The sequence below is a fragment of the Chiloscyllium plagiosum genome, unplaced genomic scaffold (genome assembly GCF_037043375.1).
Source record: "Chiloscyllium plagiosum isolate Xiang-an unplaced genomic scaffold, Cpla_swu_hap1 HiC_scaffold_22, whole genome shotgun sequence".
Lineage (NCBI taxonomy): Eukaryota > Metazoa > Chordata > Chondrichthyes > Orectolobiformes > Hemiscylliidae > Chiloscyllium > Chiloscyllium plagiosum.
Genome location: NW_028270160.1, coordinates 78140181 through 78212269, shown reverse-complemented (window position 1 = coordinate 78212269; position 72089 = coordinate 78140181). Strand labels below are relative to the sequence as shown.

The 72089-nt window shown below is 44.6% G+C and overlaps 1 long non-coding RNA gene and 1 pseudogene across 1 annotated transcript in view; one reads left to right on the top strand and one right to left on the bottom strand.

Annotated features, from left to right (window-relative positions):
* The window catches only part of LOC148146066 (uncharacterized), a 12309-nt gene extending 12301 nt beyond the window's left edge, over positions 1–8 (top strand). The window contains exon 3 of the long non-coding RNA XR_015761029.1: positions 1–8. This exon is cut by the window's left edge and continues 1237 nt beyond it. This is a non-coding gene — a long non-coding RNA (uncharacterized LOC148146066).
* A 25329-nt stretch (positions 9–25337) lies between these two features.
* On the bottom strand, positions 25338–40653 carry LOC148146065 (beta-1,3-galactosyl-O-glycosyl-glycoprotein beta-1,6-N-acetylglucosaminyltransferase 3-like; annotated as a pseudogene).
* Positions 40654–72089: the final 31436 nt, after the last annotated feature.

Genomic DNA, 72089 nt, shown 5'->3' with positions numbered 1-72089 from the left:
GGGTCTGGGCTACCTTCTTGAAATGTTTTGATGGGGTCTGGCCTGGTCCATCACAGTATGGTTGAACAAATAATCGTGCATTGAGTCCCTCCCTCTTGCATTGGATTGAACACCCTGTCAATCTTAACGATGAAGGTACTCAGCAGTGAATCCAACCACCATGTCCCAGGTTGGATATCCACCACAATCAAAAGAACTTCATCATTTGATAAAGAATCCAGTAACGGTCCAAGACTGTACACTATGGCCCCCATTCAAATAAAATCTGAATCGATGCAGCATTGGCCATTACAGCTCTCCAGTTTAGAAATCAGACTCTTTATCTGAGATTAAGTAAAACTTCCTACCTATGTTCAGGCTCATGCTCCCAAGCTCCTCTCATAGGCGCTCTTGTGAATAGGGATCCCCCCCCCCCCCATTGTGTCTACAGTGACCCTTCAAAAAGCATCTCACCTAGACCTTCTCCCCAACCCAATGGATGTGTTTTTTATCATGGCTAACCCACCTGATCGGAATAGCATGACACTATTGGACAATTTAAAATGGCCACATCTTTGCATTATGGAGAAACCTCTGGAGAAATGGGGAGAATGTTCAAACTCCACACTGACATTCATCCAAGGTTGGAATGGAATCCAGGTCCCTGATGCAGTGAGGCAGCAGTGCTAACTACCTTGTCACTGTGCCACCATAAATCCTTATGGATTCAGGCCAATGCTACCGATTTGGGAAAACAATGCCTAATGGTATTATCATTAGACTGTTAATTCAGAGACCTTGGTAATTCTCTGGGGAGCTGGGTTCGACATTCACAATGGCAGATGGTGGAATTTCATTTCATTTAAAATCTGGACTTAAAAATCTAATGATGATGATGAAATGGCTGTCAATTGCCTGGGGGAAAAAAAGCTTCTTGTTCACGAATGTCCTTTAGGGAAGATAATCTATTATCCGTAACTGGTCTGGCCACTTGTGATTTCAGACATACGACAATCTGGTTGACTCTTACCTGCCCTCTGTGCAATTATGGATGGTTGTTAAGTGTTGGCCTAACCAGCAACACCCATATCTCTTCAATGAATAAAAGAAAATGGAACTCTCCATCCCCAGTACAGAAGTCTGCTTTCTTTTTAGACCATTCCTTGGGATTGGATATCGCCACACTGGATCTATTGCCACAAATATGCAATGATCACTCCAGAATTGATCCACTTTCAAAGATAAGGGAACCTCCACTTGATTCAGGGTCGTACACTAGAGTGGAGAACACCAACACTTAATCCATTACCCAGCACAAACAACCAAGGCAAATGGATTTGTCTCCTGGTTTTGAGACCAGCAAGACTTGGGAAATTCATTAGACTCAGCAAAATATGATATGACATGGACTATCCGCTAGGATTGCTGATGCCCCAAATTCAGCAAGACCTCAGCACAAAGCGGCCACTCTTTTACTTTGGACGTTCCACCTGCTGTATGCCATATGCACATTCCTCCAGACACTTCCCACCTGTTGGGTTCAAAGTTATCCTTCTGAAGATTTGGTAATAGTCATTTTTTAAAAAACGTACAAGTGCAATGTGAGATTTAGTGGCTAGCCACCATTCATTGCCTATCTATATTCACCTTTTGTGATGGTGTTGGAGATCTGCCTTTTTGAAGACCTGTATTCTGAGTTGCAGGAAACATACATGCTTTTGAAGGAGAGTTGCAGAACTTTTACACAGCAACAGTGATGGAATGACAATGTATTTCCAGGTCAGCCTGAACTCTGGCTTGAGAAGGAACTTGTATGTGATGACCCTTCTTTGTATCTTTTGCTCACATTCTTCCAGGTGCTGAAGATCATGGGTTTGCTGTTAAAGCGACTTGGAGTGTAACATTTTTGCATCTTGGAGGTGGTATTAAATTTTGGTCAATGGTGAAGGGAGTGAGTACTAAATGTGATGATTGGCATGGCAATCAATCAGCTGTTTGTCCTACACAATGTGGAGCTTCATGAGTGTTGCAATCAGTGTTGCAATTGAGAGACACTCAACTAGATACGTGGAGAACATTCTATCCCACTCCTGAGCTATGCATTCTGGACGGTTGACATGGATTGGAGAGGCAGGTAGGGAGCTTGTCACAGTAATAAGAGTGTCTGACATACTTCTGTAGCCACAGTGCTTGTATGGCTAAACTAGGGCATTTTCTTGTCAACTGTTGGTCCAGGTTGTTAATAATATTGATTTTGTGATAGTCATGTCATAATGAGCCAATGGGAGATTGGTCGACCCTCTCTTTTTGAGATGGTCATTAACTGGTCGAATGTGAATGTTATTTGTCAATGATCAGCCCAAGCTAGATGTTATCTCCCTGTATATAGACACATATGTTTTCATTATCTCAGGAGTAATTGGTGCTGAACATTGTGCAATCATGAGCAAACATCTCTATTAATGAAATGATGATGAAGGGAAGGGCAGTAATGAGGAAGCTGCAGATTTTGGGGCCTAGAATATGACCCTGAGAAAGTCTTGCAGAGATGTATGATGGCTGAGATGATTGACCTCCAAGAGCCAAAACCACCTTCATCTGTAATCAGGATGACACCAAAGAGAGTTGTAATCTCACTGAGTCAACTTTTTTTTTCCAGAGATCCTTATTGTGGAGTATGTGTTTGTAATTTATATTTTTAAGAGCCAAACATTTCTTCTCAAGAATTAAATGTAACTGTATAAATAGGTGCAACTGATTGGGGAACAAATAATCAATCCTTCTGTAAATGTAAGTCAAACAATCCTGAGTTTGTCACAATTAAGAGTTAATTTATCGTGCGTTGGAAGGTCAGAGGCTGTGAGACAAAAACGAGAAATGTGTGATAGATTTTTGGCTCCCGCCAGAGTCGGAATATTTGTTATTATCACGCAAAAAGAGAAATGCTCACAATTCTAGAAATTGGATATGTGAGCTGAGTTAGTGACATAGAGCACATAGATGGTAGCCAGAATCAAATCATTATACTAAAGACAAAATAACTATGCTTTTCTATATTTAACTTACCACATCCAAAAAGAGGTATGTATCTCTGACTCTTGAATTTGACTTGCAGAGAGCTGAGTAAAGCCCAAATGTGGGGCATGAAACTTTAAAAGAGTTTTCAATGCAAATATGGAAATGATATTTCCACCATTGGGAGAGACTACAACTGGAGAACATTAACATAGAATACTGACTCAGGGCTTGAACAACTGGGAATGGGAGAGGCTAGCTTGGTATATTAAAGCACCATGTTAACTGTTCTGTATTCTGTCCTGTTAATTCTATTAAATGCTCTCCAACTCAATTATTAACCATACTCATATTGTAGGTATTGAAGTTAGTAATTCATTGAAACAAACATTTTTATTTCTTTTTTATTAAATTATAGATATTGCCTTACAATTGATTGATGCATGTTCTTCACCAAAATCTCTTCCTCACAAGGAGGACACACATCACAAAGTGAAGGGCAGCAATCTCTGGAATGTTAACTGTGGAAAAATTATATATTACAGATATAAAAATTATTAATTCTAATCTAATCAGATACAGATGTGAAATTGTGTCAACATTTCCCGTTCAATATTCATCCTGATTCATATACAGATAATAAATTAGTGGAGACATGTCCCACAACTTGGCCTAATCTTGCTGGAAGATTAACCAACCCCAACTATTTCAGCAAACATAATATGTTTATGGGGCATTTGATCAAGTTAACATTGTTACTTTGCCATTTTCCTTTTATGAAAATCATCACATCAGTTCATTTCCAATGGGACATTATGTAAACCTAGCACGAAACACATTCAACCCACTGCAAAGATTTTCACAGTTGCATTCCATTGTGTAATTACACACTAAACTGACAGCTCCATGAGTGGACAGAACAGGAGTGTAATATAAATGAAGCACTGCATGGTTCAAATCCTCTGCATGGAACAGAGTATTCTCTTCAGGCTATTGACCCACATGCAATAGAGTTCTACAATAAAAGGTATCACAGAAAAACAAAACTTGCAAGTGGAGTTATGGATGGTATCCTGTTAGTGCTCCACACTTACTACAATGCTGCACTGACAGAAACCACAGAAAAGCAAGAGTACTGGGTCAGAAGTTTCTATTCAAGCAATTACCCATACTCTGTATAAAACTACAAGGACAAATCCTCCCAACAACATTAGTCCACAGCAATCATGGGTCCAGCTTAAGGTTCGTGATCCCCGTTCAGTATAATTCTGTGATCAGTAATACCTTCACTCAGAGTAATTCCTGGAGATTCAGATCAACAGTACACAACTTTCCAGTAAAGCACTGGAAAATGCAGAGTGCCTGTGAGCTACTGAGAAAAAGTTCTCTTTTACCTCACTTGAGGAATTATACCACAGAGTTTGTTTGGAAATGTTAACTACATACATTGATATCACACATCAAGAAATCATACTGCTCCCAACCAATGTCCAGTAAGTCAATGGTTAAATGTAACTGTCATGCACAGAAATGGGTCAGTGTTCAGGCAGCACCTGATATCAAGTGGTTCATCTGGGGAAGTAAAGCCTAAACTTGAAAGAATAAAAAAATCCAAGAGAGCCCATGATAGAATGCTAGTGCCCCAGAAGACTCAGTCTTTTGTAGTGTACTAACGTCTGGTATCATGGCAGGAATAAACATTCTCAGAATCCTACACAGCCTTATCAGGTACCACATGGAATTTATTGGATATCTTGCCACCCAGCATTACATCAACTGCACTTTCCTTCAAGTGAACTATTTTGGAGTTGAAGAAATGGTACGTTATTGCATCAAAGAGTTTGATCCACTGGGTTACTCCCCTGATGTGCCAGATATGTCCCAGCTATCAGTGATGATGCAGCCGCCCTGACATATACAATGTTCTGTGGGAATGTTCAGCACCATGTTATCGTTACTGCAAACATTTATAAACTTCCATGTGCTGGCTGGCAACAGTAAGTCCCTTCAATATTACCTTATTCGTACTTTTAAAATACTTTTTCTCTCTTAATAGTCACAAAACAGTCTGGGGTTACTCAGCAACTTAATATGACCTCCAGTAAACCACCTCGCCTGGAAACCGCAATCACTATTTGTACAGACATCCTGTGTTATAATCACTGCATTGCTGTCCTACACAAAGGCCATTATTCTATACCAGGGTTGAAAGATTATTCATATTCTTTTTGTAGTTCTCTGCTGATGGTGACCCTGACATAGTATCCAATTTACTCTGTCCCTCAATCTGAACATCAGGTCAAATGGAGGGGACAATGACAGGACTGATTTTCACTGAGGGCCGGGAGTTCTGGGTCATGATTGGAGCCTCAGAGCAGTACAACAGTATCAAATAACCTAAATCATGCAAACCAACTTGTCTTTCGTCAGCAAAAAAATCCTGTTTTACTAACCAAGCTCTACCTTTTTGGACCAGGTACAATAACATAGATTTCACAAAGTTGACGGAGTATTGCAGTGCACGGTGTAACACTACGGCTTCACAGTGAATTGGTCTGAAAATATATCCAGGAGATTTATCTCCAAAATGTCAGTGCCAACATAACAGGAAGGTTCAGACCATTCACGGACTCAGGAGGAGGGGAGAATCAAGTACGTCTCTTTTCAATTATCCCGCTATTCAATCCAGCATGCGCTTCGAATACATCTGCAATCGGGGAAGAAACTGTTAGATCCAACGTTGGCACCTCATAAAGAATTAACTCCTTCACATTACGTGCTGCAATATGTGAAGACGTCGTTTCCATCCCCCTCCCCCTCCCTTTGATGTGATAATGGAGAGGCTTGGCCGCGTGACGCTTCCACCGCGAGGAGGAAGCGATAACCTTCCGCCATTTGTCGACGTCTTTAATTGGTCACCCCACCATCGCCCCTAGTGTCTCACCCTCAGTCCTACTTCTCCACCCCTCCCCGGCCCCGAAATATACTGCCGGCTACTTCGAGATTCAACGCGGATGCGATTGGAGAGGTTTGGGTGTCGGCGGCGGGAACGATATTGGAAGCGCGGAGGGAGTGGGTGGCGGCGGTAGGCGCCAAAGTGTGAGGCGGCGCGGGCCGGAGGCGTCGAAAGAAAATCAGGAGGTGAAGACCTTCACCAACCCCCCCCCCACCCCACATATTCACTCAAAATCATTTCACTATCTCCCCAAAATCTCACCAACACACCCCAAACTTTCCCCAAATCACTCCAGTATCCCCAAACATTATCCCAATATCGCTCCAATACTCCCCCAAATCACTTCAATGTCCCCAATTTACCCAATACTCGCCCAAAGTTACACCAATCCTCTCCAGAATCATGCCAGTACTCACCCCAATATTTCACCAAATCGCTTAATACTCACCAAAACCATCCCAATACTCCCTGGAATATACCCTAAATTGCCCCAATATTCCCCCCAAATTGCCTCAACACTTCAGATCACTCCAATATCCCCCAAATTGCCCCAATACTCTGCCAAAATCACGCCAATACCCCCCAAAAATCACCTCAATAGCCTCCAAATCATCCCAATACTCTCCCAAAATATCATCAATATCTCCAAATCACCCCAATATGCCCTCCAAATTATCCCAGTGCCCTCCAAAGTTACTCCATACTCAAAAATCACCCCAGTACCCCCAAAATAACTCCAATATCCCCAAAAAATAACTCCAATACCCCCACAACCCTCCCAATACCACACCCACGTCCATACTTCCTCCAGTACCTCCTCCATATCTACTCCCCAAACAAATATCACCCCTACCTCCTGTGCCTCACACTCTGCAAAACTACTTCCATTCCCACTTAGAAATGGGAAAGGTGGAAGGGAAGAGAGAGATGGAGAATGGGTGGGGGGGGGGAGGTGCAGTGGTGAGTTTACAAAGAGAGAGTGTTGAAAGTTATTTACAGTAATGGGAAGGAGGTGTGAGAAGAATGGAAGAGGAGATTTGGGGAGGGAGAAGGATATGGGAGGTGATGTTGAGAAGTGGGAGATGGTAAAGGGGGGCAGAGAGGAATTGTAAGGACTGAAGGTGGGGAAGAAGGAATAAAAGGGGATAATTGAAAGCAAGAAGAATGGAGAATGTATATAAGTGTAAAATATTAATGTATTTTAGTTTCACTGAGTAACCTTGAAAGTTAAATGACTTGATTTATTCAATATTTTTATAATTGGCTAACATTTTACTTTTTATGAGATGTGTACTGCATTAATGTGATGATTGATTAGCTCAGTTGTCTAGATGATTAATGCAGTTCAGAATAAAGCCAATAGTGTAGGTTAAACTTGAGAAATTCAGTCAGCCACTTTTTAAAGGGGATTTAATATTAATCTCATTGGCCTGGGACTCACTGTGACATACGGGCCAAATGAAGCTTTCCTTCCCAAAAGGGCATTTGGTTAATATCTTGGATTTTTACGACAATCTTTAACTTTGTGAACCTTCACCATTTACCAGCATTTTATTTCCTATTTAATTTTTTAAGGACTGAATTAATATTCTCAAACTGTCAAATTTGATTTGAACCTTCAATTTTTGAATTCGTTGATCTGACAATTGAAACTTGTTTGATTTATTTTTGATTTCTTGCTTGCATAGTTAGTCCGAAGCTCTTGCCTTTTGTATTGGTCTTCTCCATCTTTCTCAATTCTCTTTTCTCTTCCCCCACCCCAATTGCCACATCTCCTCACCTCGAACTGCACCTTCTCAGTTTTCTTTCCTTATCTCTTAAGGTGCTAGTTCTTGGACAGCTAAATGGCTTGCCATGATTAATATTTGGTCCTCGCGATCTTAATATCGTCTACATCTGATACCCATAAAATTGCTGTCATTTTGTCTGCAATAGAAATCTGAGTGGAGGCCAGAGGCTTCTTGCTGCTAAAGGATGAACAATATCAAAAGAAGCTCTTTTGCTAAATGGTCACCATGTGCGTTGTATTTGGGCTCTTCCGTTGGTCAAGACTTTGACCTTTTTCTTATGTAGATTGTTATGTACACTAATCTTGTGGAAACCCCCAATATGTCATAAATGTGAGTTAAATAAGTGGATCAACAGAAAATATGATGAACAGACAGCTTTTCCCCGATGGCACTATGTTGAGGCAAGACCAACAACAGAGTAATGAGTGCGACCTGCAAACTTAAGCATCAAGCTCCAGGATAATTGTAGTTTTCCTAGTATGGTTTGAGATTACGTGGCTGATAGTACTAAAATTGAAACATTCTGAGATGTCAGTTTTAATTGGATCATTTTTGGGATATAAATATATAAATAAAAACTGCTAAAGAACAATCTTAAAATTAATGTTGTTCATTGAGATGATGGTGGAAGACAAATGAGGTAAAAGTACTTTGACAATTATGCTGTGTAAGGTTGGGCTTTTGATGAAGTATGAAGAATTCAGAACTTGCTGCATTCCGAGTTGAGCTGTTCCAGTACAGCTGCTAAGGTGGGGTCTACCTGACATGGTGGAAACTTGCCCAAGAGTGTCTTGTACCAAAAAACAAAAAAAATTAGTTTAGCCAGTCACCACGCCATCAGTCTACTCTTGATCATTAGTAAAGTGATGGAAGATGTCATCGACTGTGCTATCAAGCAGCATCTGCTGGCTGGTTCAAACATTAGAAAGAGAGCTGAACTCCAGAGGTGAAGTGAGAGTAACAGTCCTTGACTCACAACAGCATTTGACCTAGTGTGGCATCAAGGAGTCCTAGCAAAGTGGAGTAAAAGGGAGTCAGGGTTGAAGTCATATTGAGCATAAAGGAAGATAGATGTCAGTTATCCAGGCTCCAGGACATCACTGCAAAAGTTCCTCATGAACTTTGGCCCAGTTATCATCAGCTGTTTCATCAATGACCATCCCTCTATCATGAAGTCAAAAATGGATATGTTTGCACAATTGGTGGGCAGCACGGTGGCACAGTGGTTAGCACTGCTGCCTCTCAGCGCCAGAGACCTGGGTTCAATTCCCACCTCAGGCGACTGAGTGGAGTTTGCACATTCTCCCCATGTCTGCGTGGGTTTCCTCCCACAGTTCAAAGATGTGCACAGGATTGTTCCCAATTCTCAAACTTACTGTTGTTTCGGGCATTCTTACCTGCATTTCATTTTACTTAATTCTATGAAATCGGTCATTTCTTTCACGATCACACCAGCTGGTAACATTTACATCACAACAGAACCGCTAACACTTCCATAGAGATTTTATAAAATGTGATTCACACCTGTCCAAGAAAGCAAATAAATTAATGATGAACATGGAACATTTTGAATACAGGTAAATAGGTGAGAATGCAAATTCGAGAATTTAGAGGACAACATGATCCATTATAAAGATTAAATCACATACTTTTTTAAAATCTGTGTCTTTTGATTGCAAATGTATTTTCAGCAATACTTTACTTGGTCTGTTTCCATTCAGTCCATCCTGGCCTGATGCTGATGTACCCACTTTTATCATGACAAATTAAATGAAGTTAATTTTGACTCATCAAGCATGCAGGTACAGCAGGCAGTTAAGAAAGCTAATAGCTTGCTGGCCTTCATAACGAAGAATTGAGTATAGAAGTAAAGAGGTTCTTCTGCAGCTGTACAGGGCCCTGGTGAGACCGCACCTGGAATATTGTGTGCAGTTTTGGTCTCCAAATTTGAGGAAAGATATTCTGGCTATTGAGGGAGTGCAGCTTGGATTCACAAGGTCAATTCCCGGAATGGTGGGACTATCTTACTTGAAAGGTTGGAGCGACTGGGCTTGTATACCCTTGAGTTTAGAAGGCTGAGAGGGGATCTGATTGAGACGTATAAGATTATTAAAGGATTGGACACTCTGGAGGCAGGAAGCATGTTTCCGCTGATGGGTGAGTCCCGAACCAGAGGACACAGCTTAAAAATAATGGGTAGGCCATTTGGAAAAGAGTTGAAGAGAAACGTCTTCACCCAGAGAGTGGTGGGTGTGTGGAATGCTCTGCCCAGAAGACTGTGGAAGCCAAGTCTCTGGATACTTTCAAGAAAGAGTTGGATAGAGGATAGTGGAATCAAGGGTTTTGGGGATAAGGCAGGAACAGGATACTGATTGAGGATAATCAGCCATGATCATAATGAATGGTGGTGCTGGCTCGAAGGGCAGAATGGCCTACTCCTGCACCTATTGTCTATATTATGTTAGATGACAATAACTTATTCAAAGACATGAATTTTAAGGGGTATCTTAAACAGGAGAAGGACCTGTTTACTCGGAATTATGATACTGGCCAAAGGAAAGTGGAGGTAAAAACAATGACTGCAGATGCTGGAAACCAGATTCTGGATCAGTGGTGCTGGAAGAGCACAGCAATTCAGGCAGCATCCGAAAAGCTTCGAAATCGACGTTTCGGGCAAAAGCCCTTCATCAGGAATAAAGGCAGAGAGCCTGAAGCGTGGAGAGATAAGCTAGAGGAGGGTGGGGGTGGGGATAGAGTAGCATAGAGTACAATAGGTAAGTGGGGGAGGAGATGAAGGTGATAGGTCAGGGAGGAGAGGGTGGAGTGGATAGGTGGAAAAGGAGCTGGGCAGGTCGGACAAGTCAAGGGGATCGTGTTGCTGGAGGTTAGAAACTAGGATGAGGTGGGGGAAGGGGAAATGAGGAAGCTGTTGAAATCCACATTGATGCCCTGGGGTTGAAGTGTTCCGAGGCGGAAGATGAGGCGTTCATCTTCCATGCGTCTGGTGGTGAGGGAGCGGCGGTGGAGGAGGCCCAGCACCTCCATATCCTCGGCAGAGTGGGAGGGGAAAGTGGAGCCTCTCAACCTGCACCAGCCGTTACCTCATGGTTGTGGTGACGGCAGATCTATTTATTATAATCACAGAGGTTATTCTGTGGCAGATTAAATGTATTAATTTCCCCTGTCTTTCCTGGATCTCACCACTATGTGTAGTGTACACAACGTTCTGATTCATTCAGCCAAAAACTGTTCTGTCTGGTTGACAGTTACCTCCTCCTTTGATCGATGTAATTGTCATCTGTTTCCAGAACGTGGATACACAGTATTGTGCCAAGAAAAATGCAGCTGTCGTCCTCTGAATAACATGCATTCTGGTCTATTTTTAAAAACATCCCCTTCTACTATAGATACGAACTGACAGGGGTAATTGCCAATTGTTTCTGTTATCCAAAGCAGAATTATTTTTCTGTGCCGGTTGGGTGGGATTTGACTGTTTTGATTGGGTTTTAATGCCCTTGGTTCCATACACTTTAATTCTGTCACTCAGTACTGACAGTGAGACATATTTTTGTGACAAGTCGGGCCCATCAGAGACTGAAGGGCCATAGCAAAGGAGAGAATCCCGGTGACCCAGAGGTGGAAAGCAGAAGAAAGTCTGTGATTTTACTTTTGTCGTTATCCGACACTTTCATCATTCTGTGGTCGGTGCAAGAATGATAGAATTCTTTTATTATAACATTCGGGGAACATACCTGAGACATTACAACAGTTCAGAATTTATATTTGCAATGGTTGGCGTTTCACTGGTGAATTTAAATTGCTGCATAAACACTCAGTTCAAATTCAGACTGCAAGTCAAAGAAATGATGAAGTATCCTGTCATATTAATTATCCAATTAATAAATAAACAAAATATCGGAGAGTAGTCTAGAGAACCCAGTATATACAACGCATGAATGAAAAATAACTCACGAAGGCTATTGCGAATAACTGGAACCCAAGCATTGATCTTTATACTACCCAGTGTCATTACCTTCCACGCCAAACAATACACGGTCTGTTTGCTATGAATTCTCAATTCAAGTCAGTATGTTATCCTGATCCCATTTGCTTTGATGTTGCAAACTAACCTTTTATGTGGGGCTTTGTCAAAAGATTTCTGAAAATCCAAGTACCCACGTCCACTAGATCTCCCTTACCTATTCTCTGAGATAATACCAACTTAACAGAATTATTTGAGGAAGTGACAAAGTTGATTGATGAGAGAAGGGCTGTAGATGTCATACGTGGACTTCAATAAGGCGTTTGATAAGGTTCCCCAAGGCAGGCTGATGGAGAAAGTGAAGTTGCATGGGATCCAGGGTGTACTAGCTAGATGGATAGGGAATTGGCTGGACAACAGGAGGCTGTGAGTAATAGTGGAAGGGAGTTTCTCAAAATGAAGAACTGTGACCAGTGGTGGAGTAGCAGTTAGTGAAGGGGACTGTCAGAGAATGCAGCAGAATATGGATAGATTGGAGAGTTGGGCAGAGAAATGGCAGATGGAGTTCAGTCTAGGCAAATGCGAGGTGATGCATTTTGGAAGACCCAGTTCTCAAGCAAACTATACAGTAAATTAGAATCACTACAGTGTAGAAACAAGCCATTTGGCCCAAGAAGTCCACACCAACCCAATCCCCTACACCAATTAGTCTAGACTTCCCCTATCTAATGCACCTTGCTTACATATCCCCGAATACGATGGGTAATTTAGCAAGGTCAGTTCACCTAACCTGCACATCTTTGGACTTAAGCCCTGGGGAAATTGACATACGGAGAGATCTGCGTGGTCAGGCCCATATTTCCCTGAAGGTGGCAATGCAGGTCAATAGAGTGGTCAAGAAGGCATACGGCATGCTTTCCGACATCGGACGGGGTATCGAGTACAAGATTTGTCAGGTCATGTTACAGTTGTATAGGACTTTGGTTTGGCCACATTTGGAATACAGCATACAGTTTTGGTTGCTACATTACCAGAAGGATGTGGATGCTTTGGAGAGGGTGCAGAGGAGATTCACCAGGATGTTGCCTGGTATGGAGGGTGCTAGCTATTAAGAGAGGTTGAGTAGAATAAGATTATTTTCATTAAAAAGATGGAGTCTGAGGGGGGTATCCTGACTGAAGTCGACAAAACCATGAGAGGTATAAACAGGGTGGATAGCAAGAAGCTTTTTTTTACCAGGTGGGGGACTTAATTACTAGGGATCACAAGTTCAAGGTGAGATGGGAAAGGGTTAAGGGAAATATTCGTGGAAAGTTCTTGACGCAGGGAGGAGGTAGAGATGGACATGATGGCATCGTTTAAGATGTATCTAGACAACTACATGAATGGCCAGGGGACAGAGGGATACAGATCATTGGAAAATAGGCGACGGATTTTAATTGAGGATCCGGATCAGCAGAGGCTTGGAGGGCTGAAAGGCCTGTTTATGTGCTGTAATTTTCTTTTGTTCTTTTTTGTTAGTGTGGTTTTGTCAGAGGGACAAAATGCATCACAAGTGTGGTGAAATTTTTCGAGGAAGTGACCAGGTCTTTGGATGAGAGTAGAGCAATTGATGTAGTTTGTATGGATCTTAGCAAAGCCTTTGACAAGATTATATTCAATTCCCTACAGTATAGAAACAGGCCATGCAGGCCAACAAGTCCACACTCGCCCTCCAAAGATTAACCCACCCAGACCCATTCCCCTACCTTTACCCCTGCCTAATGCACCTATCTCTGTGGGCAATTTAGCTTGGCCAATTCACCTAACCTGCACACCTTTGAACTGTGGGAGGAAATCAAGCACCCAGAGGAAACCCGCACAGACACAGGGAGAATGTGTAAACTCCACACAGACAGTCACCCAAGTCTGGAATCGAACCCAGGGCCCTGGTGCTGTGAGGCAGCAGTGCTAAGCACTGGGTCACTGAACTGTCCCAAAGCCACACATAGGAGATTGACGACTAACGTAAAAACACATGAAATTCAGAATAAATTAGCAAATTGACTCAGTCAGAGGAAGCAGAGGCAAAGCTGAAAGAAGGCTGTTAGTGTAATTGGAGACTGGTATCCAGTGGGATCAATTTTGGATCTTTCATTGTTTGTGATATTCGTAAATGATAATAAAGTGTGAGTGTGTGTGTATGTCTGCATGTGTGTGTGTGTTCATGTATATGGGTGAATGTGTTGTTGGGGGGTGGCGGTGGTTGGGGATACTAAGTAAGTTTGTGATGACACAAATATTGACTGGGTGTTTGGCAGTGAGGAAAATATTCTTACGCGACAAACAAAAATAGGTAGATTGGTCAAACAGGCAGATCAACGGCAGATAAAATTTAATCCTGATAAACCCTGACGTGATACATTTTGCCAGAAGTTTTAAAACAAGGCAGTACTCAGTGAATGGGAGGACACCAGGCTGCATAAAGCAACCAAAAGATCTTAAGGTGCTTGTTAACAGATCTCTGAAAGTGGCAGGACTGGCTACGAGGGTAGTTAAGAAGGCGTACAGGATATGTGCCTTTACTAGTCAAGACATAGATTATAAGAGCAGGGAAGTGCTGTTGGACTTTGTTTAGGCCATAGTTGGACGATTGTGTGTCGTTCTGGTCACCGCAGCATGGGAAGGATGTGTTTGCATTGGAGGGAGTGCAAAGGAGGTTCAACAGAATGTTGCTTCGGTGTAGCAATTTAGCTGTGAAGAGGGAGGCTGGATAAGCTCTGGTTGCTTCACGAAGAACAGAGATCGAAGTATCTATGAAGACCATAGACAGGGTGAGTAGAAAGCAGTTGTTCCCCTTACTCAAAGGGCCTATAACAGGGTGGTATAATTTTAAGCTGAAAGGCAGGAGGTTTAGAGGGGACCTAGAGGTTGGTAAGGGGCCTGAAATTGAAATTGGAAACATCAGAAAAGTACTTGGAAGAGCACTTGAAATGTCATAACATTCAAGACTATGTGCCAAGTGCTGGAAAATGGGACTGATGTAGATTTAGTGTAATTTTGGTGGGACAAACTTGATGATCCAAAGGGCCTCTTCTGTTCGATGTTATTCTGTCATTTGAAAATTCTGAGGATAAGGATCTGAATTTGTTCCTGTTTTTCTTTGTATTTGTTTTAAGAAAGTATTACCTAGTGAGTTCTAGCAGTTGTTGTAGTCAGCATCAGCTTTTGGTTCTGTACCAGAGTGCTTATTCACAGATGGAATTTCCTAAATGGGTTGCAAAACTGAATTAACAAGAAAAGCAGTGGGATAACAGTATTTATTAAAACAGCTTTCAAGGTGTTCTACAATGTGAGGTATTGATTGGCTGACTAGCCTCAGCAAAATGAAGGTCATCACTGAAAGGAATATTGAAAGATATTTCAATATTGCTGGGACTGATAGTGGGTGAAATCATGCAAGTCTTGGTGTTTGAATACAAGTTGGAATTAGCATTTGAGACCTAATAGGATCAGATTAATCTAGTCTTTGGAGTATTGAAGTACAAACATAAATCTCAATGATATTTGTACCTCCTGTCATTCAATGATTTTAAAAATAATGAGATACCAGACAAGATAAAATAGTCTCTGAAACTGTCTCTTTTTCAATTTTGAGATAATTCTCCAATTCTGAGACATTGCCAGCAGCAGGAAGGGAGAGGTTATTTCACAAACAACAACATGTACTTTCCAAGGCTAATTATCTTGAAAGTATGCTACGTCTTCCTTCACATTGTTAGTGTGCCTGATAAATCTTGTAACAACTTAAGTTATATAAATCTCTACATTTCCACTGTACGCCTGATATGCCAGATGACAGTGTGCTCACTAACTGAGTTTAAAGTGAATAGTTTGTCAGATTGGAGGCTCCTCAGTAATATGCAGTATTGTGGGTTTCTCTATGCTGTACAGAATGTGTATACACTGAAGCCACATTGATGGAATTTAGCTGAGCACTGACCCTATCTGGTCAAGAAAGTGTTCAGCAAGACGGTCTTTCCCTGTAGTAGTTTAAAGCCTGCTATTTCTCAGATGGGTTTTGTAATGACCCACTTCTCAGTGACACCTGGTGTTTCCCATTCCTTGATGGAAAGAGATGTTGTTAGTGGATCTTGCTCAGGCAGCTTGCTCCAAATGGGAGCCCAGGTACAATATTAGCAAAAGGTGAGTTGAGCAGGTCATTATGGAGTGATAACTGATGGTGAGCACGGATGGCATTGACTATCTGTGTATTTTCATCAATCAGTGGATCTGTGGAGACACAGCATTTGTGAGGACAGCCCACTGGGAGCGGTGTTAAGCACAGGGTTCCATTTATGATGTGTATTGTTGAATTATTTGTTTGTCAAAAAGACGTGTGAGTTATGCTATTTGTAGAAAGAGGCATAGTGCTGTAGTGCACAGTTTAACAGGACAAACACTGAGATCTGGAGTGTTGTGGTAGCAGCTGTCCCACAGAGGATCAAACAACTTTGTCAAACAGGACGTTTCCCATCTTGCCCTTTGTTGCTGTTATCCTTTGATGTTCCCCAAACGATAATGGTCTATGTGAAGATACTCCCATGTACATTTCCTTGGGATTGTTATTTCATTTTAGGCTATTAATTTGCGTAAGTAATTATTATTGCTATTATTATTTTGTTGGCACTGACATTTTACAGATAAGTGCCCGGATATATTTTTAGACCAATTCACTGTGAGGTCATAGTGTTACACCTTGATGCAGTACTCCATCAACTTTGTGAAATCTCTGTTATTGGACCTGGTCCAGAGGCCTCACCACTGTGGAAATTGGTTGGTCCAAAAGGATTTTTCACAGATGAAAGCCAAGTTGGTTTATGGTGAATGACGTGTGATTTAGAATATTTGATATTTTTGTGCTGCTCCAAGGCTCCAATTAGGATCAAGAACATTTGGCCTGACAGAGTGAAAGTCGGTGCTGCTATTGTGTATTCCTGATGAAGAGCTAATGCTCAAAATGTTGATTCTCCTGCTCCTCGGAGGCTGCCTGACCTGTGCTTTTCCAGCACCACACTCTTTAATTTTAATCTCCAGCATCTGCAGTGCTTTCTCTCTGTTGTGCCCTCCAGTTGAACTGAAATTCAACATTGAGAGACTCGTGAGTTGGAAACTGTAAATGGATCATCAGTTGATTCATAGTCCATCAGCAGCACACTGCTAAAAGAATATGAATCATCTGTCAACCGTGATTTACAAGATGCTCTTTGCATCATGGTGTGGGACATCATTGCACCGATTGTCACATGGGACGTCTGTCCAAGCAGTGATGGTGATTCACACCACAGAGGCAGATTTATATAGATATATAAATTCCACCTGTTATAATTGCTGTAGTACAAGTCAGTTCAAGATCTTGCTGGGCAATTTTAGCCAATTTACTTCTTAGAATTTTTATTGCATCTTCCTTGCATTCTGGGTGGTTGAAAAGGAGGTGAGTGGGAATGACTGCTCGCCTGTGTTCACTTTATGGGTAGTTGTTCATGACTCGAACCTTTGCTGGTTGGGGATGGCTATTCAGGGAACTGACCTCACATAGGGCAGTTTAGTATGTTCAGCTCCTGTTTGGATGACAGTTCTGAGGTAGGGCCACTTAAATTGAAATATCACCTCTGATTTCTCTCCACCAATGCTGCCAGACCTGCTGAGCTTTTCCAGCAACTTTTGTTTTTGTTTTTGATTTACAACATCCGCAGTTCTTTCAGTTTTTATTTGTCATTTTTCATGTTGTTTGAATCACTGTGTGAAATTGAGGTGATTTATTGAAGATCACACTTAGGTGCTGAATAACCCCAGACTACTTTGTGGTCATTGATGGTTGGAAAGTATATCAGGGTGGGAGTAAGGTAGTATTGAAGGGACTTGTTGTTGCCAGCTAACAATTGAAAGTTTATAAATGTTTGCAGTAACAACAACACTGAGCTGAACATTCCCCCAGTACATTGTATATGTCAGGGCAGCTGCTGGCACAGCATGTTTTACATCAAGGGAATAATGCAGTGGATCAGACTTTTTGATGGAATAACAACCTGTTACTTCAATTCCAAAAAAGTTCACTCGAAGAAAATGCTGTTGATGCTTGTGCAATGGCATGGGGTGTTCAGCAGCGGGTATCATTGTAAACACAAGAGAGAGAGAAAGAGGGAATTAATCCCCAAACCAAAAGACACTCCATTGGACAGAGACACAGACACAGAGATTACTCACAAATATACAACACACTGATACATTCTCAGTCTGAAGCAAACCTCATGGGAGAGAGGGAATGTGAGGAACCATCAAGAGAGCTGGGACTAACTGGAATATGAGTATCACCACTTCAGTCTGTCCATGTCTTAACTTCTGTTTGTCCCTGTCTGACTTTTCCTCTTCTCTCTCTCTCTGTCCTTTTGTCTGCCTCCCTCTTTCTATCTCCCTCTCACTGTCCTTCTCTTTCTCTCTGTCTCCATCTTTCTCTTTCTCTCTCTCTCTCTCTTCCCTATCTCTCCCTCTGCCCTTCTCTCTCTCTCTCTCCCTCTCTGAGATTCTCTAGCACTTTCTGTCTCTGTTCTTCGCTTGCTCTCCTCCTCGATCTCTCTATTCTCTGTCTGTTCTTGTTTCTTCATCCCCACTCTTCCTCTCTTCTCTCTGTCACTTACTCCCTCTGTCTCTTTCTCTCTCATTCTCTCTCACCGTGTCTTTTTCTCTTAGATCTGAAAGTGCCCACACAATATTGCATCCCCCTATTCTGTTCCCAGTTTACTCCGCTCCCAAATGTTTGCCCTTTCCCAATTATTTTGCCCTCCCAAATATACTCCTCACCAATTGTGTACCCTCACAAATATTTTGCTGTCCCCCATATCATGCTGAGCCCCACTCCCTAGCGCAGAGATTAATGAGTTTGTCTGGACTAACTGGCCTGTAACTGACTGCTTTTGTGCACAGCAAGATCCCAGTCCCAGAATTATGGAAGCTTCACATCGCATAGATAATCCTTTCAGCCCATCGTGCCTCCCTACCACCACAACCACCAACAATCCCCCATCCTCCCCCCACACCCCACATTAAATGATCCTGGTGCTGTCCAGCTACTCAGGCCTTGCCCCGAATGGCATTATTACTCCCCTACCTGGGGAGACCGCTCTTCCGCCCTGTCTCATACTCTGCCTCTTTGTCCTCTCACCCCTCCATCTCTCTCTCTCCGACAACAGCCCCTTCCCCCCTCAAGCCCCATCAAACACTCCCCCTGTCCCTGGCTCTCTCTCACCACCTCCTTGCTTCCCATTCCTCCGCTCAAGAACTCAGGGGCATGGCTACTCCACCTCCCCTCGCAGACTCTCAACCCCTGGGCTGAAGGACATGGTGAGTATGTTCAGAGACTAACTGGTCTTTTGACTGCTGTAATGCACAGCAAGATTCCAGTCTGCAGCCAACCAATCACACACTCAATGAGAAAGGTACTTTATGCCCCTTCCACTCATCCCTCCACCCCCTGGCCCGGTTTGGACAACAGTGAGGGTAAAACCTGGGAGAGACAGGGGAAATGTGTATCCTACTGCATTAACTGTACAGCAATTTGTGGCACTAAGTCCAAATCTTCCCAATCCCCCTTCCCTGCCACTGGGACAGAGCAGAGGGCCCAGGGAGAAAGAGGGAGAAAAAATGCATTGAGAGAAAAAGAGAAGAACCAACAGACAGAGAATGAGATAGTGACAGTCAGAGGGAGGGAAGGAGAGAAAGAGAGTTCAAGGGAGGAAGAGATCGCAAGTGAAAATCCCAAGGACAGAAACAAGATGTCAGGCTAATAAAAGCAAGTATATTATCTCCATTCTTTATCTACCTTCAGAGACTGGTGTACATTCACCCCAAATCTCTCCAATTGTCAATGCTTCCCAGGGTCCTTTTGTTCATCGTGTATTTCCTTGTCTTGTTTGTCCTGCCCATGTGCATTACATGACCTCACCTCATTACTGCTGTTTCCTCGACATGAAGGATTACTTTCTGTTTAGAGATTTATTGTTAAGTTTCACCATTTTAACATGAAATTCAGTGGCACTGCTATTACTGAGTCCTCTTTATCCATATTTTCTGGGAGTGAGGGACAACTGGGGGGATATATGGGCCAAACACAGGCAAATGGAACTATTTAACGGTGAAAACTGAGTGGCATCGTCCAATTGGGCCGAAAAGCCTGTTTCCATGCTGTAGACCTCTAGGATTCCATAAAACCTTCACAATCACAGCTCCATCTCCCTCTGCTTGACAGTGACTATCACCCACACCCCAACGCTCACCAGCTGCTACTGAAATTTTCCACTGAACATAGTAAAGTACTTCTTTCTAACAACTGGTAGCAGGACAGACATGGTCTAGGTTGTTTTTGCTGATTATTACATCACTTCACTCCTAAATGTTGATTGCCCTTTAAACACCACCTCAAAGACGTGCTTCAAATGGCAAAGACGGAGAACAGATTCTGACTGGGGAGCATCAGATTCGCAGTAGCAACACTGGGGACCAAATTCGTCAATTCGTGAGGAGATGGTCAACCAGACTAGACCTGAAACTCGCCTGAAGGGAACCAGTAAGAGTGAACAACTTACTTGTGTCCTCTCCTCCAATAGATGGAGCCCAGAAAGAGAGAGAAGAGCAGTCTGGCAGACAAAGGGATGAATAATTGTGAGGCAGGGAGAAAGACAAGCTTACCATGGAGCTACAGGTGAAAATGGAGTTGGCTGTGCCTGAAGCAGCCTGTGTCATGACCAGGGCCTGGGTTGTGGAGGGTCGATGCGAACTCAGTCGGCCAAATGGTCTCTCTCTGCAGTGTAGGGATTCTATGATCTTTGCTGAAAATGTGTTGTTGGAAAAGCGCAGCACGTCAGGCAGCATCCAAGGAGCAGGAGAATCGACGTTTCGGGCATAAGCCCGGCTTCCTGAAGAAGGGCTTATGCCCGAAACGTCGATTCTCCTGCTCCTTGGATGCTGCCTTACCTGCTTCGCTTTTCCAGCAACACATTTTCGGCTCTGATCTCCAGCATCTGCAGTCCTCACTTTCTCCTTCTATGATCTTTGACAAGTTGAGTGACGATCACAGATAAGTACCTAATGCAATTAATCATTAAAGCAAACATGAAAAGTTAGAGCTACACAAACCCAAACTACACAATTGAGCTAAATGTTGAACTGGGAACTGAACTGAACTGCATTGCCAAAGAATTCATCAATCTTGGAGAGTTGGCACAGGAAGATTACCAGGAGGGTACCAGAGCTGGAGAACTTTATTTAATTTGTTGGGCCGGCATTTTCCATCCCCAATTGCCTAGAAGGTAGTTAAAGGTCAAACACATTGCTGTGGGTCTGGAGTCACATGTAAGCCAGACCAGGTCAAATGGCAAATTTCCTACCTAAAGCACATTGTTGTGAACATAGTCTGATACACTAATGTTCTAATGGGGAAGACTCCTTCCTTTTCCCCTTAAATTGAATTCAATTCCCACCATCTGCCACTGTAGGATTCAAACTCATGTCCCCAGAACATTGACTCGATTTTTTCTGCCCTTGCCCAGTCCCTTCCCACTTCCACCTGTGATTCCTCTGGCACCTTACTTTGGTTCTGGATGTTGCCAGGTTTATAGTGTTGTCAATCACAGGGACCTTGTTTCCAAAACTCATTCAACTTCCAGGACAGAATAATCATCTCACTCCTTGTGCTCCTCATGTTGTGGCTCAGACTGGGAACACTTCACAGTTCCCATCTTCATATCCCGCAGTTTGACCTACACAGCTGTCCCACAGCGACAAAAATCCTTTGGGTGTAGAAGGTTGGACTGGGCAAGGAATGGGAATTTTAATCAGTCACTAAGTTAGCTTGGAAATATCTGCTGCACATTATATTCCATCAGCTAATTCCTTCCTCAGTCAGTGAAGTTGCTCGTATCTTTGGTCGTCCCCACAGCTTTCTCTCCCACCCACTGTAGGTCTTTTCAGTGAACCTGGAAACATTACATTTGTTCCCTTCAGCTACTCATTGCTATCAATTGAAAGTGTCTGTGTCTTTAGCAGTGACCCTTCAGGCAGTCCCACTTGCTACTAACTCGGAGAAAGTGAGGACTGCAGATGCTGGAGACCAGAGTTGAAAAGTGTGGTGCTGGATAGAGAAGGCCAAGGGCCTGCATGTCCTTGGCGGAGTGGGAGGGGGAGTTAAAGTGTTCAGTCACTGGGTGGTTGGGTTGGTTGGTGCGGGTGTCCCAGAGGTTCCACAAGTAGGCGGCCTGTGTCCCCAATGTAGAGGAGACCACATCGGGTGCAGCAGATACAGTAAATGGTGTGTGGAGGTGCAGGTGAATTTTCAACAGATATGGAAGGATCCATTGGCGCCTTGGAGGGAGGTGTGGGCGCGAGTTTTGCACTTCTTGTGGTTGCAGGGGAAGGTGCCGGGAGTGGAGGTTGGGCTGGTGGTGGATGTGGACCTGACGAGGGAGTCACAGAGGGAGTGGTCTCTCCGGAATGTTGATAGGGGTGGGGAGGGAAATATATCCCTGGTGGTGGGGTCTGTTTGGAGGTGGCGGAAATGACGGAGGATGATACGATGTATCCGGAGGTTGGTGGGGTGGAAGGTGAGGATCAGTGGGGTTCTGTCCTGGTGGCAATTGGAGGGGCAGGGTTCAAGGGCGCAGGTGCGGGAAGTGGAGGAGATGCGGTGGAGAGCATCATCGACTACATCGGAGGGGAAATTGCGGTCTTTGAAGAAGGAGGCCATTTGGGCTCTTCGGTAGTGGAATTGGTCCTCCTGGGAGCAAATCCGGCGGAGGTGAAGGAATTGGGAATATGAGATGGCGTTTTTACAGGGGGCAGGGTGGGAGGAGGTGTAATCTAGGTAGCTGTGGGAGTCGGTCGGTCGGTTTGTAGTAAATGTCTGTGTTGAGTCGGTCGCCCGAGATAGAAATGGAGAGGTCTAGGAAGGGGAGGGAGGAGTCTGAGACGGTCCAGGTAAATTTGAAGCTGGGGTGGTACTAGCTCACCAAGCTGGAAATGATCTTGTTTACTGCCCACCAGCTAGTCCTCCACCCTCCAGGACACAGCAAACACCGTGACATTCATGGTACAGTCTCTCTTAACATCGCAATGGTGTCATGAACCTACAGAAAGCAGAGATGAGGGAGGGAGGCAGAGAAATGAGATGCAAAGAGAGAGAGAGACAGGAGAGAAATGGTGAGACAGAAGAGGAGAGACAGACACACTGTCTATGCCTATGAGGGAGAGAGAGCTGTGAGCGCTCACTGGGCTGAATACATCCCTAAATGATGAAACAAAATTCAGAGACAGATCTATAGTCAATGACAGTGTGGGGATGGCATTTCAAACCCATGGCCAAAGGAACAGTGATGGGAACAATGTCGAGGTGAGTTCTTCCTCTGTGCCTAACACCATTCTGTCTCTGTCCTGGGAGTGTTTGATGAGGATGGAGTGGAGGGAGATTTATTCTTATCAATCCCAGGATTGTTCCTGTCCTGGATGTATACAGATGGCATTACATGTGGTATTACAGAGGCAACATTTCTCTTTGTATAGCTTCTGCTGTCATTGCCCTGTCAATTTTGTTGGGAGACGGATAAAATGGAGATGTCTGAGTCCTTGAAGTATGAAGCAAGCTCCATTAAACAATCCCTGGATGTTAGACTAACACGGGACATTCGAACACATAGGTCAGCTTCCGTCATTTGTATAGAAACCACCGTGAACCCCTCGATTAGATTCCGGTCTGAAACTCACTCCCGCATATTCTTTATACAAACCACCCCGAGACCCTCAATTAGATGTGGACATCATTGCAGTGTTCTGATTTCTGTTCATTAAACAGCCATAATCATTCTCACTCAGTCCCATTTAGTTCCCATTTCTACAAGTAGATTCTATCTCATTTGTTTTCTTTTTGACTGTTTTCATTTCTATCTGCATCCAAATGACATCCAGTGTCACTATTTCCGGTGTTAGTGTCTATAGTTAAAACATCTGACATCGCAATGTCCAGCATTACACTGTCCAGTGTCACAGTCTGATCTCACAGTATTTAGTGATAGTGTCCAGAGTGACAGTGTTGTAACCAGAGTGATAGTGTCATACAGGGAGTGACAATGTCCAGAGTTATTGTGCCTGGAGGTACGGTGTCCGGAATGACACAGGAAAATGAAGCTGAACCAAAACCAGCCTCCCAATCACTGGATTTGCAACGCAGTGACATTCAACCATTCAATGATCCTCAAAATCGTTCAATTGTTCCTAACCAGAATTTACAAATAACAGATCTTGGATATCAAGTTTATAACTTAATAAATTGTTCATTTCTGATTATGTCACTTTAGCAGAACACAGATGATCATAAACCCATGCACCCCCCCAATTCGCAGACAGTTAAGAGATAAACTTGTTCAAAAATTTTAATTTGCCAGTTGATAACAGTTTCAATGATAAATAGTAGGCCATCATGAAATCCTTTGATGCTGGGTTGTATTACAGGCACAAGAACTGTACACCATGTTTGAACTTAAAGTCACTAGTCAATGTGAACAAATTCTGCAGACCTGTGGAGACTAACACTCATTCCCGAAGACTCACATTCTCATCTCTGACCTTTTGACAAGTTAACAACTGGGGAAATAACTAGACAAAGTCAAACCAAAAAGAAGACTAGACCAGTCCAGCAGCTTCCAAAGAAGCACTTCCTCCAAGCCCAAAATCCAGTCAGAGCGAGGTCACTCATGGTTTTTGCTTTCTTTCTCACCATTCTCTGTGGTTACCTGCCCGGCAGCATTCCTCTTACTGACTGACCCATTCAATATCCATCCAGCTGTCAGTCCCTGAGCAGAACTACATCTCGGTGCTGAAGCATATGCTGTGTTCAGAGAGCAGGAATTCACCTGAATTACCTTTCCTGGCCAGATCCTAACAGCAAACATCAGTCTTTTGTCTCTCCAGTTTTTTTTTAAAAGAAGAACGAGCCACTGTTCAAAGTTCAATTCTCAATTTGGACTCCGTTCCAAACCAAAATGAGAAAAATAAAAAAAATAGTGATGGTCACAACACTGGTCTTGCAGTGTCCAGCTGTACATGCCCACTCGTGCAGTGTTCCAGTAATGCAGTGCCCACTCGTGCAGTGTTGAGTATTATTGGTGGATGTGTCCCTGTGAGACTGGGCACAAACAACCCCATTGACCTGTGGCCAACCACTTCAACACAATGACACTTCCTGCACCACCAAATCCAAGCTATCCGACGACTGGAGGAAGAACACCTCATCTTCTGCCTTGGGACCCTCAACCACATGGCATCAACATTGACGTCACTAGTTTCCAAATCTCTCCTCTCCCCCCACCTCATCCCAGATCCAACCCTCCAAGTCGGCTCTCCCCTCTTGACCTGTCCATCTTCCTTCCTAACTATATGTTCGACTTTCCCCACCGACCAATCACAATCACACCCCCAACTGGATTTACTGAGCACCTTCCCAGCTACGTTCCTCAAAAGCCCCACCCTCACTCTATTTATCTCTCAACCCCCTTACTCCCCCACATTCCTGATGAAGGGCTTATACCTGAAACATCGGTTCTCTCCTGCTCCTTGGGTGCTGCCTGACCTGCTGTGCTTTTCCAGCACCACACATTTTGACTCTCACAGTAACTAATGTTACAGTGCTAAGTCTCACAGTGCCCAGTGTTACAGTGGATAGTATTAAGGTATCCAATCTCCACAGTGCCCAACACTATAGTGCCCAGCCTCACACTGCCTAGTGCTACAGTGGCCATGTTACAGCATGCAGTTTCACAATGCCTGGCCTCCACAGCAGCCAGTGTTATAGTATACAGTCTCACAGTGCCCAGTTTCACAGTGCCCAGTCTCTGTGTTTCCGATGTCTCACCCACCACCCCTACCACCATCACCGAGGTTTACTCTGTCCCAACCTCCAACCCAGCCCCAGTTTTACCAAGTGTCCTGTTTCGGAGATATTCCTCCATGCACTGTACTGCCGTGTTGTCCATGTTGGGGTCAAACTTATTTGCAAAGAAACATCTCTGACGGACCACCCAATATCGATCTCCTGCCCCATACACACAAACCAAGTGGTGATACCTTCCCATGCAGGGAGGGTATAGGGCACCCCTCGCAACGTCACCAGCCTCAAAGGACCACTTTACTGCCCGGCCAAGTGTCCTGGTGGCTCCTTGGGTGTATGGGATGGAGCCGGGTACATTGGGTATTCTGTGCAGGGTAGCCCACACATGCTCGTCCGGGCTGTAGGTGTCCTCCGACCACTTGAGGAAGGCCTGGATCTCGGCACTGTCAAACACATGGCTGACAAACTCTCTGGAGGCCATGAAGTAGGCGCTGCCCACGAAGATGGAGGTGCTGATTTTCGGCCGGTCTTTTCAGTTGCGCCGTCAAGACGACTTCATCGAGGGTATCATGGTGGTATTGCCAACTTTTCTAAAAGGCAAGCGCAAGAGAGTGAGAGAGACGAGAAAGTAGAAATGATAGCTTTTCAACTTCGCCTATGGCTTTTTCCCTCCCCAACTCCTCTGCACTCTCCTTGCCCCCAGCTCCAGCAAGATCCATGCACACTCCTTCTCTCAGTTACTCACCTTACAGTGGAGAACAAGGCCATTCAGCCCCTCAGGCCTTTCTCACTCCCATTGCCTAGTGCCAGTCACCTGCTAATTTCCCCATATTCCTGCCTCCCAAACCATCTCCCAATGTTCATTCGCTGAGCAAACATAAAACTTATCCTCAAGCTCTCCCAGTGGATCTGGCTCCAAAAATACACTTCAAACTGTGCCCTCTGGTCATAAAGGTTGAGAGCACCAGAAAAATAAATCCTTCAGCCCATCGTGACTGCGCTGGCAAAACAGGCTCCTTGCTACTCCAGTCTCATTTTCCAGCACTGGAAACATCACCTTTCATGCCTCACCAGTGCAATGGAGACACTTTCCTGTGGTCATCAACTCCTGGAATGGGACTTGAACACAGAGCTTTTACCTTAGAGAGAAGGACATGGTGTGCAGGGATATAGTTCTTTGAAAGTTGCATTGCAGATAGACAGGGTGGTGAAGTAGGTGTTTGATACCTTTACCTTTATTGGTCAGTGCATTGAATATAGGAGTTGGGATGAAATGTTGCAGCTGTAACAGAGATGGATAGAGCTCTGAAAGATAGTGGAATCAAGGGTTATGGGGATAAGGCAGGAACAGGATACTGATTGCGGATGATTAACCATGTTCATAGTGAATGGTGGTGCTGGCTCGAAGGGCCGAATGGCCTACTCCTGCACCTATTGTCTATAAGTAGGAGTATCTTTGACTATCTCTGATATGCCTTTGCCATTAACAAGTGTGATCTATTGTCTGTAGAGGACATTGGTGAGGCCACTTTTAAAGTACTGCATACAATTCTGGTCGCCCTTCGAAAGAAAGGATGTTGTTAAACTTGAGAGGGTGCAGAAAAGATTTACCAGGATGTTGCCGAGATTGGAGGGTTTGAGCTACAGTAAGAGGTTAAATAGGCTACGGCTATTTTCCCTGGAGTGTCGGATGCTGAGGGGTACCCTTACAGAAGTTCATAAAATCTGGGGGAGCATGGATAGATGTTGAAATGATCAGCCGGATGATAGTACACTTCTCACAACTTCCTTTATCACATACATGCAAGAAGACTCAACCAGCCGGGTCAAAGCCCACCCTTGCCTGGAGAGTCTGAAACAGGCAGTTGCAATCACACTTTTACACACAAATCGGCGTTCCCCTTTCACGAATTACATTTTGATTCCAAGCCTTAGCAACACAACTGATCAATCTGATCCTGATCTAGGTACGTGACGTTTAGCATTAGATCATTGACCTTAAACTTCTACAACACCTGTTGAGTGTTGTTTCGGTCTTCCTGTCTTCTCACTTAACTGGAGCCAGTTTCAGTAAGCTAGCTAGCTTACGTACGTGCTTGGCTGCACTTTTCTGTTGCTGATCAGAATTGTTTAGCTGACCTCCTTTTCTGTTCTTGCCCCATTTTGATTCCTTCCACGTTGGCTGTATAGCCAAACGTCTTTTCCCGAGGGTGGGGGAGTCCAAAACTAGAAGCATAGGTATAAGGTGAGAGGGGAAAGACCTGAGGGGTTACTTTTTCATGCAATGGGTGATGTGTGCTTGGAATGAGGTGGTGGAGGCGGCTGGTACAATGACAATATTTAAAAGGCATCTAGATGTGTACATGACTAGGAATAGGTTAGAGAGATATGTGCCAAAGGCTGGCAAATGGGACTCAGTCAGATCAGGATGACTGGTCATCGCAGACTGGTTGAACTGAATGGTCTGTTCCATACTGTATGATGTTATGACTCCGTGCTCTCTGGTTATTGAGGTTTAGAGCACCAAAATAATAAGTTGCCCTTCAGCCCATCGTGTCTGCACTGGTCAAAAAGACAAGCTCCGAGCTATTCTCATCCCATTTTGCAGCACTTGGCCCATACTCTTGAGTGTCTCACAATAGCAATGAAGACACCTTCCTATGGCCATCAGCTCCTGGAGGAGGACTTGAATCCAAAGCTCCTCCCTCAGAGTGAAGGACACCACACATTAGATTCTCTACAGTATAGAAACAGGCCATTTGGCCCAACCGGTCCACACCAATCCTCTGAAGAGCAACCCATCCACACCCATTACCTTACCCGATATTTACCCCTGACTAATGCACCTAACACTATGAGCAATTTAGCACGACAAATTCACCTAACCTGCACATCTTTGGACTGTGGCAGGAAACCAGAGTACCCGGAGGAAACCCACGCAGACGTGGGGAGAATGTGCAAACTCCACACACAGTCGCCCAAGTCTGGAATTGAACCCAGGTCTTTGGCGCTGTGAGGCAACAGTGCTAATCACTGAGCCACCGTGCCACCCCTTCCACAAGACACAAGACACTTTATTTACATTGTGTCAAAAGATATCTTTTATCCTCGGTGCTTGTGGCATCATGCATGGGAGATATGGATCCTTGGTTACCAAGGGGAGGATAGATTATCGATGGTATGCAGGAATGTAGATGGTGGAACAGGATCAAAAGGGCTAATGGCCTCCTCTTGTTCCTTGTATGTATGGGAACAGATCTCTTTTTTTTAATCCAACTTACATTGGAACTTGCCATCATCTCATACAAATGTAGTTCAGGCTTCATTTGCATTTCAATTCCTCAGATCTCCCCACCATGCCTCTAACCCAAAATCTTACATCTGCATTCCATTGCATTTGTACAATCGGTGAACAGTGAAGTATATTTCCTTGTCTTCATTACCGAGTGCTCACCCTGTACCCATTGAATAAACCTCACCCCAATCTCCTTTGTTCCAATGGGAGCATCGTTGACCTTTCCAACTGAGCCATCCAATTTAAACCCTGGCACCATTCCGCGAAGTCACCTCTTCTCCCTGTCCTGAGGGCCCTCACATCGTTTTATAGTCACCGGAAATGACCACAACAATCCAACTGGGGCTAAACCAATTTGACATGCAGCATAACTCAACCATTTATTGGCATCAATGCCTCTATTTATTAAGCCTTCTGCTTTTCTACCCTCTTACGGCCTCCTTCATCTTCTAATGTTGATGAATGTTTATTGCCAGATCCCTCTAATCCTGCGCACTCTTTACGATTGTGCCATTACATTTCTATTACCTCTCCACATCCTTCTCCCAAAACATATCACCTTACACTCTTCTGTATTCCCCTCTGACTGGATGCCGTCTGGTCATTGTGGTGACTCTGGACAATTCACATCATCCTCACCATTTGCCAATCCTCCAGGTTTATCATTGCCCCGAATATGGGCATTTTGCCACATACTCCAAGATTGATATCACTGACATATTGAATAAAAGCAGTCGTCTATTTAGGGCTGAGATGCAGAAACATTTCTTAACTTATAGGATAGTGAAGTTATGGAATTCTGTACCACAGAAAGCTGTGGAGTTTGAGTCATTGAATATATCCAAGAATGCGATTAACAAATATTTACGTTTCAAAAGCATCAAAGGCATGGGAGAAAGTGTTAGTATGGCATTGAGATAAAGGATTAGCCAGGATCATATAGTATGGTGGGCCTCATGTCGGGCAAATCATCTTCTCCTGCTCCGGGTCTTGATGTTTAAAATGTCCCCGCTACCCATCATTCCCACCTACCAACCTACCAACCTCTCGTCCAAAACAAAATCCATGAATCAGGGCTTGTGTTGTCAATATTGTTGTGCAGCCATTTTTATCTAGTGCCTAGTGAAACACTTCATTGAATCCAGTTCAGACAACATTCTCTGCATTCAAATTCTCAGCTACTTCATCAATGCATGATGCGAGGTTGGAGACTTATCTTTTGAAAACCTGCACTGGCTTCGCTTCATTATTTTGATCTAAGGCTGCGAATTGCAGCCATAACTACCAGCAGTCAATGTCAAGTGCATGATATAAAGTAAACTAGGATCCATGTGGTGTGAGCCTCGGAGACCCAGGTTCAAGTCGCTTCTGCTCCAGAGTTGTGCGATAACCCCTTTGAACAGTTTCATCAGTAAATGTAAGACCATTAACAAGTCGGGACAGGAGTCGGCCATTTGGTCCCTCAAGCCAGCTTCACTAGGATCATGGCTGATTCAACATTCCTCAAGTCCATGTTCTTGCCCTGTCCCCGTAACGCTTAATTCCCCAACTGAGCAAAAATCTATCCATCTGAGCCTTAAATATATACAAGGACAGCTCTCTGTGGCAAGGAATTCCAAAGATTCACAACCTTCTGAGAGAGGAAATTCCACCTCATCTCAGTCTTAAACTGGTGCCCCTTTATTCTGAGACAATACCCCCCCCCCCGGTCCTGGACTCTCCCATGAGGAGAATCATCCTTTCAGCATTTACCCATCAAGCCCCTGAATCCTGTCCATTTCAATGAGGTCACCTCTCATTCTTCTAAACTCCAGTGAGTAGAATCCTGTTTAGCCCTTTGTTTTTAAGACAATCCCTCCATAATGGGGGCAATCCCACTGAACATTTTCTCTTAACTTCCTCCAATGAAACAACATGTTTTCTTAAATAAGGTGACCAGAAGTGCTCACAGTACTCCGGATGTGCTCTCACAAGCACCTTGCACAGTTGCAGTAAGACTTCCTGACTTTTATACTCCAACCCCCCTTCAAATAAGGGCAAACATTCCACTTCAGTTCTGAAGAAAGGTCACCAGACTCAAAACATTGACTCTGTTTTCTCTCCATGAATGCTACCCGACCTGCTGAGTCTCTCCAGAAATTTCAGTTTTCATCGACTATTCCATTCATCTTCCCAATTACCTGCTGCCCCGTGTGCAAGCTTTCCATGTTTCATTCACTAGTTGCCCCAAGTCCCTTTGTGTTGCAGCTTTCTGAAGCTTTCTCCATTTAAATAATATTCTATTCTTTTGATTTCCCTTCCAAATGAACAACTTCACATTTTCCCACATTGCACTCCATTTGCCAACATTTTTCCAACTTAACCTATCAATATCTGTCTGTAAAGCACATAAGACAACATTTTTTACTGTAACTCGATTATACATGACAGTAATATATCAGCAAGGTTTGAGAAGGTTTGTAGCTCAGGTTGAGGTTCTAGATGTAGGTTTGCTCGCTGAGCTGGAAGGTTCACTGAAGATGTTGCCTAGTATGGTGACAAAACATCTGAAAATGAACCTTCCAGCTCAACGAGCAAACCTACATCCAGAGTAATAATTCAAGTCAACCTCAGAGTACAACGGGATCTTGATCAGATGGGCTAATAGGCCGAGGAGTGCCAGATGGAGTTTAATGTCAATAAATGTGAGGTGCTCCATTTTGGTTTGGCAAATCAGGGCAGGAATAATACACTTCATGGTAATGTCTGGGGAGTGATGATGAAACAAGAGATCTTGGAGTGCAGATTCATAGTTTCTTGAAAATGGAGTTGCAGATAGACAGGGGAGTGAAGAAGGGGTTTGCTACGTTTGCCATTATTGGTCAGTGCATTGTGTGTAGGAGTTGGGAGGTCATGCTGTGGCTGAACAGGACATTGGTTTGGCAATTTCTGGAATACAGCATGCAATTCTGGTCTCCCTGCTATAGGAAGGATGTTGTGAAACTTAAAAAGGTTCAGAAAAGATTTACAAGGATGTTGCCAGAGTTGAGTGTGGAAATGCAGGAAATTGGTACGAGATGTGGAATAATTACAGACATGATGGGCTGAATGGCATCCTTCCACAAGAATTCTTTAATTCTGTGACTGGTGCAGAGGGAGATTAACTTCAAGGTTCATGTTATCAGGAGGGACACCAAAGCCCTTTCCTTAGCTGAGTGGTCAGAAAACTCCCTAATCTTTACTTGGCATAACCTGTCTCCACCAATATCATAGCAAAATTCAGCCATTCGTCCCTTCAAGTCTGCTCCACCATTCAAGAAGATCACTGCTCTTCTGGTTGCAATTTCAATTCCACATTTCTATCAGTTGCCCCGGGGTCCTTATCTTTTTTTAAAAAAAGGTCACCTTGCTCACCCTTTCATAACTTCATCAACTCAGCCTTCACAACTTTGTACAGAAGAGATTTACACAGTGCAACAGCTGTCTCAGGGGAAAATAATTCTGCAAGGCATTGGTGAGGTCACTTTTGGAGTATTGGGTAAATTTGTGATCGCCCTGCTGTTGGAAGGGTGTTGTTAAACTGCAGAATAGATTTACAAAGATGTTGCCTGGACTGCAGGATTTTAGTTATAAGGAGAGGCTAGATAAGTAGGACTTTTCTCACTGGAGTATTGGAGGGTAAAGGGTGACCATATAGAGGTTTATAAAATTGTGGGGGAAATCAATAAAAGTGAATAGCCCCAGGATGGGGGAGTCCCAACCCAGAGGGCATAGGTTTAAGGTGAGACCTGAGGGTGGTGCAAATACGGAGCAAGTTGCCAAAAAGAATTGTTGTAGTGGGTACAATTACAAGATTTAACAGACGACATAAATAGGACAAGTTTAGAGGGATATGGACCAAACACAGGATAATGGGACTAGTTCCAATTAGGATACCTGGTTGGCATGGATGAGTTGGACGAAAGGGTATGTTTCGGTGCTGTAGGACTCTGACGATATCTTATTCTACAGAACATCTTGTCAAATCTACAAGAGAAAGCAATGTCCCATCAACCACCTTATCATGTCCCCTCAGAGAAATTTATATATTTCAAAAAGATCTCTCAGATTTCCAAACTTAAATGTGTAAAAGCCAATTTGTTCAACCTTCCTTCATAAGATAAACCCTTCATCCCAGGAAAAAGGCAGGTGAAACTTGCTGTCAATGTAATTATTTTAAATGAGAGAAAAATGTACAGACTGATTCTGATGTGGTCTCATCAAGGCCTTGTATGGCACTCTCTCCACCCCTCAGGCCTGGAAATGGGCTCTACATTTTGAAGAAAAATGTCTGTACTAATGGACTCTGGACTAGAAAGGACTCTGTTTGTTGGTAATTAACTGTCATATAGTTTGTTGGGCTTATCACCTGCACTGTCTTGCATGTCCCTGGGTCCGGCAGGTCTTACTGTGAGCTGGGAGGCTCATGGGTCGTCCTGAAAGCTGTCACCCCGAGAGCCGGCGAGTGGGTAGGCCATCCTGTGAACCTGAAGATTGGTAGGCTGTCCCGAAAGCCGGATGGTGGGTAGGCCACCCTGATGACAGTCTCCCCGAGAGCTAGATGGTGGGTAGACCGTTCTGAGCACTGTCATCCTGAAAAGGGGTAATCGGGACGGGCTGTCCCAGAGGTGGTCGAAAGCTGTGTCAGAGCAGCCGAGAGCCAGAAAGCGCGTAGGGGCGGGCTGAGATCCAGAAGGCTTGTGGGCTGCCCTGCACGCTGTCATCCCAGGGAAGGGGACAGGCTGTCCTAGAGGTGGTCGAAAGGTGTGCCAGGATAGGCCACTGGCCAGATCGGGGTGGGTGAGAGCCCAATGGTACGTAGGGGCAGACCAAGAGCTAGAAGGTGTGCAGCCATCCTCAGCGCTGTCACCCCAGGTGGGTACTGGGGCGGACAGTCCTAGAGGTGGTCGAAAGGTGTGTCAGGGCGGACCTAGAGCCGGAAGGCGCGTAGGGGCGGGCTGCCTTAGAGTGGTCGGAAGGTGGGAGGGACGGGGGCTTGCTGGGTCTGTATTGTCTGCACTTTTTAATGTAACAGGATTGTCTTAAGCATAAATGTCATTGTTGCTGTCTTTTCATATTTGAAACTGGGATTTGTGGTTTGTCCTCAATTCCCTGTAAACTGGTTGAACAGTAGGGCTTGAGGCCTAGCTTTGCTGCTCCTCTCCCTTGTAAAATTGCTGTTGTATACAGCTGTAAATGTTAACTGTTGTGCTGTAACCTCTTTTTTTGTACTTGTTTAATAAAATATAAAAAAACAGGGCAATGCTCATTTTCCTTTGTAAAATTGCTATCTCTTGTCTACAGTTGTAAATGTTAACTGTTTTTGTAAACTATTTTGTAACTGTTTAATAAAATTTATAAACAGGAGATTCAGCGGTCTTCTCAATTTAGGGGACTGACTCTGTGCTAGCTGGGTCACAGTCAGTGTGTTACTGTTGGTTTCTGCTTGTTTTTTGTGTGGGGGAAACCTGATTCCTGAACTGGCTGAATTATTTAGCCAGTTTGTTAACTGGCATTCCTTTAGGGAGGACTGATTGTTAAACTCCTGATGTACATCATGTGTTTCAGGTGTAACTCAGTTCTCATTAGGCGATTGTTGTTTCACTGCCTGGTTACAGTCTGTGTGTTATTCTTTTCTTCACTTTTGAGAAAAGGACAATGTTAATTTTGTGGTAGGGCTTAGCCCTTGGACACTAGTTTTCTTTTTTTTTGTATGTGCCCTCACTGTTTTTGGTGTTTGGACTGAGCCCTTGTGGAAGACATACATTTTACCAGAGGAGCTGTTCCTGTGGGGAGGCCTAGCCCTGAGACTGGGCCTCTGAAGATTGAACATCTGTGTGTGTGTGCTGGGAGGTGAGCACTTGCTGTATCCTGGAGTTTGGGAGAAGACCTTCCCTTCAGGAGTGGACCAAAACCCCTGTGAGTTAACCACCTTTACAATGTACTGTGTTCCTGTGAGTGGGCCTGGCTCTCCAAGGATGTGCCAGGACTCCTTGGGGACTGAACACCTGTGTGCTATGGGGTGTGCATTTGCTGTCTTTGGGAGTGGACTCTGCCCTTGGTTGTAGACCCTGTTTTTAGCAGTGGACTCTATTTCTGACAACACATGTTGTAAACTGGAGTGAACTCTGTTCCTGAGAACTCTATTTTTTTGAAGACTCTATATTTGGTCTCTGTGTACCAGAAAGGACTCTGTTTGTTCACAATTAACTCTATCGTGTTTCTTGTTAAGCTTATCACCTGCACTGTCTTGTGTGTTCCTGGATCTGGCAGGCCTTACTGTGAGCTGGGACATTCATGGGTCGTCCTGAAAGCTGTCACCCTGAGAACCAGAGGGAGGGTAGGCCACCCTGATGCCAGTTGCCCCTAGAGCCAGTAAGTGGGTAGGACATTCTGAGCGCTGTCGTCCTGAGAAGGGGTAATCTGGATGGGCTGTCCTCGAGGTGGTCGGAAGGTGTCTCAGAGCAGCCAAGAGCCAGAAGGCGCATAGGGGCGGGCTGAGATCCGGAAAGCTTGTGGGCTACCCTGCACGCTGTCGTCCCTGGGAAGGGGACGGGCTGTCCTAGAGGTGCCGGAAGGTGTGTCGGGATAGTCCATTGGCCGGACGGTGCATTAGGGTGATGAGAGCCCAGTGGTAATTAGGGGCGGACCGAGAGCCAGAAGGTACGTAGGGGCGGGCTGCCTTAGAGCGAATGGAAGGCGGGAGGGATTGGGGTGGGGGTGGGGGGGGGGGGAGACTTGCTGGCTTTTTGAGGGTCTGTATTGCATGCGCTGTTTCTTACATAAGTGGACTGTCTCATATGTATGAATGTCATTGTTACTGTTTGTAATGATTGAAACTGGGATTTGAGGTTTGTCCTCATTTCCCTGAAAACCCCGGTTGAATGTCAGGGTTTGGGGCTTGGCTTTGTCATTCCCCTCCCTTGTAAAATTGCTGTTTCTCTGTATACAGCTGTAAATGAAATTGTTTGTATAAACTGTGAATTGTTTAATAAAATAAATAAACAGGACTGTCTGTTTCCTTTCTTCCTGGTGATGGAATATAAATTGTGAGGAGCAATTATAACTGTTGTCTGCGAAAATCACAAAGCTGAATCATGAAAGAGGAAGGGGAGTGTAGGTTAAGCTAGATATGCTTGTACAAACAGTTGTAAGCATCTGTTTCCCGCTTCTGCAAAAACAAAAACCACAATCAAGAGGTCATAAGGCTCAGTGTGGACGAAGAATGAGAGGAAATGTTGCTTTAGCAAGCAAGGAAGCAGATGGCAGTGAAGGAGGATATACGCTAACAATAGACCACAGAGGGATATGGTGAAATGGCCAAGCAAAACCTGTACTGTTCCGCACAAGGCCAGATAAGGCAAGAGATAAACAAGAGGAATGGGCACTGGGTTTAGAATAGTGGGAGGAGGGAAAGAGAAATGTAATTGTATCAAGGTTTTGTACTGTGTGCCTACCTTGTAGACACCACTCTTGCAAGAGTATATCAGATGATACTGCTGCTGCAGATCTTGTCTTGGACTGAAATTATTGAAGTGAGTGGGTTCTATTTCCCACATAAATTAAGATTTACACACTTGTTTTTCACTGCATCTGACACCTACACACATGACATGGGTACTTGGGAAAAATAAGCATGACGGCTGTCGGGTGGTAGTGGAAGAAAAATAAACAGGCATGTCAAGAGATCTGCTCACTGAGAGCTGGCTCTGGGGAAGCTGGATCAGCATATGAAGGACTCTTCAATCCTCTTGAGGAGAGGAGACTGACTTCAAAACAGCCTCAGTGTGTCTTATGTGCTGTTGTTGGTGTCTTCCTACTGAGGAGTTTATTTTTAATTTTTTTTCATAGTTTGTTGTGATTTGTTTTCTGGGGTTTCTTTCTGCTTATTTCTGTTAATTTGAAGCTGTGCTCAGCTGCACAGGCAGCTACTACCACCACTGCTGCTACAGTCTGGGCCTGCTCCTGCTACTGAAGCCTGGACCTCGCCTGCACCCCTGCTGCTGCTGCCTGGGCCTACCTACACCTGGGGACGACTTCGACTGCTACTCCTGAGGCTGCTTCTGAAAAAAAAAATAAACAGGACGATCAGATGTTCTGTTCACTCTGAGCTGGCTCTGAGGAAGCTGGATCTGTGTCAAGGACTCCATGTGTAAACAAAAGGGTGAGTTGGTGACTGGATAAAGGCCTCTGTGAAGTTATTCCTGATGTCGGGGTTTCCTGCTCCTCGAATGCTGCCTGACCTGCTATGCTCTTCCAACACTGTTCTAATCTTGGACTGTAATCTCCAGCATCTGCAGTACCCACTTACAGTCATAGAGATGTACAGCATGGAAACAGATCCTTCGGTCTGACCAGATATCCCGACCCAATCCAGTTCCAACTGCCAGCACCCGGCCCATATCCCTCCAAACCCTTCCTATTCATATACCCATCCAAATGCCTCTTAAATGTTGCAATTGTACCAGCCTCCACCACATCCTCTGGCAGCTCATTCCATACGCGTACCATACACTCCATGAAAATGTTGCTCCTCAGGTCTCTTTTATATCTTTTCCCTCTCATCCGAAACCTATGCCCTCTAGTTCTGGACTCCTTGACCCCAGGGAAAAAACTTTGTCAATTTATCCTATCCATGCCCCTCATAATTTTGTAAACCACTATCAGGTCACCCCTCAGCCTCCGACACTCCAGGGAAAACAGCCTCAGCCTGTTCAGCCTCCCTATAGCTCAAATCCTCCAACTCTGGCAACATCCTTGTAAATCATTTTGGAATCCTTTCAAGTTTCACAACATCTTTCCAATAGGAAGGAGACCAGAATTGCACGCAATATTACAACAGTGGCCTAACTAATGTCCTGTACAGTCGCAACATGACCTCCCAACTCCTGTACTCCATAGTCTGATCAATAAAGGAGCATATACCAAACACTGCCTTCACTATCCTATTTACCTGCGACTCCGCTTTCAAGGATGTATGAACCTGCACTCCAAGGTCTCTTTGTTCAGCAACACTCCCGAGGACCTTACCGTTAAGTGTATAAGTCCTGCTACGATTTGCTTTCCCAAAATGCAGCACCTCGCATTTATCTGAATTAAACTCCATCTGCCACTTCGCAGCCCATTGGCCCATCTGGTCCAGATCTTGTTGTAATCTGAGGTAACCCTCTTCGCTGCTCACTACACCTTTAATTTTGGTGTCATCTGTCAACTTACTAACTGTACCTCTTTTGCTCGCATCCAAACCGACTAATCGTGGACATCTACTACAAACCCACCAACTCCCACAGCTACCTGGAATACACCTCCTCCCACCCTGCCCCTGTCAAAACACTATCCCTTATTCCCAATTTCTCTGCCTCTGCTGCATCTGTTCCCAGGAGGACCAATTCCACCACAGAACATCCCAGATGGTGTCCTAGCATAAAAACTACAATTACCTCTCCCACATGGTTGACAATGCCCTCCAGTGCATCTGCTCCATTTCCTGTACCTTCACCCTTGAACCACACCCCTCCCAATGCAACAGGGACAGAACCCCTTGGTCCTCACATTCCACCCCACCAACATCCGGATACATTGCATTATCCTCCACCACTTCTACCACTTACAAACAGACCGCACCATTAGGGACATATTTCCCTCTGCACTCCATCTGCATTTCAGAGACCATTCCCTCTGCAACTCCCCTGTCAGATCCACACCCCCCACCAACCCACCTTCCCCTCCTGGCACCTTCCCTGGCCTCTGAAAAGTGCAAAACTTGCACCCACACCTCCCCCCCTCACCTCCGTCCAAGGCTCCAAAGGATCCTTCCACACCTGACAAATATACTTGTACCTCCACCAATGTCATCTACTGCATCCATTGCACCCAAGGTGGTGTCCTCTACGTCGGGGAGACAGAACTCTTATTTGCGGATTGTTTCAGAGAACATCAACCAACCTCACCATCCCGTGGCTGAACACTTTAACTCCCCCTCCCACCAAGGGAATGCAGGTCCAGGGCCTCCTCAATCACCAAACCCTTACGAGCTGATGCCTGGATATTCCACCTTGGAACCCTGCAGCCAGGCGGATCAATGTCGATTTCACTAGTTTCATCATTTCCCCACCCCAACTTATCGCAGTCCCCAGCCTCCAACTCAGCACCACCCTCCTGACTGGTCCATCCTCCTTCCCACCTGTCCACTCGACCTTTCACACCCCACACACACCCCTTCCGCATACCTTCATCTATCACATTCCCAGCTACCTTTCACCCCCAGTCCCACACCCATCCCACTTATCTCTCAGCCCCCTGGTCCACAAGCCTCATTCCTGATGAAGGGCTTATGTCCGAAACATTGATTCTTCAGATGCTGCCTGACCCGCTGTGCTTTTCCAGTGCCACACTCTTGACTCTGATCTCCAGCATCTGTAGTCCTCACTTTCTCCTACACTCTCAACCTACCGACATTCCTGTATACTCTCGTAATCAGTTTATATCCCTCCTTATCCCAGGTCCAGCCCTCTCTTTCTACCCCATCCCTTTCACCTGACCATCTTCCCTTTCCACCCATCTGCTCCACCCCACCCACTGTCCAATCACAGCCACCTTCTCCCTGCATCCACCAATCGCCATCCCACCCACCTTTCCCCAGCCCCACACCCCCATTTATTCTGCAGCCACTTCCTCTCCCCCAGTTCTGCTGAAAGTTTCCGACCTGAAACGTCAATTGCTCTTCTATTCTGTTTTCAGCTCAACTCTCCAACTCCTCTATATTCCTTTGTACATTCTGAACCTCCCTCCATGCAATTGAACAGTTTTAACAACCCTGTCTCTCTTTGTACAGGCAGGAGTGAAGGACTGGAGAGGAGAGAGAGAGAGAGAGATGATGGAGGGAGGGAGGATGGAAAACACTTAGATGAAGAGAGGTCCAGCAGACAGGAAGGCGGTTACCTTTTTGAACCCTGGTGAAGGATCCGACTCAATCACGTTGGAGCCGTTCAGAGCTCTGAGGCTGCGGACTATCTCCCGGTTTGTCTTCAGGGGGAAGTCTTGGCCACACACATTGATGAAGTACCTCCAGGGGACAGGGCTCTCCAGCAGCTCCTTCATGCAGTTGAGATCTGCCTGAACTCTGCTCCAGCCAGCATAGGTGACCCACTCCAGCTTGGCTGCGACAAAGACATTGTGGAAACACGAAGCGATGGCCCGAACGGCGGCATGAAATTGACTCGGGGATTTGCGGTCCACGTGGATACAGTAGACATTCTGTGGGGCGTAAATGCTCCGTAGAAGCCTCTCGAACATCTCAATGCTCTGGTGGATGACCATGGAGTAAGCCAAGGGGAAGTGTTCCTCCTCAGGGCTCAGGGGAACAGTGATATACTTGCGGCCCCTCACAAACGATCTGCAATTTCGGGTCATGTTCAGATAATCTCCCTCAATGACGGCTTGGTGCTTGAGGGAGACAGTAATGGAGTTGAGGAGGGCCCTTTCCACCTCCTGCCTGTCCCCCTGGATGATCTGCCAGCAGGTGGAGTTCTCCTCGACCAGGAGGAGATGTTCCTGCATTGGACTGGCGCCTGGTTTCACCAGCCTGAGGGTCAGCCGGCCCCCTCCTCTCTGGACCAGCAGCCATTGGCACAACAAGACCACACTGAGCACACACAGCGCTGATCTGAGGCACGACCAGTGGGCACAACGCTGGCTCAGCTTGGGCATAGCACTTTCCAGAGGGCAGTGTCCCCAGCCTATAGGCGATAGGCAAATGCAGAATGGATGCTCTCTGTGCTGGGCAGCACTGCCTCCACCAGGCCGTGGGGAAGGAGTGACTGCAATTTGCTGGAGAGGTCGCAGCAGTCAGTCCCCTCTCCTTGTTAGACTCTTGTCTTCCTTTTCCCCAAGATTCAACGAATGACTCGACTTTCACTCCCTCTCCCCCCGGAACTGCTCTCCCTCTGGAATTCCTTTCCCACTTTAACACCTCTCCCTCTCTCTGTGACCCCTTTGTAACCCCTCTCCCTCTAATAACCCCTATCCCTTTGTAATCCCTCTCCTCCACTAACTCATCCCTCTCCCTCAGTAACTCCTCTCTCAATCTGTAACTTCTCTCTCTCGTTCCTCTCTCTCTGTAACTTCTCTCTCTCTCTCACACACATACACACACACACATTAACTCCTCTCTCTCTTTCTCTGTCCCTCAGTAACTCCTCTCTTCCCTTTCTCGGTAACTCTCTCTCTCGGTAACTCCACTCCCTCTCTCTCACACACACATTAACTCCTCTCTCTCTTTCTCTGTCCCTCAGTAACTCCTCTCCTCCCTCTCTTGGTAACTCTCTCTCTCAGTAACACCTTCCGCCCTCCTCTGGATGAAACCCAGCCAATGTTCCGTTGTTTATCTCTCGGAGTCCGGGCTCCTCTCGCTCCTGTCTGCCTGCCTGGCTACAGGCGTTTCCTTCACCGGTCTCTGCTTCTCTCCGGCCGTTCCTGGACCGGTGTTGCCGGGTGAAGTAAACGAGAGGATCGCGATGGTGTGCAGTCTGGATCGGAGAACCCATTACCAGAGAGAACACAGAGCCAGCCAAGCCCAATAACCCACGCCCCAGCCTGAGGTGAGATGCTCTTTCAACGATGTGGGAGGGGTAACCCTTGGATGAAGAGAGGACCAGGAGACGGGAAGGTGGTTACCTGTTTGTACTGTGACTCTTAACTGCCGTCTGGGCTATTTGGGATGGCCAATAAACACTGGCCTGGCTAACGGTGCCCCCATCCCATGAATTTATTTGAAAAAAAGTGACAATAGTCAGTCAAATTAAATCAAACTTCACCACTCGTCATCTCTCTCTCTCTCTCTGATGCGAAATTGGAATTATGGTGAATAGACCGTTCATAATAAAGCAGTGAACCTGAGCACAGCAAGTTGATATGAATCAAAAAAAAAATTCCCCTGGCCGAGAGTGGCTCAGAGGTTAGCATTGCTGGAGCATAGTGCCAGGGGACCAGAGTTTGATTCCAGCCTTGGGTGGCTGTGTGGAGTTTTGCATGTTGTCTGCTTGGGTAACCTTCGGGTGCTCTGATTTCAAAGATGTTCAAGTTAGGTGGATTGGCCATGCTGAATTGCCAATAATGTCCAGGGATGTGCAGGCAGTGTGGGTTACCATAGCCACACACACACACACACACACACACAGCAGAACACTCCTGCAGGTTTAGGCAATGCTCAATCTAATGCAACATCCTGGTGGATCTCCTTTGCCCCCCCCTCCAGTACAATCACATCCTTCCTATAATGCGGTGACCAGAACTGCACACAGTATTCCAGCTGTGGTCTCACCAAAATCCTGTAAAGCTCCAACATGAGACCTCCCTGCTCATGTATTCAGTGGCTTTGACCCTTCTTAATTCCCTTACCTGTCTATCCAGCCGCCTTCACGGATGGCTGGACACACAAACCAGGATCCGTCTAATCTTCTGTGCTTTCCAGGGTCCTCCTATTTAACATGTATTCCCTTGCCATGTTAGTCCTCCGGAAATGCATGTCACAGAAATTTGGGCATTCAGTAGCACAGAATGGAGAAAAACAAACGACTAGCATCAAGAGCTGGCATCTTTTAAACATTGTAACTGTGCCCACATACATTACTTCATCTGGAAGTTTATTCCATCACAAACCACTCTGGGGAAAAAAGAGTTGCTCCTCAATCTTTAATTCTTTTTCCTCTGACCTTACAAACATGGCCCTGAGTCTGAACTCCCCCACACTAGGGAAAAGACCCTTCTCATTCACCTTATCAATCACTGTCATGATTTTATAAACCTCAACAAGGTCACCCCTCAATTTTCTATGCTGTAGTGAAAATCACGTACAGTTCTGATCACCACCCAACCAGAAGGATGTGGATCCTTCAGAGAGGGGACAGAAAATGTTTACCAGGACGTTGCCTGGAATGGGGGATTTTACCTGTGAAGAAAGATTGGATAGATTGGGTTTGTTTCCACTAGAATGCAGGAGGTTGAGGGGGGACCTTATAGAAGTTTATAAGATTGTGAATGGCATGGATACTGTGGAAAGTATGAGGCCTTTTCTCAGGGTGGAAGAGTCAGTTACTCGGGGACACAGGTTCAAGGTGGAGGGGTCAGGGGGGTGTTTAAAAGAGATATGTGAGGCATGTTTATCATGGAAAGGGTGGTGAGTTCATGAAACACACTGCCAGAACAGACAATGGAAGCAGACACAATTGTAGCTTTCAAGAAGCATCCAGCAGCAGGCATGAATAGGAAGGGAACAGGGGAATACGGATCCTGTAAGTGAAGACAGTTTTAATATGGAAGGCAAAATGTGTCAGTGTAGACTTGGAAGGTTGAAGGGCCTGTTCCTGTGCTGTAATGTTCTTTGTAAAATGTCCCCAGCCTCTCCAGTCTATTTTTATATCTCAAACCCTGCACTCCTGGCAACATCATGGTGAATCTTTTCTGAACCGTCTCCAGTTTAATAATATCCTTCCTACAGCAGCGTGAGCAGAACAGGACACAGTCTTCCAGAACTGGTCTTACCAACTTCCTGTCCAACCTCAGCACACCATCCCAACTCCAATATTCAGAGAGCTGAACAATGAAGGTCATCACTCTCCAGCAGGCATTGTTTCACCCTGACTCCCCTTGTAACTGTCCACATCTAACTGGGACACTGATGTGAAACATCTTGGCTCTTTGACTGATTCGACCAAGTCTCATTTCCTACTGTTCCTGTGTATCCCTCAGAACAGGAATGTAATGTGCATTCCCATGGCAACATCACAATGACATACTTGTTTGTGGATTCACATGAAGTGGGCATCACTGACTGGGACAGCCTTGTTACCCATCCCCCTAATCTCTACGGCATAAATGATAAGGAACTCTCCTCTTTAACTCCACTGTCCTTGTGTTTTAAGAACCCTGACCACAAATGCAAAGTCACATGGGAGAGAGTTCCAGGATTCTGTCCCAGAAAAACTGAAGGAAGGATGGTTAATTTCAAAGTTGGGATTAAGGGTGAAGTGGAGAGTAACTGCAGAAGGAGTAGTGTTGCGTCATATTGCTGACCTTGTCTTCAAGGTGATATTGATGTTGGGTTTACAAGGTGCTGTTGAGGGACCCTTCCTGAATTACTCTAGTAAATCCACAACAGGTATAACATTGTTTCCAGGAAAAAATGGACAGGCTTCATCAGAGAAAGGAAATGCAAATTGCTCAAAGTCTTCTGCGATGATAACATGGAGGGCCCAAGCAGCTGAAGGCCAGTGGAGTGATGGAATTAGGGAATGGTCAAGAGGCTGGAATCGCAGGAGGGCTGACATCATGGAGTGATAATGAGCATTGATGTTACAGCTAAGAGAGGGTTATTGGGACTGGAGGAGGTTTCAGAGATAGGGTGGGGTGTAGGGGGTGGAGGAGGTTCTAGAGATAGAGAAGGTGTCAGGGCTGAATGAGGTTACAGAGATAGGGAGGAGTGTACTGGGTGGAGGGGGTTATAGAGATGTACAATGCAGAAACAGTCCCATCAATCCAACTTGTCCATGCCTACCAGTTCTCCTAACCTAATCTTGACTCAATTGCCCGCACTTGGCCCATATCCCTCTGCACCTTTCCTCGTCATATACCAATCCAGATGCCTTTTAAATGCTGTAATTGTACCAGCCTCCACTACTTCCTCTGGCAGCTCATTCCATACACGCACCACTCCTCAGCCCATTGGCCCATCTCATCAAGATCCTGTTGTACTCTGAGGTAACCTTCTTTGCCATCCACTACACCTCTAGTTTTGGTGTCATCTGCAAACTTACTAACTGTATCCCCTATGTTCATATCCAAATCATTATATAAATGATGAAAAGCAGTGGACCCAGGACCGATCCTTGTGGCACACCACTGTCACAGGCCTCGAGTCTGAAAACCAACTCTCCGCCACCGCCCTGTCTTTTACCTCAAAGTCAGTTCAGTATCCAAATGGCTAGTTCTGCTTGTACTCCATGAGATCTAACCTTGCTAACCAGTCTACCATGGGGATCCTTGTCGAACGCCTTACTGAAGTCCACATAGATTGCGTCTACCGCTCTGCCCTCATCAATCCTCTTTGTTACTTCTCTGAACAAACTCAGTTAAGTTAGTGAGACATGATTTCCCACACACAAAGCCATGTTGACTATTCCTAATCAGTCCTTGCCTTTCCAAATAAATGTAAATCCTGTCCATCAGGATTCCCTCTAACACCTTGCCCGCCACCAATGTCAGGCTTACCGGTCTATAGCTTCTCTCAGCTTTAAAGCATCACCTTTTCATTCTGAGGCTATGTCCTCTGGTTCTAGTCTCTCCTACTCGTGGAAACACCTTTCCATATCCAGCCTATCACGGGGTCTCAGTATTCTGTAAGTTTCAATCAGATCTCCCTCACTCTTCTGAACTCCATTGAGTCCAGACCCAGATCCTCAGCCACTCCTCATGTGACAAATCTTTCATTCCTGGGATCATTCTTATAAAATGCCTCAGGAATGCTCTTAACCTACTATTGTGAGAGATGACATTACACTGAATTACATATTTTGACTGCAGGCTATAAAACCACCGAACTTTAGCAGCAAGCTATGTTAATGTCCCTTTCTCACTGACTGCTGCTATCTCCTCAACAGTTTGAAGGGTCTATGATGTGTAGATACTAGACAGTACAAACTGAGCGGACATATCTCCCTGTAATGAGAACAACCCATGGTCGACTCAGACTATGTGGACTTTACCTTTACCTTCACCAAGCATACATTAATATGATTAAGAAAACATTTACTCAACAACAGGAATGTTGGATGATTACAAAAATAACTTGGTCCACATATATTTTGCCTGAACCACGGTTGCTACCATATAACCAAAAACAATTATACATGAGGAAGTCTAAACCCAGTTTATTCATCCAAGACGTGTGTTGCAATTCAGTTCTTTCTGTTTTCTTGTCTTTGACAGTGCATTACCCTACAATGTAGGTATGTCTGCTCTCATGTATGTTCACCCTGTTCAATGTCCTTGTCTTTATCTTCATCTTCACTCTCAGAAGATTACTGCTGATCCCCTATTTCCTCTGCCGACAGTCCACACCCTGTTTGTCAACTGCACTTGAGAAAGGCATAGTGCACCATTTCTGATCTATACTGCAATGCCCCACTGGAGCTTCCAACTCATCTTGAAGTGGTTGAGTTATGATTGTTCAACTATGGCCCTGGTGGAAGCATGGGCAGTGTTGTATCTTCATTTTCCCGTTGCCTCAGGGACGCACTAGCACCTTGATAACATTCATAGACCCTTATTTCAAGGAGATTGGAGTGTAAGAGTAGGGAAGACTTACTGCAACTGACAAAGGTACTGGTGAGACCACATAGAGTCATACAACACGGAAACAGACTCTCGGTCCAACAAAGCCTTGCCGAACATTATCCCAAACTAAACTAGTTCCACCTGCCTGCTCCTGGCCCATAGCCCTCCAACCCTTTCCCACTCATGTACATATCCAAATGTCTTTTAAACCTTATAATTGTACCCACATCCTCCCTTTTCTCAGGAAGTTCATTCCACATGCAAACCAACCTATGCATAAAGAAAGTTCCTCATCTTTTTAAAATCTCTTTCCTCTCACTTTCAAAATGTGCCCCCTAGTCTTGAAATGCCCACCCTTGGGAAAAGACAACTAGCATTAACTCTATCCATACCCATCATTCTTTTATAAACTTCTATCAGTCTCGAGTAATGTGGCAGTTTTGGTCCCTTTGTTTGGGGAAATTTCATTGGAGGCAGTTGAGAGAAGGTCTACTAGGCTAATCACCAGAGTACAGGGATTGTCTTATTAACAAATGCTAAACAGGTTGGGAGTCTACTCACTGGAACTTAGAAGAATGATCTAACTGAAAAATATGAGATTCTTAAGGGGTTTTACAGGGAAAATGCTGGGAGGAGGTTTCTCGTCATGGTGGAGTCTAGGACCAGAAAGCATGGTCTCAGAATCAAGGGGTGCCAGTTTAAGACTGAAATGAGGAAGAATTTCTTCTCTTTGAGTCTTTGGAAGTCCTTGTCACAGTGCTCCCTGTGGGGGCAGAGTCCTTGTGTATATTTAAGGCTGAGATGGATAGATTCTTGATCAGTCAGGGAATCAAGGCTTCCAGGGAAAGCACAGGAAGGTGAAAGTGAGGAATGTTGGATCAGTCACGATCCTATTGAATGGTGGAGCAGGATCAAGAGCTTAAGGGCCTACTCCTGTTCCTGTTTCTTATAGCATTATTGTCATGTGGTCATCCTGAGCACTAACCTACTGTTCTGGAAATCATGGTGTCGAATACTACCACAGCTGATGGTGAAATATGAATTCAATAAAATCTGGATTTAAAAACTAGTCTATGATGACCATATAACCATTGTTGATTCTCAGATTACAGGTTTATTAATGAAACTCCAGATCCATGGCAATTACGTTGGCTCTTAACTGACATCTGAAATAGTCAAGTAAGACACTCAGTTCAAAGGTAATAATGGATGGAAAACAAATGGCAGCCTTACCAAAAAAGCCACATCCCAGGAAAGAATAACAAGAAAAGAAAAACATGTTATGAACCAAATTTAGAGAATTTTTCATTTAATTCCCTGCAGCTCTTCTTCTGTGGCCCAAGGTCTTTGGAAGGAGGCAGGATCTCGGGACTTGTCTTCTACATCAACATCATGGCAGCTCCAAGACGGTCTGAAACAATCCTTCAAACTCTGGCATTGATGGTTCCATATAAGTTAAACATTGTTGGAGTGACAAAACCTTTCCACTCTCCCGCTCTGTAGGTTGGTGATAGGGCAGTCTGAAAGCAACATGGGTACAGGCTATGGCACTCTACAGCTGGGGGAAGGAAGTGATAGCAGAGAATCCCACTGCCCAGGTTGCTTGGCTCTCCTTGTTATGGGTGAATGATGTACACAAGTGTAAGCTGGAGAAAGAGGCATCAGTGACAGCTTGGATGTATTTGCAGGTCACCTCAACCGGGAGATGCTACAAAAGACCCGATGTAAAATATATGTGTGTGTAAAACGTATGGGATTTTGAACTAATGACAAATATGTTTTGTCCTAATTATTTGAAAGCACTTAATAATTATCTAGCTATGTCTTTCTGGAACCATGACTTAAAGGTGGAATGTGCCTCCTGGAATATTAATGGTTATTTGTTATATTGTGCTAGTTTGTAACAAAAATCATTGACAGATTTTGTTCTGAGCAAGGATCACTGGACCCAAAACATTAACTCCTGATTTCTCTCCACAGATGCTGCCAGACCTGCTGAGTCTTTTTTGTTTTTGGAATGACTGCAGTTTTTGAATAGGAAATGGGACTTTACTTTGTGTTTTGAAATATTTTATAATATATTGCAAATAGAAAGGAAAACAAAGAACTGCAGATGGAACTGGAGATCTGAACGAACCAAATTCAAAACATGCCTGAGAAATTCAGAGGCTCTGGTAACATCTGTGGCAAGAGAAACAGAGTTAACACTGAGTCTAGTGTGACTGTTCCTCAGAACTCTGTTTCTCTTTCCACGGATGCTGTCAGACCTGCTGAGTTTCTCCAGCATTTTCGATGTTTGTTTTGATTTCCAACATCCACAGTTTTTGCCTTTAGCAGATCTGAAGATAAAGCCATTCATATCTGTGTCTTAGGGGACACTGTTCGCAAGTAATCCATGGCTGATACATTAAACAATAAAGACATTTGAGAGTGCAGGTGGGAGACAATTTAAAACAAGGAAAAAGAGTAAGTGCTGAGGGAATGCAGCAAGTTTGCAGCGTCTGTGGAAAGAGAGACAGACAGACAGACAGAGTTAACATTTTGAGTTCAATTTTCAGTTTTCATGACAATTTAAGGTCTCCTCTGAATGACAGAACCTCCCACTAGTTCTGTTCTGGTGGCTCAGGACTGATGTTCATGTTCAAGTTTTGTACAAGGGCCAGATCCTACTCAAATGGCTACAGTTTAAGCAGTTAAAGCCTGTGTAAATTTTGGGAATTAGTATGAGGGTTTTGCAATTAAGACCATAAGACCATAAGACATAGGAGCGGAAATAAGGCCATTCGGCCCATCGAGTCCACTCCGCCATTCAATCATGGCTGATGGGCATTTCAACTCCACTTACCCGCATTCTCCCCATAGCCCTTAATTCCTTGTAACATCAAGAATTTATCAATTTCTGCCTTGAAGACATTTAGCGTCCCAGCCTCCACTGCACTCTGTGGCAATGAATTCCACAGGCCCACCACTCTCTGGCTGAAGAAATGTCTCTGCATTTCTGTTCTGAATTTACCCCCTCTAATTCTAAGGCTGTGTCCATGGGTCCTAGTCTCCTCGCCTAACGGAAACAAATTCCTCGCGTCCACCCTCTCCAAGCCATGTATTATCTTGTAAGTTTCTATTAAATCTCCCCTTAATCTTCTAAACTCCAATGAATACAATCCCAGGATCCTCAGCCGTTCCTCATATGTTAGACCTACCATTCCAGGGATCATCCGTGTGAATCTCCGCTGGACACGCTCCAGTGCCAGTATGTCCTTCCTGAGGTGTGGGGGCCAAAACTGGACACAGTACTCCAAATGGGGCCTAACCAGAGCTTTATAAAGTCTCAGTAGCACAACAGTGCTTTTATATTCCAACCCTCTTGAGATAATTGACAACATTGCATTCGCTTTCTTAATCATGGACTCAACCTGCATATTTACCTTTAGAGAATCCTCAACTAGCACTCCCAGATCCCTCTGTACTTTGGCTTTATGAATTTTCTCACCGTTTAGAAAGTAATCCATGCTTCTATTCTTTTTTCCAAAGTGCAAGACCTCGCATTTGCTCACATTGAATTCCATCAGCCATTTCCTGGACCACTCCTCCAAACTGTCTAGATCCTTCTGCAGCCTCCCCACTTCCTCAGTACTACCTGCCTGTCCATCTAACTTTGTATCATCGGCAAACTTCGTTAGAATGTCCCCAGTCCCTTCATCCAGATCATTAATATAAAATGTGAACAGCTGCGGCCCCAACACTGAACCCTGCGGGACACCGCTTGTCACCGGCTGCCATTCCGAAAAAGAACCTTTTATCCAAACTCTCTGCCTTCTGTCCGACAGCCAATCCTCAATCCATACCAGTAGCTCACCTCGAACACCATGGGCCCTCACCTTGCTCAGCAGCCTCCCGTGTGACACCTTATCAAAGGCCTTTTGGAAGTCTAGGTAGACCACATCTACTGGGTTTCCCCGGTCTAACCTACTTGTCACCTCTTCAAAGAACTCCAACAGATTTGTCAGGCACGATCTCCCCTTACTAAATCCATGTTGACTTGTTCTAATCCGACCCTGCTCTTCCAAGAATTTAGAAACCTCATCCTTAATGATGGATTCTAGAATTTTATCAACAACCGAGGTTAGGCTAATTGGCCTATAATTTTCCATCTTTTGCCTTGATCCTTTCTTGAACAAGGGGGTTACAACAGCGATCTTCCAATCATCCGGGACTTTCCCTGACTCCAGTGACTTTTGAAAGATTTCAACCAACGCCTCCGTTATTTCCTCAGCCACCTCCCTCTGAACTCTAGGATGTAACCCATCAGGGCCAGGAGATTTATCAATTTTAAGACCTTTTAGCTTTTCTAGCACTTTCTCTTTTGTAATGGCAACCAAACTCAACTCAGCCCCCTGACTCCCTTTAATTGTTGGGATATTACTCATGTCTTCCACTGTGAAGACTGACGCAAAGTACTTATTAAGTTCTCCTGCTATTTCCTTATCTCCCATTACTAGGCTTCCAGCATCAGTTTGAAGTGACCCAATGTCTACTCTTGCCTGTCGTTTGTTTCTTATGTATTGAAAGAAACTTTTACTATCATTTCTAATATTACTGGCTGGCCTACCTTCATATTTGATCCTCTCCTTCCTTATTTCTCTCTTTGTTATCCTCTGTTTGTTTTTGTAGCCTTCCCAATCTTCTGATTTCCCAGTGCTTTTAGCCACTTTATAGGCTCTCTCTTTTTCTTTGATAGATTTCCTGACTTCCTTTGTCAGCCATGGCTGTCTAATCCCTCCCCGAATAATCTTTCTCTTCTTGGGGATGAACCTCTGTACAGTGTCCTCAATTTTACCCACAAACTCCTGCCATTTTTGCTCTACTGTCTTCACTGCTAGGCTCTGCTTCCAGTCTATTTTCGTCAGTTCCTCTCTCATGCCCTCATAATTACCTTTATTTAACTGTAACACCATTACATCCGATTTTGCCTTCTCTCTTTCAAACTGCAGACTGAACTCTACCATATTATGATCGCTGCTTCCTAAGTGTTCCCTTACTTTAAGATTTTTTATAAAGTCTGGTTCATTACATAGCACTAGGTCCAGAATAGCCTGCTCCCTTGTGGGCTCCATGACAAGCTGTTCCAAAAAGCCATCCTGTAAGCATTCCATGAATTCCCTTTCTTTGGATCCACTTGCAACATTATTTACCCAGTCCACCTGCATATTGAAGTCTCCCATGATCACTGTGACCTTGCCTTTCTGACATGCCTTCTCTATTTCCCGGTACATGTTGCGCCCTTGGTCCTGACCACTGTTAGGAGGTCTGTACATAACTCCCATTATGGTTTTTTTGCCTTTGTGGTTCCTCAATTCCACCCACACAGACTCCACATCATCCTGCCATCAAGAACACCCAAGGCTTAACTCCCAGCTCCCCTGTGTACCAGCTCCCCAGCCTGTGATATCTTACCTTGGTTTATTTAGACATTTCAAAGAAATCCTCTGCCTTCTGCAGTGAGTTTCAGTCACAGACATTGCAAAGTCCTCGTTCGTTTCCTGGTAGCTGTTGCTAAATCTAGGCTTCAACCACCTCTTGGGTAACTAAACTCCTGATAGCATCATCACACACACTGAGTCCCCTTTCCCATCTGTCATTCTGTTCCTTTGTCCATGTGATTACTATTCAAACCCACACATTACCTTCTGAATACTCAGTGACCGAGTGAGTAAGCTAACCTCCAGATCCAGTCCCACAAACCTCCAGACCCTCTGAACCCTGTCAGCTGAAACTACAAACATACATCATGGATCATCCGATTTCAGCCCCACCCCTGACCCTCCCCTTATCTGACCTGTCAAACACCTTGACTGTTACAACCATCCTCCAAACCAGAACTGACCAGAAAACACCACCACCCACACATTCTAATTACTCCCACCAACTGGACTCTGCAATTCAACCTCAACCATCCAGCTTTTGTCCCCAAACAGACACAATTACCCCCATTGAAATGCATTGACACAATAGAGTCAGGCCCGATTATACTGCCCCTTTTCCCAACTATCCGGATACACTCAAGGCAGAATGACCAGCTCATCCTTGTACCAGCTCAGCAATCTGCATTATCCAATCTTTGTTTATTTAACCATTTCAAAGCCATCGTCTGAAATGTGAAGGAAGGATGAGACTCAGGAAACACATAGATTTGACAAAAATCTTCTGTGAAGATTGCAGCTCTGTATCAGCTAAGCGACAGAATTTCATGATTATGTGCGATGAATCTGTCACAGTCACATTCCATCAAGTTGCTCTGGAGAGTTTCAGAGATCAGAACTCCGGGTTGGGGACAGAATTGTTACATTCGATGGATTTCCAAACAGAATTCTTGAGACCAAAGTTTGGTTTCTGGTCACTGGATTCAAAACGTTAACTCTGATTTCTCTTCACAGATGCTGCCAGACCTGCTGAGCTTTTCCAGCAATTTCTGTTTTTGTTTCTGATTTACAGTATCTGCAGTTCCTTCCATTTTATTTGATTATCAAGGACCTGAATGCTCAGCAATTGTCCAATATAAAATGTTCAAATACCAATCACTACGAGACAGAGACTAACAGTTAATAAGTCTGTTGTCCACCTGTAAACTTGTGAAATACTGACTCTCTTTGTTGCTGTGCTGCGTAACTGACTTACTCAAGGGCTAATGCAACAGGCCAGACAGACAGTAAGTCAGGTGGCATGTGAGACAGTATTGAATGCCCATTGAATGCTCATTGGCATTTGGTGCTAAAAGTTTGGATTATGGTACAGTCTGGATAAATTAGATATTGCAAACAGGAGATAATCAAATGAACAGTCACTATTTTCAATAATATAAAGAAAGAACTGTGGATGTTGGAAATCTGAAACACAAATAGAAATTGCTGGATATTTCTCTCTGCATTCTCTCTACCAATGCTGCCAGACCCATGGAGTTAACATTTTGACCCTTTTGCAGAATTGGACTTGAAATGTTAACTCTACTTTCTCTCCACTGGCTTCAATAAGCAGCTCTGCCACCCCCATTTTGGAGCAGATATTTTAATCTTCATTTGCTGAGTAATATCAACTCAGACAGCTCAGTTTCCAGACGTGAAAGTTTGTGTTTTGGAAATGTGCATGCAATTTAAATCCCTCTCATTTGCCCTGTTAAAAAGGCTTTGGCTTCTTTTGATGGGCAACATAAAGACAGACCGTTTTCCCAAGATACAAATATAAATGGTTTCTGTTCATATGAGCCTGTCCAATATGTTTGTATTTAAACAAATCAAAATAATAGCTCTGTATCTGAACGTGGGCAGCTTTTGTATCAACTTAAATAAATCCATAGCACACATTGATGTAAATAAATACAGCATGAGGGGAAAGTTCGGGGAAAGCAGCCACTCAAGGGGCTGATCGATAGGCCCCCTGATGTTAGACATGAAGAGATATTGGCTGCTTGTGATAGTGAGATGGCAATCATCATTGCTGACTTGAATCTACACAAAGACTGTGTAAATCAGGTTGGCAGCAGTAACGTGGATGAGAGGTTATTGATGACCTTCGAGAAAGTATCTTAGAGCTGCGTGTTCTGAAGCAACCAGACAGAAGGTTATGTTATTATCATCTTATTGATACTGTGTAATGTGACAGGATTTATGAAGCAATCTCAGTGTAAAGGCTCTCCTACGTAGCAGCCATCACAATATAATTCAATTTTACATCCAATTTGAATGGAAGAAGATTGACTCTGAGGTAAGTATTTCAAACTTAAACAAGATCCACTCTGCAGGCATGTAAATTAAACCAGCTGAAGTGAATGGCGTAACTGGCTCGGAGAGAGATCAGTAGAGACAGTGATGGCAGAGATTTAAGAGGATACCTCAGAATAAGTATATTCTGACTGAAACAAGAGACTTTAAAGGGAGGACTCGCTTTCTGTGGTTGACTGAAAAGTTGAAGAAACCGTCCAACTTGAGGATATTGCAAACATGGGTGGCAGGTCAGATGATTGATTAGAAAATAAAGTATGGCAGAGAAAAAGGTTAATTAGGAGGAAATTAGAATCTCAGAACCCAACTCAAAATGTTAAAAACAACAAAGCAAGAGTTTCCATGGGTATTTAAAAACAAAACATGTATGCAATGTGAGTGCCATGTTTGGGCGGCTCGGTGGCACAGTGGTTAGCACTGCAGCCTCACAGTGCCAGAGACCCGGGTTCATTTCCCACCTCAGACTGACTGTGTGGAGTTTACACATTCTCCCCGTGTCTACGTGGGTTCCTCCGGGTGCTCCGGTTTCCTCCCACAGTCCAAAAATGTGCAAGTTAGGTGAATTGGCCACGCTAAAATTGCCCGTAGTGTTAGTTATAGTAATAGAAGAATACAGCGCAGTACAGGCCCTTTGGCCCTCGATGTTGCGCCAATCCAAGCCCACCTAACCTATACTAACCCACTATCCTCCATATACCTATCCAATGCCCGCTTAAATGCCCATAAAGAGGGAGAGTCCACCACTGCTACTGGCAGGGCATTCCATGAACTTACGACTCGCTGAGTGAAGAACCTACCCCTAACTTCAGTCCTATATCTACCCCCCCTTAATTTAAAGCTATGCCCCCTTGTAATACCCGACTCCATACGCGGGAAAAGGTTCACACTGTCAACCCTATCTAAACCCCTAATCATCTTGTACACCTCAATCAAGTCACCCCTAAACCTTCTTTTCTCTAATGAAAACAGCCCCAAGTGTCTCAGTCTTTCCTCATACGATCTTCCTTCCATACCAGGCAACATCCTGGTAAACCTCCTCTGCACCCGTTCCAGTGCCTCCACATTCTTCCTATAGTATGGCGACCAAAACTGCACACAATATTCCAGATGCGGCCGCACCAGAGTCTTATACAACTGCATCATGACCTCAGGACTCCGGAACTCAATTCCTCTACCAATAAAAGCCAGTACGCCATATGCCTTCCTCACCGCACTATTTACCTGGGTGGCAACTTTCAGAGATCTGTGTACATGGACACCAAGATCCCTCTGCTCATCCACACTACCAAGTATCCGACCATTAGCCCAGTACCCCATCTTTTTGTTATTCTTCCCAAAGTGAATCACCTCACACTTAGCTACATTGAATTCCATTTGCCACCTTTCTGCCCAGCTCTGCAGCTTCTCTATATCCTGCTGTAACCTGCCACATCCTTCCTCACTGTCAACAACTCCTCCGACTTTCGTATCATCCGCAAACTTGCTCACCCAACCTTCTAACCCCTCTTCCAGGTCATTTATAAAAATGACAAACAGCAATGGTCCCAAAACAGATCCTTGTGGAACACCGCTAGTGACGGCACTCCATGAAGAAACTTTGCCATCAACTACTACCCTCTGTCTTCTTCCATCCAGCCAATTCCTAATCCAAACCTCCAACTCACCCTCAATGCCATATCTCCATATTTTCTGCAGTAGCCTACCATGGGGAACCTTATCAAACGCCTTACTAAAATCCATATATACCACATCTACCGCTTTCCCCTCATCAACCTCCTTCGTCACCTTTTCAAAGAATTCAATAAGGTTTGTGAGGCACGACCTGCCCTTCACAAAACCATGCTGACTATCCTTGATCACATTATTCCTATCCAGATGTGCATAAATCCTATCCCTTACAATTCTCTCTAAGACTTTGCCCACAACAGAAGTGAGACTCACCGGCCTATAGTTACTAGGGTTATCCCTACTCCCCTTTTTGAACAAGGGAACCACATTTGCTATCCTCCAGTCTTCTGGCACTACTCCTGTAGACAAAGAGGACATAAAAATCAAGGCCAATGGCTCTGCAATCTCCTCCCTTGCTTCCCAGAGAATCCTAGGATAAATGCCATCAGGCCCAGGGGACTTATCTATTTTCACCTTTTCCAGGATTTCCAACACCTCTTCTCTACATACCTCAAAGCCATCCATTCGACTTATTTGTGACTCAGTATTCACATCGACGACAATGCCCTGTTCCTGAGTAAATAATGAAGAAAAGTATTCATTCAGTGTCTCCCCAATCTCTTCCGCCTCCACACGCAACTTCCCACTACTATCCTTGACTGGACCTATTCCTACCCTAGTCATTCTTTTATTCCTAACATACCTATAGAAAGCCTTAGGGTTTTCCCTAATCCTACCGACTAAGGACCTTTCATGTCCCCTCCTTGCTGCTCTTAGCTCTCTCTTCAGGTCCTTCCTGGCTACCCTATAACTCTCAATCGCCCCAATTGAACCTTCACATCTCATCTTGAGATAGGTCGCCCTCTCCCATTTAACAAGTTGCAGGGGTAAATGTAGGGGAATGGGTCTGGGTGGGTGCGCTTCGGCGGGCCGGTGTGGACTTGTTGGGCCGTAGGGCCTGCTTCCACTCTAAGTAATCTAATCTAATCTAATCCTCTAGGGAGTGAGAATATGGGAGTTATTGGTTGATGTTCGGGGGCAAAAAGTGCAGAGCTGGAAAAGCACATCAGGTCAGACAGCATCCAAGGAGCAGGAGAATCGATGTTTCTGGCATAAACCATAGATGTTAAGGAAATGGCGAATTAAATGAATAAGTACTTTGCTTCTATCTTCACTATAGAAGATACAAAAAGCATTTCAGTAATAGTGGTAAGACACTGTTTTGCTGACATTGAAACTTCAGGCCAACTGTGTCTGCATGCTGACTCAGAACTGAGCTCATGCACAGTTCCAGATTGTCTGCATCATCATCCCAATCTCCCTCACCCTCTTCCCTCCTCTCTGAACCTGAACATCACCACCATTCTCCGCACCACCTCCACCAGCCCCAACCACCATCAGACTGGACATTAATCTCTCTCTTCTCCAGGTCACAATCCACCTCTCACCCTCAGACTTTCTCTCCCACCCCCACTCTATCCCTCCAAATCTCAACATCCAGTGAAACTGAGCAGACATGGAAAGAAGATGCATGATTGAAACACTTCAACCAATCGCATTCAACCATGCATGAGCAAGCATCTCCCTGGAGAATACTGCATTTACTCCTCAGTGTCAACCCAACTGTAAGTCAGGAAGTAGGAGGGAGGGATGAACACAATGTAATTACAGTCACTAAGGAGGCTGGACTCAGAAAACTGATGATAGGTCTCATCACCTTCTGTCTTCATCCCAGAATCTTAAAAGAGGTTGTTAATTTGGTTGTAGATGCATTAATGCAAATTCTTTGAATTTCCCAAGATTCATTAGACTTCACTCAGTCAGAGATCATTTAGTCTGTCAATGTTTTGCCCCATCCTTTGTCAGTGACCATCACCTCCCTGCCTCTAAACTTCTTCTGGCCCCAAGGCCTGTCTGGAATGACTTGATGGCACTAACTGCTGTTTGGAGACTCTTGCTGACACTAACCTCGAGGATACATAAGGTTCACTTGGTACAAGGTTCATTAATTGAAACCTGCTGTTTTTCTATTACTACGGTATAATAATGTCTATTTAACCCTGACCGTACAATTCACTTCAACAGTCCCTTATTTTGAAAGAGGATGTAAATGCATTAAAGACAGTTCAGAGGAGGTTTACTCAATGAATACTTTGAATGAGTGGCTTGTGCAATCAGGATTAGGGTTAGGGTTAGGGTTAGGGTTAGGGATAGGGTTAGGGTTAGGGTTAGGGATAACCCTAGTAACTATAGGCCGGTGAGTCTCACTTCTGTTGTGGGCAAAGTCTTAGAGAGAATTGTAAGGGATAGGATTTATGCACATCTGGATAGGAATAATGTGATCAAGGATAGTCAGCATGGTTTTGTGAAGGGCAGGTGGTGCCTCACAAACCTTATTGAATTCTTTGAGAAGGTGACTAAGGAGGTGGACGAGGGGAAAGTGGTAGATGTGGTGTATATGGATTTTAGTAAGGCGTTTGATAAGGTTCCCCATGGTAGGCTACTGCAAAAAATATGGAGGTATGGCATTGAGGGTGAGTTGGAGGTTTGGATTAGGAATTGGCTGGCTGGAAGAAGACAGAGGGTAGTAGTTGATGGTAAAGGTTCATCTTGGAGTGCAGCTACTAGCGGTGTTCCGCAAGGATCTGTTTTGGGACCATTGCTGTTTGTCATTTTTATAAATGACCTGGAGGAGGGGTTAGAAGGTTTGGTGACCCAAGTTTGCGGATGATACGAAAGTCGGTGGAGTTGTTGACAGTGAGGAAGGATACGTCAGGTTACAGTAGGATATAGATAAGCTGCAGTGCTGGGCAGAAAGGTGGCAAATGGAGTTCAATGTAGGTCAGTGTGAGGTGATTCACTTTGGTAAGAGTAACAAAAAGATGGGGTACTGGGCTAATGGTCGGATACTTGGTAGTGTGGATGAGCAGAGGGATCTTGGTGTCCATGTACACAGATCTCTGAAAGTTGCTACCCAGGTAAATAGTGCGGTGAAGAAGGCATATGGCGTACTGGCTTTTATTGGTAGAGGAATTGAGTTCCGGAGTCCTGAGGTCATGTTGCAGTTGTATAAGAGTCTGGTGCGGCCGCATCTGGAGTATTGTGTGCAGTTTTGGTCGCCATACTATAGGAAGGATGTGGAGGCACTGGAACGGGTGCAGAGGAGGTTTACCAGGATGTTGCCTGGTATGGTAGAAAGATCGTATGAGGAAAGGCTGAGGCACTTGGGCTGTTTTCATTGGAGAAAAGAAGGTTTAGGGGTGACTTGATAGAGGTGTACAAGATGATTAGGGGTTTAGATAGGGTTGACCATGAGAACCTTTTTCCACGTATGGAGTCAGCTATTACGAGGGGGCATAGCTTTAAATTAAGGTGTAGTAGGTATAGAACAGATGTTAGGGGTAGATTCTTTACTCAGCGAGTCGTGAGTTCATGGAATGCCCTGCCAGTAGCAGTGGTGGACTCTCCCTCTTTATGGGCATTTAAACGGGCATTGGATAGGCATATGGAGGATAATGGGCTAGTGTAGGTTAGGTGGGCTTGGATCGGCGCAACATCGAGGGCCAAAGGGCTTGTACTGCGCTGTATTTTTTCTATGTTTCTATGTTCTAGGACATTGGTTAAGGCACTGCTGGAATATTGTGTGCAATTCCAGTCTCCTTCCTATTGGAAAGATGATGTGAAACTTGAAAGGATTTAGTAAAGATTTGAAGGGATGTTGCCTGAGTTGGAGAATTTGAGCTATAGGGAGAGGTTGAATAGGCTGGGACTTCTTTCCCTGGAGCGTCAAAGGCTGAGGGGTGATGTTATGGAGGTTTATAAAATCATGAGGGGCATGGATAGGATAAATAAACAAAGTCTTTTCCCTGGGGTGTCGGAGTACAGAACATAGGAGGGCATAGGTTTTGGGTGAGAGGGGAAAGATATAAAAGAGACCTAGGGAGCAACTTTTTCATTCAGAGAGTTTTACGTAAATGGAATGAGCTGTCAGAGGAAGTGGTGGTGGCTAGTACAATTGCAACATCGAAAAGGCATCTGGATGGGTATGTGAATAGGAAGGGTTTGGAGGGATATATGCCAGGTGCTGGCAGGTGGGACTAGATTATTTTGGGATGGCATGGATGAGTTGGATGAAAGGGTCTGTTTCCATGCTGCATATCGCTATGACTCTGTGACACTGTGACACTGCCACCTTTAGTGATCTGTGGATGTGTACACCCAGATCCCTCTGCATGTTAATGCTCCGAAGGGTTCTGCCATTCACTATATAATTGCCAGCTGTATTTAACCTTTCAAAATGCATCACCTCACATTTGTTGAGATTAAACTCCATCTGCTATTTTTCTGCCCATGCCTCCAACTGATCTATGTTCTGTTGTATCCTCTGACAATCCTCCTCATTATCCACAAATCCACCAATCTTTGTATTGTCCCAATCTTTGTATCTTCCACAAACATACTAATTAGACTCGTCACATTTTCCTCCAAATTATTTATAAAGGCCATGAACAGTAGAGGTCCCAGCTCTGATCCCTGTGAACACCACTAGTCACAGCCCTCCATTCTGAAAAGCATCCTCCACCACTCCCCTCTGTCTCCTATGATTGAGTCAGTTCTAAATAGGAAACTCCATCCTGCCAGCTCACCCCCGATACCATGTGACTTCACCTTTTGTACCAGTCTGCCATGAGGGACCTTGTCAAAGGTTTTACTGAAGTCCATGTAGACAACATCAACTGGTTTTCCCTCATCAATCATCTTCATCATCTCCTTAAAAAACGTGGTCCAGTTAGGAAGGCACGACCTCTCCCTCACAAAACCATGCTGTCTGTCACTAATAAATCCATTTTCTTCGAAATGCAAATAGATCTTGTCCGTGTGAATATTTTCCAATCATTTCCCTACACTGACATAAGGCTCACAGCTCTGTAATTCCCAGGATTATCCCTGCTACTCTTCTTAAACAATGGGACAACATCAGCTATTCTCCAGGCCTCTGGGACCTCACCTGTGGCCAGAGAGAATACAAAGATGTCTGTCAATGCTGCAGCAATTTGTTCTCTTGTCTCCCTCAATATTCTGGGATCGATCCCATCAGGACCCAGGGACTTATTTACCTTAATACTTTTTAAGACACACAGAATGTCTCCGTGTCATGTTTAACCTGATGTCATGAGGCTTCATGGGGTCTGGCATTAATGCTGAGCACTTCCAGAGCACAGCCCTCTTGACTGTATCCCACGGAGCTGTTCCCTCTGCTGGCTCTGTCCTGCCAGTGGGACAGGACCTTCCCTGAGATGATCATTGTGTTGTCTGGGACATTGTCTGTAAAGTGGGATTCTGTGAGTGTGACCAAGTTCGATTGTTGCTCGATTAGTCTGTGAGGAATATACTGCAGGTCAGTTTTAAGTGTTATACAAGAAAGAGTTAACACCTCTTGATTTCTTTCAATTTTAAAATCAAGCGGAACTAAATTTAGTTCTCGTTTGCTTCAATAATCAGAGTACACACCCGATTATTTCTCAATTCAGTAACTGCAGTAACCAGCTGAGTCACCTTCCCAACACACTGCCCAACCAAATACATTGAAAACGGCTTCGGAAAGGCCTGAATTCAAATATGGGAATAAAAGAGAATGGGAACACTGGTGTTAAAAAAGTCTGAAAATATTTAAAACATATCCACTGAGAGTCATAAAGATAACTGTACGTGACACAACAGTGCCACCTAACATTGTTGATCATCTTTCCAGGTTTATGCATGAAAAAGTTGGGAATGTTGTTGAAACAAAAGAAGATGTAGATTGTTGCTAGAACCTTCATTGCAGTTTTTCCTGTGCAATACTTAGTTTTCATCTCAGGGAAACAAATGGCAACAAATCGATCAAAGGAAATAGTAATGGTGAACCACGCAGAACAATCAAAGGTCAAATGGATGAGGACATAGAGAGCACCACAAACAGGAGTGATTTGCAGGAAACACAGTGGATAATAGTAATGTTGAAACTGGTGAAGGATGAGATAAAAAAAAACGATGAACAGTAGATCTGACACTGTCATGGCCACCAGATAGCGAGTGCTGCATGGAGAAAGGCCACATTTGCCCCGAGCTAAGATTGTAATCACTGCTAGACTTACTGTAAGAGAAAGGAAAAAAAGAGTCTTGAAGTTATTACTCAAACATTCTCCGTGCCTGAGCCCAGACTGTAGGTAATGACACAAAGATAATGGTTGTTACATGTCATATGAAGTTTAAAGAATCTGAACCTCAGCAGCAAACTCTCTCTAAATGAATCATTTGCACATTTAAAGGACATAGGGAAGAACATGAGTAGCAGATTACTCACAGAAACACGGTCATATACTCAAGGTGGTTTTGGGTCAGCAGCAGTTGATTTCACCTGCTTTCCAGGTTACTCTGACTAACTGGCATTACCCATAAGCCCACAGCACCCACACAAACACACCTGGGATCAGGAAAACAAGGAATATGACACACCTAAAATGGACATTGATCGCAAAATTTCTGTATTTGGTTTTGGAGTCTCCATAGTTCAATTTGCTATCAGACTTCTTTTCCCAAACTGTATGAACTACAGTACAGGGCATTGAATCACCCCACAGTATCCAGGAAGGGATGGTCGCTACGATAACAATGAGCAAATGATAGGGCATTGAGTCCTTTTCTCATGAAGGTATTCAGCAGTGGATCCATCATCATGTGCCAGATTGGATATCCACCTCAATCAGAAAAACTTCAACGTTTGATACGACTCCTTCTACCTGTCCAAGATGGAACAGCACAGCCCTCACACAAATAAAGTCTGAATCCCCACAACACTGGTCATGGTAACGCTTTGGGGTAGAAAGCAGACGTTTTATCTGGGTTGAAGTAAAGTTTGCTGCCTGATATCCAGGCTCACGCTCCCAAGCTCCACTTCTCATCTCTCTCCTTGTGAATGGAGATTCCCTCTCCCAGATTGGGAGTGCACGCTGGGGCGAGACAACCCCACAGTTTACCCAGCATTCTCCATGGAGATCACTCGAATTGTACCACAGCTTGGCGTTGCAGCCTAATGAATATTGATCAAAATTGATAGCCAAAGACAAAATAATAATCCCAAATGAAAGCACTTTCATGCAGACCATTATTGTTTGGGGAACATCAAGGGATAACAGCACCTAAGGGCAACTTGGGAAACATCCTGTTGGACAAAATGTTTTAGCCTTTTTTGACGAGCTGCTGCCACGATACTCCAGATCTCAGTGTTTGTCCGATGAGACACTGCACCACGGCACGCTGCATCATTTTACAAATGGCACATTGCACACGTCTTTCTGACAATTCAATAATTCAACAATACACATCATAGTTGGACCCCTGTGCTCAACATTCCTCCCAGTGATCTGTCCTCACAAATACTATGCCCCCAAACATCCACAGACTGACGAAAACTCACAAGATGGTTAACATCATCCGTGCTGACCATTACTTATCCCCGCTAATGACCTGACCTGATAGAGCATGGCACTGGAAAAGGTATAGCAGGTCAGGCAGCATCCCACGAACAAGAGAGTCGACATTTCGGGCAGGAGATTCCCCCCCACCCCACCCCCAGCCAACGGTGGTACAGCACAGCCCTCAGACAAATAAAATCTGAATCCATCTATTGGTCACTGTAACTGTCCTGAAGAAGAGTCCTGCCTGAAACCTTGACTATCTTCCTCCTGAGATGCTGCCTGACCTGCTGTGCCTTTTCCAGGACCACGCTCTGTCTGCAGCCCCCATTGTCTCCACATTCCTAATGACCTGCTGAACCCACCCATTTCCCTGTTGTATCTGGGCTCCCATTTGGAGCGAGCTGCCTGAGCAAGATCCACCAACACAATCCCTTTCCATCAAGGAATGGGAAACACCAGGTGTCACTGCGAGGTGGGTTGTTACAAACCCATCTGACCGATAGCAGGCTGTGAACTACCACAGAGAGAGGGTGGTCTTCTTAAACACTTTCTAGACCAGCCGGGGCCATCAATGTGACCTCAGTGTCAACCCATTCTGGAAAGACAAATAAGAGCAGGACTTAGACACTCATAGTAATGTCTTGGGGTTTTGTTGCTGAACAAAGAGACCTTGGAGTGCAGGTTCATAGTTCCTTGAAAGTCGAGTCACAGGCAGGTTGGATAGTGAAGAAGGCATTTGGTATACTTTCCTTTATTGGTCAGTGCATTGACTATAATAGTTGATAGGTCATGTGACATCTGTACAGGGCATTGGTTAGGCCACTTTTGGAATACTGTGTGCAAATCTGGTCTCCTTCCTATCGGAAGGATGTTATGAAACTTGAAAGGGTTCAGAAAAGATTTACAAGCATGTTGCCATGGTTTGAAGATTTGAGCTGTAGGCAGAGGCTGAACAGGCTGGGGCTGTTTTCCCTGAGTGTTGGAGGCTGAGGGAAGACCTTATCGAGGTTTATTAAATCATGAGGGGCATGAATAGGACAAATAGACAAGGACTTTACCTGGGCTCGGGGGAGAAATTTAAAAGAGACCTAAGGGGCAACTTGTTCATGCAGAGAGTGGTGCAAGTATGGAATGAGCTAACAGAGGAAGTGGTGGCGGCTGGTACAATTGCAACATTTAAGAGGCATCCAGAAGGGTATACAAACAATAAGGGTTTAGTGCTGGGAAATGGGATGTGATTAACTGAGGATACCTGGATGAGTTGGACCAAAGGGACTGTTTCTGTATTGTACATCTCTCTGATTCTAGATCTCTCTCTCCGACTCTCCCTCTCTCTCTCCCTCTCTCTCTCTCTCTCCCTCTCACACACGCTCTCACACACAGACAAGATATACATCACACACATGTAAATAATGTTTCCGCCTTTCTACGTGATACTTTCCTTTGCGTGGGAAAACAATTTACTCTGCTCATCTAGATTTCCTTCAAACAATGTACTAAGTGAAGTCACGAATCTATCTCAATCAGGATCAGATTGGGTGATCTCACAATCGTTCAGATAGGATTCAAGTTCATGGAGTTGACAGCCCTCACTCAGTCTGTCTGTATTCCCATTTTCAAGGGACCAAATACAGACAAATTAATATGACGCTCAATGATAAATAATAAAACTTAAACTTTTATTTCATAATTGGGACAGAAATATCAAGTTGGATTCTAAATCAGCCAAGAGGCCAGCCATCGAACTGGCTCATATTCAGACACTTCCCAACTCTTATTGTGGACCCGGGTCAAATCCTATCAATGACTGATGTCAGAACTTCAATTTAATAAACATGTGGAATTATGACTCTAATGTTGGTCATGAAACCCTTGTCAATTGTTGTTAAAACCCATCTGGTTCTCTAATGCCCTTTAGGGATTAGGGCTGTCCTTGTCTTGTCTGGGCTACACGTGACTCCAGACCCACAGCAATTGGTGTGGTTGGTGGAGGTCAGCCATCTAAGCTCCAGGCCCTCACAGCAGGAGGTCCTCAAGATTGTGTCCTAGCCCTAACTATCTTTAGTGACTGTATAACTGACCTTCCCTCAGGCAGAATGTCATGGGTCCGAGGGTTCGCTAATACTCACACAATGTTCAGCAGCATTCTTCCTTCCTCAGATACTGAAGCACTCCATGTGGCTCTGCAGAAAGATCCTGGCAACTTCAGCTCCTCGGAAACAGCATTAGGGAACTGGAGCCGGAGCTGGATGAACTTCGGATCATTCGGGAGACTGAGGGAGTAATTGAGAGGAGTTACAGGGAGGGAGTCACACCTCAGGTACAGGGGAAAGGTAGATGGGTTACAGTCAGGGGGCAGAAAGGGAACCTGCAGACAGTGCAGGGACCCCCTGTGGCTGTTCCCCTCATTAACAACATACTGATTTCGATAGTGTTGGGAGGGATGGCTTACCAGGGGTAAGCCATGGGGTACAGGTCTCTGGCACAGAGTCTGTCCCTGTTGCTCAGAAAGGAAGGGGAAAGAGAAGCAGAGAATTAGTCATTGGGGACTCAACAGTTTGGGGGAACAGATAGGAGGTTCTGTGGAAACGAGAGAGAATCACATTTGATTTAGTTGCCTCCTAGGTGCCAGGCTCCGTGATGTCTCGGATCGTGTTTTCGGGATCCGTGAGGGGGAGGGGGAGCAGCCCCAAGTCATAGTCCGCATAAGCACCAACGACATAGGTAGGAAAAGGGATGGGGATTTAAGGCTGAAATTCAGGGAGTTAGGTTGAAGCTTAGTGCTAGAACAAACAGAGATGTCATCTCCAGTTTGTTACCCATGCCACATGCTAGCAAAGAATAGAAAAGAATTGAACATGTGGCTACAGGGATGGTGCAGGAGAGAGGGATTTAGATACCTGGATAATTGGGGCTTATTCTGGGGTAGGTGGGTCCTGTACAAACAGGATGGTCTACACCTAAACCACAGGGGTACACTGTCCTGGGGAGGAGGTTTGCTAATGCTCTTCGGGAGGGTCTAACCTAATTCAGCAGGGGGATGGGAACCTGAATTGTAGCTCCAGTGTCCAGGAGGGCGAGAATAGTGAGGTCAGAAATAAGGTTTCAAGGTGGCAGGAATGCATCGGCAGGCAGGAAGGTGATTTCAAGTGTGTCCACTTCAACGTCAGGAGCATCTGGAATAAGGTGGGTGACCTTGCAGCATGGGTTGGTATCTGGGGCGTCGATGTTTTGGCAATTTCAGAGACATGGATGGAGCAGGGACAGGAATTGTTGTTGCAGGTTCCGGGGTTTAGATGTTTCAGTAAGAACAGGGAAAGTGGTAAAAGAGGGGGAGGTGTGGCTATGTTAGACAAGGACAGTATTATGGTGGCAGAAAGGACATTTGATGAGGACTTGTGTACTGAGGTCGAATGGGCTGAGGTTAAAAACAGGAAAGAAGAGATCCCCCTTTTGGGAGTTTTCCATAAGCTTCCAAAAAGTTCCAGAGATGTAGAGGAAAGGATTGCAAAGATGATTCTGGATAGGAGAGAAAGTAACAGGGTCGTTGCTATGGGGGCTTTTGACTTTCCAAATATTGACTGGAAACATTGTCGTTCGAGTACTTTAGATGGGTCAGTTTTTGTCCAATGTGTGATTAGATTAGATTAGATTAGATTACTTACAGTGTGGAAACAGGCCCTTCGGCCCAACAAGTCCACACCGACCCGCTGAAGCGCACCCACCCATACCCATTCCCCTACATTTCCCCCTGCATCTAACACTACGGGCAATTTAGCATGGCCAATTTACCTAACCTGCACATTTTTGGACTGTGGGAGGAAACCGGAGCACCCAGAGGAAACCCACGCAGACACGGGGAGAATGTGCAAACTCCAAAGGAAAGCATGTTGCAGGAGCATTTCCTGACACAGTATATTGACAGGCCAACAAGGGGCGAGGCCACATTGGATTTGGTACTGGGTAATAAACCCGTCCAGGTTTTGATTTGGAGGTAGTTGAGCACCTTGGTGATAGTGACCACAATTAGGTTATGTTTACTTTAGTGATGGAAAGGGACAGGGATATATCGCAGGGAAAGTGATATCGTTGGGGGAAAGGCAATTACGATGTGATTTGGCAAGATTTAGGATGCATAGGATGGGAAGGAAACTGCAGAGGATGGACACAATTGAAATGTGGAGCTTTTTCATGGAACAGCTACTGTGTGTCCTTGATAAGTATGTACCTGTCAGGCAGGGAGGAAGAGGTTGCGCGAGGGAACCGTGATTTACTAAAGAAGTTGTATCTGTTGTCAAGAGGAAGAAGGAGGCTTATGCAAAGATGAGACGTGAAGGGTCAGTTAAGGTGCTTGAGAGTTACAAGTTAGCCAGGAAGGACCAAAAGAGAGAGCTAAGAAGAGCCAGGAGGGGACATGAGTAATCTTTGGCAAGTAGGATCAAGCAAAACCTGAAAGCTTTCTATCGGTATATCAGGAAAAGAAGAATGACTGCAGTAAGATTAGGACCAGTCAAGGACATTAATGGGAAGATATGTGTGAAGTCTGAGGAGTTAGGAGATGCACTAAATGAATATTTTTCATCAGTATTCATATTGGAAAAAGGCAATGTTGTTGAGGAGAATACTGAGGTACAAACTATTAGACTTGATGGGATTGAGGTTCATAAGGAGGAATTCCTTATGAACCTCAATTGTGTTAGCAATTGAATAAGGAGGAACCTCAATTGTGTTAGCAATTCTAGTAAGTGTGAAAATAGATATGTCCCCTGGGTCAGACGGGATTTATCCTAGGACTCTCTGGAAAGCCAATGAGGAGATCGCAGTGCCTTTGGCTTTGATTTTTATGCTGTCATTGTCTTCAGGAATAGTGCCAGAAGACTGAGGGATAGTAAATGTCTCCTTGTTCAAGAAGGGGAGTAGAGACAACCCTGGTAATTATAGACCAGTGAGCCTTACTTTGATTGTGGATAAAGTGTTGGAAAAGGTGATAGGAGTTAGGATTTATAATCATCCAGAAAGGACAAAGTTGATTAGGGATAGTCAACATGGTTTTGTGAAGGGTAGGTCGTGCCTCACAAATCTTATTGAGTTCTTTGAGAAGATGAAAAACAGATGGATGAGGGTAAGGTGATTGATGTGGTGTATGTGGATTTCAGTCAGGTATTTGATAAGGTTCTCCACGGTATGTTATTGCATAAAATACAGAGACATGGGATTGAGAGTGATTTAGCCTTTCTGCCTCAGAAATTGGTGAGCTGTAAGAAGACAGAGGGTGGTGGTTGATGGGAAATGTTTAACGGGGAGTTACTAGTGGTGTACCGCAAGGATTTGTTTTGGGTCTACTGCTGCTTGTCATTTTTATAAATGACATGGATGAGGATATAGAAGGATGTGTTTGTTAAATTTGCGGATGACACGAAGGTCAGTGGAGTTGTGAGTAGTGTGGAAAGATGCTGCAGGTTACAGAGGGACATAGGTGAGCTGCAGAGCTGGAAAATAGAGTTTAATGCAGAAAAGTGTGAGGTGATTCACTTTGGAAGGAGGAACAGGAATACGGAGTACTGGGTTAATGGCAAGATTCTTGGTAGTGTGGTGAGCAGAGAGATCTCAGTGTCTTAGATTACTTACAGTGTGGAAACAGGCCCTTCAGCCAAACAAGTCCACACCGGGCCGCCGAAGCGCAACCCACCCAGACCCATTCCCCTACATTTATCCCTTCACCTAACACTATGGGCAATTTAGCATGGAGAAAGTGAGGACTGCCGATGCTGGAGATCAGAGCTGAAAAAGCGCAGCAGGTCAGGCAGCATCAAAATCAACGTTTCGGGCATAAGCCCTTCTTCAGGCAATTTAGCGTGGCCAATTCACCTAACCGGCACATTTTTGGACTGTGGGAGGAAACCGGAGCAAACCCAGGGAGAATGTGTAAACTCCACACAGTCAGTCGCCAGAGGCAGGAATTGAACCCAGGTCTCTGCTGCTGTGAGGCAGCAGTGCTAACCACTGTGCCACCGTATCACCATGTCTATACACATAGATCCCAGAAAGTTGCGACCCAGGCTGATAGGGTTGTTAAGAAGGTGTACAGTGTGTTAGCTTCTATGAGTAGAGGATTTGAGCTTCAGAGACATGAGGTCATGTTGCAGCTGCACAAAACACTGGTGTGGCCGCACTTGAAATGTGGTACAGTTCTGGTCGCCATATTATAGGAAGGATGTGGAAGCATTGGAAAGGGTGCAGAGGAGATTTCCCAGGATGTTGCCTGGTATGGAGGGAAGGACTTATGAGGAAAGGCTCAGGGACTTGAAGCTGTTTTTTGTTAGAGAGATGAAGGTTAAGAGGTGACTTTATAGAAACATACAAGATGATCAGAGGATTAGATAGGGTGGACAGTGAGAGCCCTTTTCCTCAGATGGAGATGGCTAGCATGAGGGGACAGAGCTTTAAATTGAGGGGTGATAGATAGAGGACAGATGTCAGAGGTAGTTTCCTTACTCAGAGAGTAGCAAGGGCATGGAATTCCCTACCTGCAACAGTAGTAGACTTGCCAACTTTGACAGCATTTAAATGGTCATTGGATAAACATATGGATGATAACGAAGTCATGTAGGTTAGATGGGCTTGAGATTGGTTTCACAAGTCGACACAACATCGAGGGCCGAAGGGCCTGTACTGCGCTGTCATGTTCTATGTTCTATGTTCCAGGCCTGGGCTGACAAATGACAATTAACATGCGTGCCACACAAATACAAAACAATTATCACCTCCAAGAAGAGATCACATCGATAACGCCTTGTGACATTCAAGGCTTTGCTGTTGCTGAATCCCCCACAATCAACAAGCTGGGAGTTCCCATTGAGCTGAAAATGAAATGGATTTACAATGTAAGTACTGGGGCTACAAGAGCAGGTCTGGGGGCAGGAACACTGCAGTGAGGGATGTACCTCATGGCTCCAAAAGCCTCTCCACCATCTCCAAGGCACACGTCAGGAGTGTGATGGAATACTCCCCACTTGCCTGGATGGAAATATCTCCAAGATCCCTCAAGAAATGGGATCCCAGCATGACCAAGCAGCCATATAAAAGCACAATGTTGCAGACACTCAAAATCTGAAATGAAATCAGAAAGTGCTGGAGAAATTCAGCAAATCTGGCAACACCTGTGGAGAGAAATAGAGAGTTAACCTTTTGAGTCCAATATAAGTCTTCTTCAGAACAGTGCTGATCAGGAGTCATGTCAGACTAGAAACATTCATTCACTTTCTCTCTTCACAGGTACACCAGGCCTGCTGAGTTTCTCCAACATTTTCTCTTCTACGACAAAGTAACCAGTTTGATTAGCAACACATTTACAAACATTCAGTCCATCCACCACCGGTGTTCAGTAGCAGCACTGAGTATCATTGACAATACACACTGCAGAGACTCACCAATGCTCCGTAGACATCTCCTTCAACATCTATGACCACTACCTTCCTAAAGACAAAGGCAGTAGATGTATGAGAACGCCATGACCTGGATGTTCCCTTCCAAGCCATTCACCATCCTGACTTGGGTATATATTCCTTCAGTAAAGTCCCTGAAGTCCCAGTGGACCATAGGACTGCTCTCTCATTAGTGAGAAACAGCTGGCCATGAGTTTAACCTGAGGGTCACCGTGCCTCAGGGGAACGGTGAGTTGGGAAGGTAGGACCTTCATGATGATCTCAGCCAGTGTGGGGATTGAACCTGTGCTGTTAACATAGAACATACTATAATACAGCATAGTACAGGCCCTTCAGCCCTCGATGTTGTGCCCACCATTTATCTGACTCTATTGTTCTCTCCTCTATGTGCCTATCCAAGAGTCGCTTAAATTGCACAAAATACGGAGGCATGGGATTGAGGGAGTTTCAGCAGTTTGGATCAGAAGGCGGCTAGTTGAAAGAAGACAGAGGGTGGAGGCTGATGGGAAATGTTCACCCTGGAGTTCGTTACTAGTGGTGTATTGCAAGGATTTGTTTTGTGTCCACTGCTATTTATCATTTTTATAAATGACCTGGATGAGGGGGAGAAAGAGGGTTCGTAAATTTGCAGATGACACTAAGGTCGGTGGAGTTGTGAATAGTGCTGAAGGATATTGCAGCTAACAGAGGGACAAAGATAAGCTGCAGAGCTAGGCTGCAAGGTGGAAAATGAATTTTAATGTGGAAAAGTGTGAGGTGATTCACTTTGGAAGGAGGAACAGGAATACAGAGTACTGGGTTAATGATAAGATTCTTGTTAGTGTAGATGAGCAGAGAGATCTTGATGTCCATTTACATAGATCCCTGAAAGTTGCCACCCAGGCTGTTGAAGTTGAGGCTGTTTCTGTTCGAGAGAAGAAGGCTGAGAGGTGACTTAATTGAGACATAAAAGATAATCAGAGGGTTAGATAGGGTGGACAGTGAGAGGTCTTTTTCCTCAAATGGTGTTGGCTGGCACAAGGGGACATAGCTTTAAATTGAGGGGTGATATATATAGGACAGATGTCAGGGGTAGTTTCTTTACACAGACAGTAGTAAGGGCATGGAACACTCTGCCTGCAACATTAGTAGACTCGCCAACTTTAAGGGCATTAAATGGTCATTAGATAAACATGTGGATAAAAATGGAATAGTGCAGGATAGATAGGCTTCAGATTGGTTCCACAGGCCAGCATAACATCAGCGGCCGAAGGGCCTGTACTGCGTTGTAATGTTCTATGTTCTATGATCTAAATGTCCCTAATGTATCTGACTCTACTCCCACTGCTGGCAGTACATTCCACACACTCACCACTGTCTGTGTTAAGAATCTGCCTCTGACATCTCACCTAAACCTCCCTCTAATCACCTTAAAATTATGGTCCCCCCATGATGACCATTTCCGCCCAAGGAAAAAGTCTCTGTCT